The sequence below is a fragment of the Temnothorax longispinosus genome, chromosome 7 (assembly GCF_030848805.1).
Source record: "Temnothorax longispinosus isolate EJ_2023e chromosome 7, Tlon_JGU_v1, whole genome shotgun sequence".
Lineage (NCBI taxonomy): Eukaryota > Metazoa > Arthropoda > Insecta > Hymenoptera > Formicidae > Temnothorax > Temnothorax longispinosus.
Genome location: NC_092364.1, coordinates 11,234,473 through 11,296,246, shown reverse-complemented (window position 1 = coordinate 11,296,246; position 61,774 = coordinate 11,234,473). Strand labels below are relative to the sequence as shown.

The 61,774-nt window shown below is 42.5% G+C and overlaps 5 protein-coding genes and 1 pseudogene across 5 annotated transcripts; 4 read left to right on the top strand and 2 right to left on the bottom strand.

The window, feature by feature from the left end:
* The first annotated feature begins 6,427 nt into the window (after nucleotides 1–6,427).
* On the top strand, nucleotides 6,428–7,234 carry LOC139816944 (uncharacterized). Its single transcript, XM_071784774.1, has one exon. The coding sequence runs from the start codon at nucleotides 6,428–6,430 to the stop codon at nucleotides 7,232–7,234; it is 807 nt and encodes a 268-aa protein (XP_071640875.1).
* Nucleotides 7,235–10,651: 3,417 nt separating this feature from the next.
* LOC139816943 (uncharacterized) lies at nucleotides 10,652–12,122 on the top strand. The gene is made up of 3 exons (XM_071784773.1): nucleotides 10,652–11,024; nucleotides 11,215–11,513; nucleotides 11,724–12,122. Exons 1-3 carry the CDS (start codon nucleotides 10,652–10,654, stop codon nucleotides 12,120–12,122), a joined length of 1,071 nt encoding a protein of 356 aa, XP_071640874.1.
* Nucleotides 12,123–12,985: 863 nt separating this feature from the next.
* Nucleotides 12,986–13,480, top strand: LOC139816942 (uncharacterized). Its single transcript, XM_071784772.1, has one exon. It carries the CDS (start codon nucleotides 12,986–12,988, stop codon nucleotides 13,478–13,480), a length of 495 nt encoding a protein of 164 aa, XP_071640873.1.
* A 23,593-nt stretch (nucleotides 13,481–37,073) lies between these two features.
* On the bottom strand, nucleotides 37,074–38,261 carry LOC139816940 (uncharacterized). Its single transcript, XM_071784771.1, has one exon. The coding sequence runs from the start codon at nucleotides 38,259–38,261 to the stop codon at nucleotides 37,074–37,076; it is 1,188 nt and encodes a 395-aa protein (XP_071640872.1).
* Nucleotides 38,262–42,867: 4,606 nt separating this feature from the next.
* LOC139816939 (uncharacterized) lies at nucleotides 42,868–45,403 on the top strand. The gene is made up of 3 exons (XM_071784770.1): nucleotides 42,868–42,926; nucleotides 44,706–45,334; nucleotides 45,384–45,403. Exons 1-3 carry the CDS (start codon nucleotides 42,868–42,870, stop codon nucleotides 45,401–45,403), a joined length of 708 nt encoding a protein of 235 aa, XP_071640871.1.
* Nucleotides 45,404–60,237: 14,834 nt separating this feature from the next.
* LOC139816938 (putative nuclease HARBI1) lies at nucleotides 60,238–61,102 on the bottom strand (annotated as a pseudogene).
* Nucleotides 61,103–61,774: the final 672 nt, after the last annotated feature.

The following is a 61,774-nucleotide window of genomic DNA, read 5'->3' as shown; positions in this document are numbered from 1 at the left end:
TTTTGGCCACGACCATACATAAAATAACACCTCGTCTTTTTCCTTATTCATGTTTTTTTTCCATTTTTTTTACCTACCTGATCGCAAACGTGCTTCGCGCACCGGCTCACGGTCAATTGCGAACCCACCAATCGCGACAGATTCTTTATCTAGGCGAAATGGCCCCTGTTGACGCCGCGTAGCGTATCGCGCAGATACAGGAGATTTACGTGCCTGTCCCTCTTATCGTCGGTTAACCGCAGAGGCACGATCGCGTTGTCGTCGGCGCCCCGTCCGAACTTAGCTTTCTTTTCAATTCCTTCCCGAGTTGCGAATACGTTGATCGTCGTTCTGACGTTTGAATTTTCCGATCTTTTTTAGATCTATGGGAAAAGCGATCCCGTCGAGATTCAGCACCGTCCCGTAATCGGGATACGAGCCGCATCGTTCCGCGTTCCGCTTGGCGGGATACAGAGCAGCGACCACCACGCGCGCGAAACACGCGTCGTTCTCCGACCGCACGTTGACCACCGCCTTTTTAAGTCTTATACCTAGCGGTAATTTCATCCAACATCCCGCGCGCATGGGATTACACTTGTTCACGTTCACGATTAGGTTCAGTATTTGCGACAACGCCCATCCGCTGTCGCGTTCCTGAAATTCGTCCAACCGCGTTAGAATGGCGTTGCGCACGTGCCTATCGTACCACTCGCCCAGATCGGACCCCGGGAGGAGCTGTTCGTTCCGCGTAGCGATACTCTTCACATCGATCTTAACGTCCGCTACGAATTTCCCATTGAATATGACATTGACTTTCAGACACCCGTGTCCGGTGATATTATCCCGCACTTTTTCAAGCTCGGTGCCCTTCGCATCGTCCTCGAATCGGATCACGCGGGAGTATTAATGGCGATCGGCCGCGAGGCCTCACGCCACTCTGACACGCTTGGCTCTAGAACACCGTGACCGCCGGGGTACGAAGCCCTCGGGGCACGCGCTCCGCCTAACCGAGTAAGTAAGGAAACGATGAAAGTAGTGGTATTTCACCGGCGATGTTGCCATCTCCCACTTATGCTACACCTCTCAGGTCTTCTTACAGTGCCAGACTAGAGTCAAGCTCAAAAGGGTCTTCTTTCCCTGCTAATTTTTTCAAGCCCGTTCCCTTGGCAGTGGTTTCGCTAGATAGTAGATAGGGACAGTGGGAATCTCGTTAATCCATTCATGCGCGTCACTAATTAGATGACGAGGCATTTGGCTACCTTAAGAGAGTCAACATTAACTTATACAATTCCGATGCGCTTAATAACGGCGATTGTTTATTCGCGAGTACGCATCGCTAATACTACACTTCCGCCGCTAAGGGCGTATCTTGTCGAAATCAAATGTTGGTATATTCCCAACTCGTCCCGCCAAATTAATATTTCACCATATAAATAAAGATCGAGAAACTTCCGCTGTGATCGGAAATCGGCGATTCCGATTTCGCGACGGATCAGATATCTCGTTTCGTCGACGCGCCGCGGACCCCCATACCTCGGGGACGGATCCTCGTTCCTTGCGAGCGGTTCGCTGATTTTTTCAAGATTGCATCTTTCCGCCAGACCGTATTTTCTACAAAGTCGCACATACTCGTCGCTCATATTACGTTAAGAGAGAAAAAAACACATTAACTTATAAAAATTCCGATGCGCTTCACGTCGTCGCGCCACTCTCCCTCGATACATTTGCCCGTCCGCGTCACCGTTTGCCGCGCCGTCACGCGCCCGTTTAATTTATACCCGTTCGTTATCTCAGCGGAGGACGTGCCCGCTGGATGCGCTCTTTCCCGGAATGACGACAACCGCTCGCCGCATCCTCCGAAAAAACAAAAGGAGAAAACGACGAGAGCGACCTCGAACGAGTTCGAACACGCGCCGAAAGATAATCGCGAATCGTGCGATTCGAGCGAACGAAGAGACGAGTCGTCCGATACGCCGGGGTGGGCCGGAAAACCGCGTCCGGCCCGTCGAAAGAAAGAAACGCGCGACCGACGACGCGACGCTCCTATTTCTGGAAGACGCGCAATTTTCCGCGCGCGGTCGATAACTTGCGATTTTCAAAACGGTCGGTAACGGCGCGAACGCCGCTCCGAGCGCCCCCTCGGAACGCCCGCGTCCCACCGCGCCGAGCCCCTTTAGCGACCCTGCGGCGCGATATTCCCCATTACCCGCCTAGGGAATTTACTTCCAACAAGGTCCCCACAAATACCAGTAAACGGCCGTCCCCTCGCGTCGCGCTCCCCCCCTCGCCCGGCAAATCGCCTAGGGACTTTCCCCCCGCAGATCCCCCCCTCCGATGACCCTTAACACTGTCCCTCGACCCCCTCGCCTACCGCTTACGGCGTTCCCCTCGCGGCAGCGAAGCCCCCCCCCCAACCCCGCTAACCGCAAGCGACATGCCTGAGGTTTGAAGTGCATATTACTCTCCTACTAATATTCTTGTTGTTGTGAGCGCACAACGAATTAAAAATTAAGTAATGCACTTGGCAACTCCGAGTTGCCTCCTATCGGAAATATGACCCTCGCAACGAAGACCGCTGACGCGAAGACCTGCACAAGTTTCGGGAATGACCAAATATGGTCACCCCGGACATCACCTGCACGTTAGACCTTTGATCGCGGTATCAAAAACGCTGACAACTAAGTCAGCAATACCGAGCGGATAAAGCGCCCGCCTTTCCAACGAGCGGCGGGCAGTCGCTAGTTACCATTTTAGCGGACACGTGCGTCCAATTAACTACTCATAAATCACTTACTAAAACGCGAGTGTCGTAACTAAAATAAAGGGGAACTGTATCAAAGAATAAATGAAAAATATATTTGGCTGTTAATGTTATACATCGTGACGAGTGTTTCTTCTTCGACCCGAGATTCCCAAATCCTGTGCCGACCCTGAGAACAACTTCCGGTACCGGCACAACATTGTATATGTATATTAGTATATGGACATTCTCGCCAAAATTTTCACGTTTTGACCCTGATTTACTCCAATAATTTTAGTAATTTTTTTCCGAAAAATGTTCTGAAAAGGAGAAGACACGTATTTGATTGTTTAGACCTATATATCCGACCAATATATCCGATAATGTAATTTTTGTAAAATTTGCTTTTTTCTGTAACTCTACTTTTTAAAACAATGTTGAAAATATTCAATTCTATCGAAAAATGACTGAGATGAAGTTTGTTCACTAAAATGAATTACATAATGTATATATATTTTTTAATTTCTGGAGTCTAAAGTTGTGTTATACGAGAGGAAAATATCGTTTTTCGTAAAGTTCGTCAATTTTTAAAATAAAAAATAAAATTTGTAAAAATTATATTAAAAATAACGTTTTCGATCTGTTGAAGCATGGCAAGATTTTTTTCAATAAGTTCTACTTAATTGAAGTTTTTGTAATAACCTGAATTCAAGGCTCTACTCGGACTAAAACAGTTAAAATGCATTTATTAGTAGCAGATTAATGTTACATATCTTGATATTATATTGTTACGCATTAGAAAAATATACTTTTCGGTACTATATTTTATTGTCCCTTACGATTTTTCTACACAAAGCCTGTGCTACGTTTTATAATAATTTTATTTAATACAGGTATAGTATCCGATATCTTCCAAAAAAGAATATCTTTTTCTCTATCTCGCAGTGTACACACGAGTTGCAGATGTAAGCGCTAATTAAAATTTTGTGATAATTGTATTTTAAAATTAAATTATTCAGCGCTATGTTTTTTGGCGAGATATATATTTTGTTTATTACTTTACTTGTTTATTTTACATCTGCAACTCATATATATACATTGTAAGATAGACAAAAAGATATTCTATTTCGGAATATATCGAACACTATACCTCCATTAAATATAATTAGTTATAAAATGTAGTACAGACTTTGTATAGAAAAATCGTAATGGACAATAAAATATAATACCGAACAATGTTTTTCTAATGCGTAACAATATAATATAAAAGTAATATTTATACTGTTCGCGATCAAACCTAAAACCGTCGGTCAATAAATACCGCAAATTAAGATAAGCATTGATTTAAATTATCTCGGTCAAATTCTGCTTTCCTGGTTCGCCAGTTGTCCGAATTCAATGTTAAGAATAGATACGCTCGCGGAAATATCGGTATATTTCCTGGTAAGCCAGAAAGGCAGAAAAACAAAACTCCGTATTTACCTATCCCGACTCGCCCCTTTGTCTCGGAGACTCGGTGCGCGAGGCATACGCCTGGGGACAAAGCAAACAAGCGGTGCTTTAAAACAGCTAATCAGCTGCCGACCTCGAGATCAGTGACGTTTCGTCAAATACGAACTTGTCGGAGTGTTGACAGCTGATTGGCTTGTATGAATTTTCGGCTCGTTACCGGGAGTCCGGCGGGTTCGAGAAAATTCGACGGTCATGGGAATAAAACCCCGGACCACCGCACGCGAGGTCGCATTCGACCTGAATAATTCGGCAAACTTATTTCTAGCGAAATTAACGTGGCTTGCATTTCCGTGGCTCGCGGTTTTCGTGTATTCTCTGTAGTCGGTCGCGCGAATATCTGTCCGTGGCTCGCGGTATAGACTATCAAGACTGTAAACATTGTACATAATATCATTTAAATACAGACTTAAGTTATCGACGATAATTCCGTCTAATCACTCTTCTCGCCTTCACAATTCCTGACGCGCTCACGTACATATACAAAAATATTACTTTTATTCTTTCACACGCTACCGCATGCCAGCGATCCTGTATTTACGAACACTGTGGCCGCGGCCAAGGTTAACGTGCCGAGCGAGCGAGAGAGAGAGAGAGAGAGAGAGAGAGAGAGAGAGAGAGAGGGAGAGAGAGAGAGAGAGAGAGAGAGAGAGAGAGAGAGGGAGAGAGAGAGAGAGAGAGAGAGAGAGAGAGAATTATTCTCTCTTTCTTGCTCTGATTTAGCTGATCGACACGGATATATTTATTTTTGATGTAGATTCACGTAAATGCAAGAGAATAAAAATCGGTGATTAGTCCATTACATATCTTCTTCTTGTAACTATAACTTTACTCGTAAAGAACTCAAAGGTGATATGTATATTTTTTCTGAATGTAAAAATTTCTTATGTATTCTTTATTCTCTTATAATGAAACGAAGTAGTATTATATAAGAACTGATATAAATGAATGTTTGAGATCTCGGTAATTGGCATCTCAAACCGCTTTCGGCTGCTAGTCAGCGCATGCACGCTTGCGATAATTAATAGTCGCTTAAAACGTTGCATAGGATTGTCACGGTAATATTCAGCAGTCAGTATAGCATGGACCTTTCGAGATTAGCATTCTGGCAACTTTTCTAACATTGTCATCAACAATAAGGTCAAGCTTGGTGATAAAAAAACCGCCGCTGCGCCGCGGAATCGATTTCGCTCGCAGATCACCCACCTAGTATACCGATACGACCGCTAATACACCGCTTTTCTAAACCGCTTTTCGCATAGATAGTCGCACGCGCTTGCTTTCGCCGTTTTCGCCGCTTTCGCCGTGCTAACTCCTGTGCGCGCTCACGACTTCTGTTCCTTCGCTGGAAAGAAATAAGACTGTACATATTGTAAATACGTTTTCTGAATATACATTTATTTTTCTGTTACTTGCTGTGTCGTTAATCGTGATCGTCTCGTTACCTCGCGCTACACCGCGCTACCGCGTGCTCTAGAACATTTTGGTCCTTCGAACCGGATCATACCGACAACCGCAAACTCGGGAGTGCTTCCTCAACGAAGACGATCATGAGTCTTGACCAGAGCTCCATGCTGAGCGGCCAACACGAGCTCTTCGGACGCATCTCCAGAGCCGTCAAAAACCTGAGGAAGATGGGTCAGGCGAACATCACCCTCTCGACCGTTGAGCACCGCATCCGCATCCTTGATGACCTGTAGGCAAAGTTCGAGAGTCAGCACGACTTGATTCGAGCCTGTTACAAGGACCTCTACGCTGAGAGTGAGTACGCTAAGTCCGATTTGCTCACCAACGCCGAGATTGCGTACGTGCATCAGCGTGGCGTCCTGTCCGATCAGGCGAAACGGCTCCAGCCTGCGCCAGCTTTGACGCCTTCCGCGGCATCAGAGCAGGGGGGCGACCGCGCCTCAAGAACTTCGCTGCCCCGTATCCAATTGCCGCAATTTTCGGGTGCCTACGAGGACTGGCCATCCTTCCGTGATCTTTTTAAGTCAGATCGGTGAGCAGTCGTCCATTTCGAAAGTCGAACGGCTGCACTACCTGCGCTTATGCCTCAAGGGGCCGGCTGAGAACGTAATAAAATCGTTAACAATTACGGGCGAAAATTACGATCGCGCGTGGGCGCTGCTCTGCCAGCACTACGAAAACAAGAGAGAGCTGATACGCTCCAACTTCGCCACGTTTACCGCCGTGGCGAAGATGAAAGCCGCTACCGCCGCTGAACTCAGCCGCGTCCTGAACGCCGTCACGTCCGCCGTCAATGCGCAAGAGAGCATCGGAAGGCCCATCGACTCGCACGGCATGGACCTTTTCAATCACCTCGTAGTCGAACTGTTCGACCCGCGAATGCGCCTGGAATGGGAATCCTCCTCGGGAGACTCCTTCGAACCGCCGACTCACGCTACGCTGATGACCTTTATCAACAAACGGATCCTCACGTTAAACGCCGCGAATCCGAAGACCACTAAACCCGCGAATGAACCATCACGGTCCGCGAAAACTCACGTCGCGAAGCGTTCCGAGCCGTCTCAGTGTCCGCTCTGCAAGGGGAACCACTCGCTCATGGGGTGCCCCGACTTCAAGGCCAAGGCGGCTAGTAAGCGAAAGACAGTGGTCGAGACCAATAAGCTGTGCTTCAATTGTCTCGGCAATCATACGGTGGCGAAGTGTCAGTCAACCCGAAACTGCTTCACGTGCAACTCGCGTCACCACTCAATGCTGCACGACGCGTACGTTTCTGCGCCGAAACCCGCCGCGGAAGTTAGCACGCTTTCCGCTGTCGGAAAGGCCGACGACCGCAAAGCGATCCTCTTCGCGACCGCACGCGTGACTATTGCCGACCGGCACGGAGATCCCCAAGAAGTGCAGGCTCTCATAGACCAGGGCTCCGAAGTGTCGATCGTGTCGGAGTCCCTGGTGCAGCGGCTGCGCCTGCCGCGATCGCGCACACGAGTGTCCATCTTCGGCATTGGTGCCTCACAGTCCGGTCCACACGGGGCAAAGTGACACTGAACGTCACCTAGAAGACCACAGGAGCCACGCTCACTGCCGTCGCGCGTTCGTGCTTCCGCGCCTCTCGCTCTACCAAGGCTCCGCGACCAAGTGTAGCACCACGTGGCCTCACCTTCGGGGGCTGCCGCTGGCCGATCCGCGTTTCGCCGCCAACGACCCCGTCAAGTTACTGCTGGGCGCCGAGGTGTGCTCGACCATCCTGGAGGATGGTCTCCGCCGAGGCGAACCGCAAACGCCAATCGCTCAAAAGACCATACTAGGATGGATCCTGTCAGGGGGCTGTGGGGCGACCTCTCTCCTGGGGCACCGCAGCTCATTTCAATGCACCGCCGACCATGACTTGGCCGAGCTGGTGCACCGCTCCCGCTACCGCCTTGCTCACTCCCGAGGAAAAAGAGTGCGAGCAACACTTTGTGCGCACCCACACGCGCACACTCGCTGGCCGATACGTTGTCCGACTGCCGTTCGTCTCGCCGCCAAAGAATCTCGCCGAGACCCGCAAGCCGGCTGAGCGACTACTCACGGCCATGGAACGCAAGTGCGTCCGAGATCCCCGGTCCGGAGAGCTCTATCACTCGTTCATGCTTGAGTACGAGGACCTCGGGCACTTGGAAGCCGTAGCACCGTCGGACGAGAACACAACTCGCGGCGTGTGCTACCTGCCACACCACGGCGCACAGTGGGGCGAATCTATCAAAAACCGGATATTGGACGAAAAAATGAAAAACGTATAATTCAAATTTGGACGAAATTTTATGTTAATATATATCCTAAACAATAAATAAATGTGCTTATAATTGATTTTATCCTTTGTTATTTCCTCAAAATGATCTGATAAAGTATGACATTTTCGTGAATACTGAAATTATTCGATAGGTTACTTTCTAAAGTCTCCGCCGAAAGTATAACTGCGAATATGAGTTAAATGCTTATCAAAACTTATTTATTAGGGTTCAAAAAACATATTTATTTTAGTTTTATGTCATTTGAGTACTATTATATATTAATAAATATACACGACATATTCGACTATTAAAAATTTCTTACTTCAATATTCAAACAGGAAGAAAGTTTGTGGATTAGAATGGATTAAGGTTTGCTCTGCGCCATTTGATAGGGCAAAGTGTCTAGTTTTTGGCCATATATGATCATTCATCCCCCTTCGTCCCCCTTTTTGAGATAATTGACCTCAAAGTTTACTCGACATAGTCGAACGTCGTCCATGAATAGCTCAATGGACGAAGTTCGATCATGTCGAGTGAATATGGATGTCTATTTTCTCATAAAAGAAAGACGAAGGGGGATATATAATTTGTTTAAATATTGCTATTTTATAACGATTAATTACATCCATATTTTATAACAATTAATTGCATTAATTAATATAATAGCAATATGATAAATATTATTGGATAAATGTATTTGGAGTAATGCGCATTCTGTAAATCCATGGGCCAATAAGATTGCTCTACGTTAAATTATTCGTTCTCCTCGAGGGGGAGGGGAGGGGGAGGGTGGGAAGAGAGGGGAGGTGGAGGAAATAAAAACAGCGGAGATAAGAACTTTTCGTCAGTCTTTCTCGATCAGTAGTCATTAAAGACTTTTTGATTTTGAAAGTTTTGATTTTTGTCGTTGCTTTATACAATTCACTTTGCGTCCTTTTCAGGATACAGTGAAAAATATATAGAATATATAAAGTATATAGAAGATTATACTTTAACACGCTCGCAAAATGGAAAATTTCCGAACGAATCGTCAACTTTTTAATTGTATGCGTGCAAATAATCTTGATTTATCAAATTATGAAGCTTTAATAAGCCACATAATATCATGTATTGATACTGAATTACCCAAAATCGCGTTGGAACCATTGAAACGAAAAATCATAAATTTCACAAAGAATTTGAAGTCAAAATGGATAGCTAGCCGTTACGATTACAATTACATTACAATTACGATTACATTGCTGGATTCGTTGTTTCGAATGCTTATTACATATTTCGTATAAATTTAATATCAAATGTTAGTCAGCGAGGAATGAGAGTCATAAACGAGAAGTCGAGCAAAGAAAAAGAGAGATACAGACTGCCTTCAGAACAAAAGCAGGTCTCTTGATAGACTTCGTGAAACAAGGAAAAGGTACATCCAATGATGGCAACACGGCCAGAAAATTTTTTGCTAATCCAGAATTATCAGCTGCCATTACAGGTTTAGATAAAAACTTAATAAGTCGATTTGGAGTTTTGTTGCAAGTAATCGCTAGCGGTAATAGGATTTAACGTGTTGAAATTCGAATCCTATGCTTTTAGAACTGCCGAATTATTTGTATCATTATACCCATGGTACTACATGCCAATCTCAGTCCACAAATTATTGATTCATGGCAGTGATATTATAAAAAATGCTATCGTACCAATAGGACAATTATCTGAAGATGCTCAGGAAGCAAACCATAAATATTTTAGAAAATATAGAGAAAATCATTCGCGAAAAATGTCGCGAATACAAAATAATGAAGATATTTTTAATAATTTGATACTTGCTTCAGATCCAATAATATCTAATTCGCGAAAAATTATGGGACATAAAAAGAAAGAATTAACTGAAGATGCAAAATGTTTATTATATTTCAGCGATAATGATGTAGATGATGATTAAGTTCAAGAATTAGATGTGAGAAGCAAGAAAAACAGTTCCTTTTCTATTATAAAACTCACAAAAATTAAACATCCCGAGGTTTAAGACTATCATTAAAAATCAAATTAACTTTATTTTTTAACCGACTTTAAAAAATGGAGGTTCTATATTTAGCGTGTATGTATGTATGTATGACTAAGATTTTCTTTAAAACTACTGAACGGATTTAAATGCGGTTTTCACTGTCCTATAGAGCAATTTTACAAAAAGGTTTTAGTACATAAAATATCGCGCTAAAACATCAGGATACGGAGCAGTAAGGAAATATGCGATAATAATTATTTATATTAATTTAATGAAGCACTAAAAAAATATAAAATAAAAAATGTTTTTAAAAATAGAACCGACTTAAAAAAAACTAAAAAGTATTTAAAAAATAAAAAAATTATCTATGCGCTTTATGAAAAATTGTTATTTAAATAATTTTGATTTTATACACTAAATGTATAATAATCGTATATTATTTATGTCAAGTTTTAAGTCATTTCATTAAAAAATGTAGAAGCTATAAGCAAATAACCGAAAAATGAGGCGTTTGCCCCACTGTGCGGCGTGTTGAAAGAGGCTAGCACTACCACCAAATTTCGCGTGGTGTTTAATGGCTCACAACGCACCAGCTCCGGAGACTCGCTCAACGACCACCTCTTCGCAGGCGCTAATCTCCTGCCGGCACTTGCTGACGTGCTCTTGCGTTGGCGTCGGCACCGCTACGTGATGATCACAGACATCGAGAAGATGTATCGCCAGATTATCGTCCACCCTGAAGATCGTGACCACCAGCGGATCTTGTGGCGAAGTGCCGTCGAACAACTCGTGCGCGTTCTCCGCCTGACGACGGTCACCTACGGCCTCAAGTGCTCACCGTGGGTCGCGATTCGCACGCTCTTGCAACTCGCCAAAGACAAGGGGGCTCGGTTTCCGCACGGCGCGATCGCTCTCGAGGACGACAGATACGTGGATGATGTCGTGACCGGAGAGGACACTATCGACGACGCGGTTGAAGTGCAACCCGAACTGCGCGAACTCTGCACGGCGGGCGGGCGGGTTTCCGTTACGCAAGTGGGCCGCGAACTCCGAGGACGTTCTCGTTGGCATCCCGCAGGAGCACCGCCTTAAACGCGCACTCCACGTGTGGGAAACAGACGGTCACTCCACTCTCGGCCTCCGCTGGCACCCGACGGAAGACAAATTTTCCTTCGCGATTCGTCCGCGCGCAATCACCGTGTTCACAAAGAGGCGCGTCCTCTCGGAAACCGCACGCTTATTTGATCCATTAGGGTGGCTCACCCCCGTCGTGATCCGAGCGAAGATCCTCATCCAGTCCACATGGCTGAAGGGGCTGGAATGGGACGCCCCTCTTCCGGCGACCGACGCTCAACAGTGGGAGAGCTTCCTGGGGGAGCTTCCGCGCCTTGAACTCGTTCGCGCGACCCGCTGGCTCGACAGCGGAGCAGATTCCCGAGTCGAGATCCACGGTTTCGCCGACGCGTCCGAGCGAGACTACGCCGCGGCCGTCTACCTCCGCGTCACGAGAAACGGCTCCACCACACTGCACTTGCTCACGGCCAAGAGCAAGGTAGTTTCGATTCAGCAGGTGTCCCTCGCTCGACTCGAACTGTCCGCGGCCGCACTACTCACTAAATTAACGTGACACGCTCGCGACACTTTACGCTTGTCCACAGCACCGATCTTCCTTTGGTCCGACGCCCGAGTGACACTTCACTGGATCAAGGGCCACGCATCCCGATGGAAGACGTTCGTAGCCAACCGGGTATCACTTATCCAGCGAACTCTGCCCGAGGCCCTGTGGCGGCACGTTCCCGGACGAGACAACCCGGCCGATTGCGCTTCCCGGGGGATCGCGCCCAGCGAGCTGATCGGCCATCCGTTATGGTGGGCGGGCCCACCGTGGCTGCGGGAGGACCAAACCCAGTGGCCTGCCGAGGACGACGAGATTCCCGACGCCGAGATTGCCGAGCGGAAAGCCGTCGTGCAATCTGCCGTCGGGAAGATCGACACGGAGCCCGACACGCTCCTTCGATTTTCGGCACTACACCGACTGTTGCGAGTCACGGCGTGGTGCCTACGATGGCGATGCGACACCTCCCGCACCACCGATCACGATCCGGACGACCAGGCACAGGCCCTCACTCCAGGGGAACTTGACGCGGCCCTCTTCCGTTGACTGCGGGTGGTGCAATCACTGCACTATCCAGAGAAGATTAAGGCCGTCACAGCCGGCCGCCCTGTGCCGCACCGCAGTCAGCTGGCGAAGCTGAGTCCCTTCCTGGACGACAACGGCGTGCTCCGAGTCGGAGGGCGACTTAAGCACGCATTTATTACTGACGACGAGCGACATCCAATCATCGCTCCCACAGATTCCTGGCTCACTCGTCTGCTCGTGGAGGCTTGCCACCGACGAACACTCCACGGCGGAGTGCAGCTAACGCTCGGAACACTCCGCCTCCGCCACTGGATTCCGCGAGGCCGAGCCGTCGTAAAACGGCTATTGCATCGGTGCGTCACGTGCACCTGGTGGCGAGCCGCTACTCCGCAACCATTGATGGGCAATCTTTCAAGGGCGCGGGTCACTCCAGCGCGCCCATTCCAACGGACCGGCGTGGATTATGCAGGCCCGATCCACATCCGCACGACCAAGGGGCGAGGACACCGAGCGCACAAGGCCTTTATCGCCGTCTTCGTGTGCCTCGTCACCAAAGCGGTGCACCTCGAGGTGGTCTCCGACTACACGACGGAGGCATTCTTGGCTGCCCTCCGTCGCTTCACGACACGCCGAGAGCTCTGCTCGGACATTTACTCCGACTGCAGCACCAACTTCATCGGGGCGGACCGGGCACTGCAAAATCTTTTCCGCGCGTCGTCATCCAACGGCCGGCGCATCGCTCACGACGTCGCCGTCCACGGAACCCGTGGCATTTCAATCTTCCAGCCGCACCGCATTTCGGCGGACTCTGGGAGGCGGCGGTGAAATCCACCAAGTTTCACCTGCGACGAGTCATCGGCGAGACGACCCTCACCTTCGAGGAAATGGCCACCTTCCTCGCTCAGGTTAAGGCGTGCCTAAATTCTCGGCCACTACACGCTCTCTCTGATGATCCTGACGACGTCTCGGCACTGACGCCGGGGCACTTCATCATAGGTGCTTTTCTGCTGGCGGCCCCCAAGCCCTCGCTGGAAGAGAGACCGGACAACACCCTCTCGCGATGGCAACTGGTTCAAAAAATGCACGATCACTTCTGGCAACGGTGGTTGCGCGAATGCACCCAGCAGCTTGCCTCACGACCGAAGTGGCTCACCGCGAAGGCCACCCCTGATGTCGGCACGCTGTGCCTGATCCGGTCGGAGATCACTCCACCGAATCGATGGCCTCTCGCCCGGATCGTCAAGCTGCACCCTGGCGAAGACGGCGTCGTTCGGGTAGTGACCATACGCACTGCCACCTCCGAGCTCGTCCGGCCACTGGTGAAACTTGTGATGCTTCCTGGGGCCGCTGACACCACCACCACCGTCGAGGATGCGTGAGCCACCGAAAAGCACTCGCTTTCTCGCGTATATTCGCTCGCGTTTATCTCACCGTCCGTTTTGTCGCGTTATTTCTGTCTATCATTTGTCACTTCGCGTAATTGCTTCTGTTGTCCGTCCGCCAAAGTGCTACGTGCACGTCACTAAATCGGTGAGTTCGGCCGTCAGCCGTAACTTCACTCACACTCGCATTACATCACCTCACTTTCACGGTTTCACGGCACCATGTATATACCGACGGAAAATATACATGGAAACATATGTATCGCGCGAAATATGTTTCTCGCTCGAGATCGTCGCGTGTTATGATAATGCGCAGCCGCGCGCCCCGCAACATGGGCGCTCGCACTCGCGCCGGGATCGCGACCGCCGCTAATCGATCGCTAATCAATACTTTGCGTGGCGACTTCGGTCGCCCCATCGAGCGCACAGTCTCGTTTCGTCAACGTATGACGAGGCGGGCGGGAATGTTTGAGATCGCGGTAATTGGCATCTCGAACCGCTTTCGACTGCTAGTCAGCGCATGCACGCTTGCGATAATTAATAGTTGCTTAAAACGTTGCATAGGATTGTCACGGTAATATTCAGCAGTCAGTATAGCATGGACCTTTCGAGATTAGCATTCTGGCAACTTTTCTAACATTGTCATCAACAATAAGGTCAAGCTTTGTTCAACGGTACGAACGACTTATTTGTGCTTACACAACGGAAAGATCCATGCTATAAACAAAGCAGGCGAAAACAGGTAACGATCGCTTCAGGTCGTCACTTGAAAACCGTGACGTAAGCACGGTGACGTAGGCTGCCGGTGGCCAATCACCCTCGCGAAATCATCGGTAATTAGCTTGGAGGGAGGTGCGCCTCGGAGGTGATAAAAGAACCGCCGCTGCGCCGCGGAATCGATTTCGCTCGCAGATCACCCGCCTAGTATACCGGTACGACCGCTAATACACCGCTTTTCTAAACCGCTTTTCGCATAGATAGTCGCACGCGCTTGCTTTCGCCGCTTTCGCCGTGCTAACTCCTGTGCGCGCTCACGGCTTCTGTTCCTTCGCTGGAAAGAAATAAGACTGTACATATTGTAAATACGTTTTCTGAATATACATTTATTTTTCTGTTACTTGCTGTGTCGTTAATCGTGATCGTCTCGTTACCTCGCGCTACACCGCGCTACCGCGTGCTCTCGAACAATAATAAAGAATAAGAAAAAGTGAAAGGATAATCTATTACATAGTTTTATATGATTTTTCTAATAATAAAAGATCGAAAGAGTATATATAATTGATTTGAATAATGCAAAACGAATTTCTAACAATATATTACATAATAAAATCAGTGATAATATAAGGTACAAAAGGTACTTTTTTTTTCTCGCAAACGTGTCTAGTTATTGTCGAATATGTTTCCTTCTAATAATGCAAATTCCATCTGTTTACGAGCGACAAGCTTTCGTTGCGTAAAAAGTATTTTTTGTGTATCTGTGTATGTAAATCACTAATCAAGAAGAAAGTGAAGCATCCATCGTGTTTATAACAATTGTTACGAATTAATTTTCCAGTAAAACATTTCCGTCTATGACCGTATATATTTATTTATGTTTTCAACCGACATGGTAGGCCGGTAGGCCTCGCCGATTTTCGTCGTTTTAGTTTCGAGTTTCGAGACGCTGCCTGTTTTCAGACACGTGGCGAAGATAGCGCACACATGGAAAGAGCCGTGTACGTGAGTGCTTCGAGCGTCCTTGTCTAACGAGGCATCTGTACGATATATCTGTCCTCGTCTAACGAGACATCTGTGCAATATATTTATCCTTGTCTAACGAGATATCTGTACGATATATCTGTCCTTATCAGATTGCAGCGACTGCAGCGCCATCTCTTACAAGATCCGGCAACTACTGTTACCCACAATACTGCTCATTCTGTCAACCTGCATGTGCCTTTGCATTAATAAAGCTGCCTTAGGAACAATCTTTTTTTCTAGGCATTCAATCTTAGTTTTATTTACACGAAATTGTTTGTAAATGTTGTCGCTACTTCCCTTGTGTATCATTTTGTACATATAAACTGCAGTATTTTTGTTTAAGCAAATATTGTCGTCAGGTGACAGCTATATGTGCCCAAATTTTCGTTTCTAATATGAAATCGTGTATCGAAAAATAGATTTTTGTGCGTACTTTAATTCTAGACCAAAAACTTGCAATTCTGTAAAGCCAATTCAAAGAATTCTTCGAATCTGCAAATGTCGGCAACTACTGTCGGTACTATAGGATGCCCTTAACGTTCGGAGAAACAACAGATGTATGTACACTTTTTTACTACACTGATCCGATGCTTTCGAATTAAGTGCTGCTTAAAACCACTAAAATTGTCAAATTTTCTACGACAAAACTTGTCTTGTTGACACTGAATTACGTCCTCTACTGTCAGACAATGAGATACTTTAAAATGTAGTATAATAGTTTATAAAGACCTAAATTCTTTAGAGCATAGAAAACATATGATTAGAGTAGTCATTATTTATACTTAGTTCGTGAATAGAAACAAAAATTATTTATTTTACACTTTTAAAAGCAATATATTTTCTACGCTATGCAGAAGCATATTTTATAATATATAAATAGTTGAAAATGTAGGTACTAGGCATAATCTAAATCTTATACACAATAGTATATGAGATTAATTATGACTTAAGGATGTATTGCACCTATTTTCAAAGCGCTACCAAGTGGATAAAAATTTGTAAGAATGTTCTTTTAGTCTTCCTGATGTGCTACAAAAAAAGTAGAAACGAATCCACTAAACGGTTGCTGAGATATAACGATTTTAATTTTCACTGATTTTACACGTATTTTTATGGGAAGAGACGATTTTGATGGATAAAACAGCTAAAAAAATGTTGAAGGAGCGCTACCAATATTTTGAATTTTTTTGTACATCTAGTATACGAATAAATGAAACTATCTGTCAAGTTTCAATTGTCTTCACTACACCGTTTTAAAGAAATAAATTAATAATTAATGATAATTAATTATTAATTAATAATTAATAACTAATTATTAATTTTATTAATAATTTGACGTTATAAAGTTGAAATCAGGGCATTTTTACTGCCAAAAGTTTAGGCTCATAAATTACAAAAATCGCAAATAATACTGGAAAAAACATTTGTAAAGTAAAAAAATACCTTTGTAGGAGTAAAAATAAGACTCCTACTATATTGAGTATCTTACATCTAGATTTACTATGCGTTAGGCGTAGATATTCAAGTATTTCAAATTTCATGCACTTTTGTCTAAGATTGTACCAGTGATACATCCTTAAGTAATTTTCTTTATTTTTTTAGCATTTTTAATAATTTTTATTTATATATAATAAATTTAAATTTATAATTATATAAACATATATATATAGGGTGTTAGGTAATAAGCGGACCACTTCTCGTGGACAGGAAGAGCGAATTAAACTGAATCAAATTAAACGTCCTTTATCGTACTGTTTCAATAATAATTAATGAGAAATTAATTAATAAAGATAAGAGAATTAATCAGTGTGCATCTACATGATTTGACGAGAAGGAGCAGCCCAACGTTTACGTTACTATGTGCATAGCGAAATATTATGAGAGAGGAGTGCTTTATAAACAATAATGACAATGAGTGTCACTCACGTATAGTTAATAATTTTTGTTATAAACATAGCGTTCCTCCCAATGTCTCGTCGCGGCCTAGCAACGTAAACACAGGGCTGTTTCTTCTCGTCGAATCGCACGAACGCATCTTGATTCGCGTATCTTTATTAATTATTTTCTTATTAATTATTGAAATACTTACAAAACAGTAAGACTTTTCGATTCAGTTTTACCCGCTCTAGCTGCCCATCACGAGCAGTGATCCGCTTATTACTTGACACCCTGTATGTATACACACATATAAGATACCTGTTACCACATGGAATACCATGGAAATATCCATCCTTGGAAATATCCAAGGAAATGATTCAATAAACAAACTTGTATTAGGCAGTGTTTATCACACTATATATTATATTTTTATTTAATTTTGTAAAGATTAAACTTGTATAAACAAACTTAACCTCTAACTACCGGCCAAATATGACATGTGAGCAATAGAGCAGACCAGCGCGCGCGATAACATCGTGCACGACGCGCGATATCCAATGAGCGTGCAGCGATAAATAGAAAAGCTTCTGCCGAAGCCCACAGAGGCAACTAGAATCTCACTAAAATTCCCTTTGTGGATGCATGTCATTGGTTAATCAATTTCCTCTGTAACTCAGTCGATAGCCAATAAGAGAACATATAAATGTACTCTCTAAAGTAGAATCAGTGAAAATATTCATGAGAATCAGTGAGTATTTCACTGAACTTCAGTAGAATGTTTACTTTTTGTTTCTTTATCTTATATTTCACTGATTATGGTCAGTGAAAGTAAGATGTCACTGTAAAATCAGTTATCTGTTGGTAATACTGATTGATGGTGCGAGGAAACGGAACAAGATTGTGATCTCAGTGATGTGTGAAACAGAAGACGAGAACGAAGTATACGTGACGAAGGACGAAGCGGTGCTAAGTGTACATTACAAAGAATAAGAGAAACTGCGGTACTGAGCTAAGCGTGCTTGCAAAAAAAGTGAGGTTAAAAGTAAGTACGAAAGCTTCTTGAGCCGTAGTTCATTTACCGCGGGTACTGACGAGTATGGTGGCCCAACGGGGCGAGGTTATAGTTTGCCAACGGGGCAAAGATGGAGGCCCAACGGGCCCATAGTAAAGCGCGATAAACTAGAGACTGTTTCTCCCTTTTCATTTTCAGCATAAACCACGGCGTATTGAACCAGAGAACTGAACAGCAAACAGAATAAGATTATTAATCTCGGTTATCGTTGGAAACTTATCAAAAGGAGTAAGTCTTTTATTTCTTATTCTTATAATTTCTTAGTATAAATTGATTGTTAAAACACGATTCAAATATTTGGATATTTAATTTCAGAAGAACATTGATAAGGGACAACATGATGATCCTCCTATTTTTCCAAATTCTTCGTTAATACAGATATGGCCTGTAAGTTTGGTTAGTGCATTTAAAAGTTATATATTAATACTTGCTAACACACAGAAAAATCTTTTTTTAGGAAGGAACAAACATAGAGGCACAAGCTCGTAAGCTAAGGAATGTTTAATTTTTAATTGACTTCATTCTGTAAACATTTTGTACGTAACAATTACATTGTTGAATAAAAAATTATAACATGTATTAAGGTTATTACTTTTTGTTACTGTTTGCTGGGACATTTACTGATTTAATCAGCTTGCATTACTGATTTTGCTGTTCAAAGTCACTGTTTCCAGTAGTCCAATATTACTGAGTAAAATAGTCAATATTACTGATTTAATCAGTTCACATTACTGATTTTGCTGCTCAAAGTCACTGTTTTAGTAGTATAATATTACTGATTGAAATAGTCAATATTACTGATTTAATCAGCTCACATTACTGATTTTGCTGTTTTAAGTCACTGTTTCTAGTAGTCCAATATTACTGATTGAAACAGTCAATATTAACTAATTCTTTCAGTAAAATGTCACTGATTCTCAGTGGTATACTTATAACTGCTTCAATCAGTGACTATTTACTGTTTCTCAGTAAAAATACACTGATTCTCTTTTAGAGAGTAATATATCATTTTTTCGCTTTTTTATTAACACAACGATTAATGATAATTATACGCTATAAACCTTGCTTGATCAATAAGAAACGGTAATTGTTTAGATGGGGGGGACCACCTTGGATGACCTTGATATTTTAGTATGTTGTCAAGGTCACCCTCCTGAGTGACCTTCAGAAGGTTTTAGCCCGCGCTCGTTATTCGTTAAAAAGTTATTAACAAAAAATGTTTCGAAAATATAGCAGCTATTTTGAGTATTGGAAAGCATAAATGACTAATATATATGTCGAAATAGTTCACGCGTACACTTTTCACGCAAACCGAGGTTTACGCACACCTCCCCCTGCTTTCGGGGGAGGTGCGGTAGTCCCGAAATAGTTCACGCATACACTTTTCACGCGAACCGAGGTTTACGCACACCCCCCCTGCTTTCGGGGGAGGTGCGGTAGCCCCAAAATAGTTCACGCATACACTTTTCACGCGAACCGAGATTCACGCACACCCCCCCTGCTTTCGGGCCGGCCCGAACCTCGGTTCGCGTGAAAAGTGTATGCGTGAACTATTTCGGGGCTACCGCACCTCCCCCGAAAGCAGGGGGGGGGTGCGTGAACCTCGGTTCGCGTGGAAAGTGTATGCGTGAACTTTTCATGCGTGGAAAGTTAATATGCGAGATGCCACATGGGTTAGATGACGCGCTTTAAAAGTATTCTACTGTTTAAAGCGCGTCATCTAACCCATGTAAGTATTCTTTGCTTTAACAAAAAGACTTCAATTTATCAACAATTTACTACTTTAAATGTTGTGTTTTGATAAAGCAGCGACTTTCTCGCGAAATAAAGTATTCTCTGCTTTAAAGAAAAACGTAATATTAGTCGTTTATGCCTCTCAGTACTTAAAATAACTGCTATATTTTCGAAACATTTTTTGTTAATAACTTTTTAACGAATAACGAGCGCGGGCTAAAACCTTCTGAAGGTCACTCAGGAGGGTGACCTTGACAACATACTAAAATATCAAGGTCATCCAAGGTGGTCCCCCCCATCTAAACAATTACCTAAGAACTTATATACGGAAGCACATATCAAAGTATGTTGTAGTTATCGAGAACTAAGGTAACAAAGATTCGGCCTCGGTGAAACGCATACTCCCTCGTCTTCGCCAACCGAAGGTTGGCAGCAATCGGGAGAATAATATGGTAATTTAGAAGAGAAATAAAAAGAACTTCATAAGTAATCTAAAAGAGTAGGACAACTCTTTAATATTATAATTTTATAATATTGATATTCTCTTTCAACTACTTTCTCTAAAAACAAAAAGAAAAAATTACTGAAGAAGCAGCGATCTATATTGTTAGATCGTAATAAAACGATAAATGCGAAGAACCAGTATGATGATGCCGATCTTTTTTAAAAACGCATATCACAAAATTGCAGTCATAAATTGTTTTATAAATTTTACACGCAAACTTATAATAAAACTAAAAAATATTTTATGAATATGTAACTGAAGGTAACTGTAAGTACCATTGTTTGGCGCTCGCCTGTACATATTAGATGTCCGTGTCATTAGTAATTGTTGTACATATTAGTTGATAAGTTGCGCGTACAAGTAACGTACAAAATCGTGTTTTTCGTGACTCGCGCGAGACGTTGGCGGATCGCGACAGATAGCAACACTCGCGCGACTCACCCGACTCGTGCTGCCCGCTCACGGGTGGCCCGCAATTATTTGGAACCATGAGTACTCGCTCCGGCCGCTATTCGCAGGTGCGCGAGCAGAGGAGTACCGTGGGAGGATTCGCTGTTCAAACGTGGACTCGAGAACACACACTCGCTTTGCGCTCGCACATTTCGGAGTAATCGAGTGAACTCGCAGTTTCGGAGCTCGACAAGTCGTCTCAGTAGTCTCGGGCTTGAGTGCTTGCCTCTTGCACATGTGCCTGCTATATCGCCTGCTTGCCGTATTGCACGTTTTGCCTGCCTGCCTGCCGCGGCACGTGAGTGCCTGCACATCCTACCCTGCTGCACGCCTTCCGCTCTCCATCACCACCGGGAGGACCGGACGCCACGAGGCCACCGCAAGAACATCGGGCAACGATACGGTGAGTCGCTTTTCGCTTGCTTTTCGCTTTATTTGCCTAATTAAACTTGTGAGGGGATTGCCCCTCTGGTCCTTCGACCCGCGAAATCTCATCGACCGATCGCAAATCCGGGGCGATTGACACCCCCCCGAGCTACCATCAACGTATTACGCAAAAAATAAATAAAAATTTTAATCAGGAACAATTTTCATAATATCAACCTTTTTCTATTGAAATGGAATACAAAATAAAGTATTTTATGAAAAATATCAATCAAAAAATTATTTATGTAATAACTTAATCAGAGATTTAAATCTCAATCTTAATTAAGAAAAAAAACATAATGATGTTAGTCTTTGTTGTGTGTATGATGGTCTTTATAGAATTTAAAATAGTCAAAACTGATGGATTTTTAAAATCAAACTCAGTTACAAATCCATATACGGCGCGTTGTAAGAAATACCATATTTTTTCGCATTCTGCTGGATACTTTGCATAAAAACCTGAAAACTCTTTAAGCATATATCCACTGCTTTACGCACGGTTGCAACTTCGTACTTTAAATAATCAATAATAACATATGAAGTAATGTCATTCTCATCAAAAACCAGAAGTACAAATGGCTGAAGTTTAATTCCTTTATTTTGTGTACAAAAATTTCTCCGTTCTTCAATAAGATTCTCAATTTTTCCGGGAATCTACAGAAAAATAAAGAAATACAAAAACACACAAAACAATAACATTAAGTTGTAGTATAAGTATTGTATTTTACATTATATTTATTGCGATAGAATTATGTCCTTATTGTATAGTACAAATCAATTTTATTTAAAAGTCCAAATAAGTAGTACGTAATGTAATTAAGCATGGAAAAAAAATGCTTGAATGAAAGATATACAAAGATAGAATAACGATACATATTTTTCATATCTTTAAGCCTAATCTTAATAGCACAGAATATAATGTAATACTTTTATTTTGAATAGGTAACATAAAGAATTTATGTTTTTTGTCGACTATATATACCATACACTTTAGAAATTTTGTTACTGTTTCCATGAAACAATAAATTTATCTTGAAAATCTTTAAAAGCGAGCAAAACAAATAAACAAACTAAGTAAATATTAGAAGGACTTCCGGTTCCGGCGTGTAGATAGCAACAGGTGTGCGTGTGGCAGAGAGTAATATCGAGGTGGAAAAAGGATTGGAGAAAGTTAGAGAGGTCAAGAGCGACGGAACAGGGAGGCGCGGAGGAGCGAGAAGGCGGAGGCGAAAGGGTTAAGAACGGGAAGAAGCAGTTAAGAGGAAAGGGACGGGCGAGAGGTAACCGGGCGGCATAGAATACAGATAGTATAGAGGGGCGACTGACAGAAAGGCGGGGTCGCGAAAGCGGGCATAGACTAGCGCGGATATAGAGGGGATAAATACTATAAGTGCTTTCAACCATAGGAAAGGTAACCAATAGGAGGGAAAGGCTAAGGGAAAAGCGGCTGATGGAGGCAGAGAAGGAATTAGGAATAGAGATTGACCAGCAAGGAAGGATAGGAAAGAAGAGGGAAGACGAAGGGGAGAGGAAAGCAAGAGGCAGGCCTACAAAGGCGGAGGAGCTTGCTAAACAAAGAGGAAGGGCGGACAGCCTAGGATCGGTCAAAGATCTCATTTTGAAAAGGAAAAGAAAAGAGTTAGAGGAAGAAGCGGCTAGGGCAGCAGAGAAAGAAATTCTCGACAAATTCAACGAAACGAGAAGGACCAACAGATCACCGCCAGCGAAGATAAAAAAAGGAGAAGAGGGTAAAGGAAGGATGGCGACAGAGGATCTATTAAAAGAGATACTGAGGAAAATGGAAGAACAGGAGAAGGAGAGGAAAAAAGACAAAGAAGAAATAAAAAACGAAATAAAGGGAGTAAGGGAAGAATGGAAGAGAAGGGAGGAAATATGGGAAAGGCAGAAAAAGGCGCTAGAAGAAAAAGTAAAGATGATGGAGAAGAAGATAGAAAAATTACAGATGAGGGGCGCAGAGGAGAATGAAGGCAGGGAGTTGATAGGGAAAATGAAGGAAATAGAAAAAAGTGTAGAGATGACGGAAAGAAGAAGAAGAAAAAATAACATAATCGTGAAGAAGGAGAAGGTAAGAAACGTTAAAGAGAGAAAAGAGAATTTTAAAAAGTTGATGGAAGAACTAAATATTACAGAAGGAATCATAGAAGAAATACAAGAAATAGGATACGGGGACTACAAAATGAGACTCTTGAAATGCAAAAACTGGGAAGCTAAAAGAGACATCATGAAGAAAAAGAAGGAACTAGGAAGGAAATATGGAAGCTTTCTGGATGACGATCTCACCAAACAGGAAAGACAAATACAAACAGAGATAAGAAAGATAGCAAGGGAGAAGAGAGAGAAAGAAAAAAGAGTGACAATTGGTTATCAAAAGATGTGGGAGGACAACAAGGAATGGAGATGGAACGAAAGCAAAGGCAGACTGGAGGAGAGGGAAGACTTTCATAGGTCACAACGAAGAGAATGAAAACAAAGAATGCGAGGAGGATGGGAAAGGTAAAAGGGAGGAGGGAGAGAGAGCGGCAGGAAGTGAATCCAGAGTTGAGGAAGACGTAGATATAAAAGAAGGGAAGAGACGAAGGTGGTATTCTGGAATGTAGCGGGAATAATAAATAAAGATAGAGACTTTTGGGATGGGGTAAAGAAGTGGGATGTGATTATTATGATGGAGACATGGATGGATAAGAAAGGATGGGAGAAGATGAAAGAGAAGCTACCAAAGGAATTTGGTTGGAGAGTACAAATAGCGAATAGGAGGAATAAGAAAGGTAGAGCATGCGGAGGAATGCTAGTAGGTATAAGAAAAGGGTTAGAAGAAATAAAGGAGGGTAGAGGGAGGGAAGAGGAGGAAAACAGGGTCGAAGTCAAGCTAAGAATAAGAGAGGAAATATGGAAAATAATAGGAATGTAATCAAAGACATTGATAAGAAGTTAGAAGGTTTGAATTATTGCATAGAGGAGGGAAAAATAGGAGTAAGGACCATAATAAGAGGTGACTTTAATGCAAGAACGGGAGATGAGGGAGGAAGGGATGAGAAAGATGAAGAAAGTGGGAAAGAAAGAGGGAGAAAATCTAAAAATAAGAAGGTGAATAAGGATGGTAGGACGCTACTAGAATTTATAGAAGAAAGAGGATTGATGATTTTAAATGGTGGCACGAAGGGAGACGAAGAAGGAGAATACACACACACGGGAGGAAAAGGTGAAACAGTTATAGACTATATTATAGGTGATGAGGATAGCAGAGAAAAAATAGAAAGACTAGAAATAAGGGATAGAGTAGAATCAGACCATCACCCTCTAATACTGTGGATAAGAGGCGGAGCGAAGAGAACACAGAGAGGGGAAAAGATAGAAAGGACAAGAAGAAGAGGAATATGGAGCGAAGAAGGAAGAAAACACTTCGTTGAGAGGTTAGAAAAGATAGGAGGAAACAGAAAGTTGCAGGAGGAGATAGAGGAAGGGGTGTCGAAGATAAGAGGAATACTAAAAGAGAATGAAAAGGGGGAGGTCAGGGGAGCTAATAAGAACAGAAGAGGATGGTGGGACGAAGAATGCAAGAAGAAAAAGAAAGAAGCGAGGGCAGAACTAAGAAAGTGGAGAAAGGGGAAAGGGGAGGTAGAAAGATATAGAGAAAGGAGGAGGAAATACAGAGAAGTATGCGAAAGAAAGAAAAAGGAAGAGAAGGAAAGGATGATTACAGAGATAGGAGAAGCGAGATCGGAAAGTAAGGTATGGGAACTGATAGGTAGAGTAAAGAAAAGAAGGAAAAGGATAAACGAAGACATAGGGCTGGAAGAGTGGAAAAAATACTTTATGGAGCTAATGGGAGGCGTGGAGAACAGGGTAGTGAAAGGAGAAGGAGGGAGGGACAGACGAGACGAGGGAGAGATAGAGTTAGAGGAGGTGAGAAATGTAATAAAGAAACTAAAAACAGGAAAAGCAATAGGTAAGAACGGAATCCCGAATAAAGTATGGAAATATGGAGGAGAAGAGATGGTGAGGTGGGCCTGGGAAATATGTAAACGGGGATGGAGGGTAGAAGGGGGGTATGGAGGGGAGAAGGTTGGCCGGAACAGTGGAAGGAGGGTGAGATAATACCTTTAGTGAAGAAAGGAGAAGAAAAAGAGGTAAAGGACTACAGAGGGATAACCATCATGCCCTCAATGTATAAGATATACACGGCGGTATTAGCAGAAAGGATAAGGAATGAAGTAGAAATAAAGAACTTGATTCCCGATAACCAAGCAGGATTTAGAAAAGGAATGGGGACGATGGACTAGATATTTACGCTAAACTATTTGATAAACAGACATCTAGGAAAGGAGAAAGGGAAGATGACAGTTCTATTCGTAAATCTCAAGGCGGCGTTTGACTCAGTAGATAAGGAAGTTCTAATTAAAGCAATGAAAGAGAGAGGAGTAAGGCAAGGACTGATAGATAGGGTGAAGGAAGTCTTGAGAGAAACAAAAAGCAATGTAAGAAGGGGAGAAGAAAAAGGGGACTCACTTTGGATGGCGAAGGGATTAAGACAGGGCTGCCCGTTAAGCCCGATACTGTTTAACTTACTAATTGCAGACATAGAGGATCACATGAGGAAGGGCGGATGGGGGGGTGTGAGTGTAAAAGGGGAGAAGATATACACCCTGATGTATGCAGATGACATAGCAGTACTGGCGGAGGAGGAACAGGACATGAGATCCATGATAAGCAGGCTTGAGGGATACCTAGACAGGAAAGGCCTAACGCTGAGTACGGAGAAGACGAAGATAATAAGATTTAGAAAAGGAGGAGGGAGGAAGAAGAAATATGACTGGAGATAGAAGGGAAAGAAATTAGAAGAGGTTAAAGAATTCAAATATTTGGGGTACACGCTGATGGCGAATGGAAGGCAGGAGGCACATATCAGAGAGAGAAGAAGGAAGGCAGCAAGAGTAATGAGGGAAGTGTGGGGAATAGGTAAAAGAATGTGGAAAAAGGACTGTAAAAAAAGGATCCGGCTGTATGATACACTGATATGGACGGTGATGGGATACGGGGCAGAAATATGGGGGTGGAAGGAAAGGAGGGAGGTAGAAGGGATACACGAGAGATACCTCAGATGGACACTCGGTGTAAACTGGAGGACCCCAGGGTACATGGTCAGGGACGAACTAGAAAGGGAAAAAATATGAGCCAGAGCAAGCAAGAGAGCATGGAAATTCGAAAGAAAACTGGAAGAAGGTAAAGGAGGAAAAATAGCAAAGAAATGTTTGGAAGAAATGAAAGAAAGATGGAAGAAGGATAGGATAATAGGAAGATGGGAGCAGGAGAGAAAGGATTACTGGGAAGGTATTGGGGTAGAAATGGGAGGGGAGGAGGGACTGACGGAGGAGGCACTAGAACACAAGGAGAAAGCGAAGCAAAGACAAGAAAGAATGGGAAAGATTATGGAATCGAAATACAACAGGTGGTATAAGCTAATAAGGAAGGATGGGATACCGGATTATCTAAAGAAGGGCTGGGAGGAGGCAAGATGGAACAGAATTGCAAGGTTTAGATTGGGCAACGAGATCAAAGAGGGACTATACTGGAGAAAAGAGGAAGACAAAAAATGCAGGATATGTGAGAGAAAGGAGGAGACGTGGGAACATGTCTGGGAAGAGTGTTTGAGATGGGAAGATTGGGAGGGAGAGAGTTGGCAAGACGTGGTGGGGAGGATAATGAGTGAAAAGGGAGAGGGGGAGGAATGGATGAAAGCGATAGAAGAGATGAGGAGTGGGGGGAAAAGAAGGAAAAAAGGTTGAGAAAAGATGGCTAAGAAAATTTATTTAATTTCAGATAAGGTCAAAGAAAAGGGGAGCACAGGACAAAAGGAAGGAATGGAATTCAGAGCGAAGGTGACAGTAGAAAGAGAGATGCTGGAGAAAATGATAAGGGATCAAGCAAAGGAAACACTGAGAGAACTGAAAGAGGAAATAAAGGACCAGAGAGAGGAGATCAAGAGCCTGAAGAGAAAAATACGCAAGCTAGAAATGGGCGCGGGTAAAAGGAAGAGGGACGAAAGCGCAGAGAACAGGGGCAGGCAAGACGAAATGAAATGGTGGTCCGACGACGATGAGAGGAATGACGAGAGAAGGAGGAAAAACATAATAATAAGGATAGAGAGGAACAGATGGATGGGAAAGGGAACGAATTGGGAGAAGGTGAGGTAACTGCTCTCGTAGGAACTGAAGTTAAAGGCACGGTCTTACATACAGGTCTGGACACTCCTATGGTGGGGGTAGGTCGCAGATAGTCGCCAAAAATTGTTTGTCTCTTGGCCGCGAGAGTCGCTGCGGTAGGGTAGTAAACAGAGATAGAAATATAGTCGCTCTCTGTCTCTCTTACATAATTGTACATAACCACATAACGTAGCGTAGCTTGCTATCGAAGATATAGAAAGAGTTGAAAGAGTGACCGAGTCTCATCGAAACGTGAACGTGTTCGGACGTGTTTCGTCCAGAAACATTTTTGAGAACATATCCTACAGTATATTAAAGTTGTATGTGAAAATGCCTAAGTCGTGCGTCGTGCCGAATTGTAAGTTTGTGTACTGTGAGACTTCAAAACGCTCAGTGTTTCGCGTACCAAAAGACGCCAATCGGTACAAACAATGGGTAACAGCTATTCCGGGCATTGTTACACTAAAGCCGACACACGTAGTTTGCGACAAACATTTTAAAGAGGAAGATATAATCCGTGAATGGATCAAACGAGACTCGAATGGTCGGATTATCGCTCAGGTAAGTTTATATTGAACAAATTGTACATGTGCAAACAGGATGCGATCTCATATTACATGTGTTATATTGAAGGAACCATACAAGTACCCTCAGCTCAGTAAGTTTGCTGTTCCATCAAAGTTTGATGACCTTTCTACAGCAAAGGATTGCGTTGTCCCATCGACTGAATATTTCGGTCATTTAGCTCCAAAAAAAGTTACGATTGATGATGTCGTTAACTCTGTTGGAAAGTCGTCAGTTGAGGAGTCCGTCCAAATCGCACACGATTCGATAGATCCATCAATGGAATCTGCCGCGTCTTCAAGTGCTACAAGGCAATGGAGCATTTCTGGCGAGTCCGCTGGCTTCATGAACGATTCGGTTCAGCTTATTGGCTCTTCGATCAAGGAGTCCTCTGCTGAACCAAGTATTTATTTTACAACTTAAAAAATATAATAGAATGTATAGTAATTACAATATTTAATTCTTTTAATATTACAGCTACCAGCTGCAGTTTTGTGTTGCCAATTGTGGATGGCGCCGAATTGGTTTCACCGATGGAACTTACAGATACTGATCCTCTGGTGACAGGACCGGTAGCACTTGAGGAACCAATCGACATATATACATCCGTTACCACAAGGAAATGTAAGTTACTGAGATGAGTCTTTAATGACTCATAAGTGTGAATCATTTAACACTTATGCTTATAAATCGAGACAAAAACTTCTTGAAAGAAGATAAATTATAAATTAAACCCATGGATAAACTGCAAAATCTGAAAAAAAAAACGATAGATAAATAATTGTAATTAATACTGAGATACTTACCTTCACTAGTAAAATACATTCATTTGATCAGCTAAAAATCTGAAAAAGAAAAATAAATTTATACGGATTTTTTATCAATAGTACTTGCTTCATTGTAGATGTAGAAAACGAAAGTGGTCGTACCTATCAAGAGATTTGTAGCAAATTACCTGAATATTGGAGCGTTAGCAAGGCACCTGCTACAAACGGAAGAATTATTATATTTACCTACATGATAACGCCAGTCAAGAATGAAAAGCGTTTGCCGGTATCACAAAAATGCGTCATTCTCGACTCGGATAGAAAACTTCAATTTTACGTTTACGGACGGGACGTTGACTCACAAAAAGCAAATCTTAACGAAACTTTGGAAGGAATCGAAACGCTTCCAAACGTCTTGAACAAATTTAAGGAGATGAACGTTTGCAGTGGCCTCGGCGAAGTTAATATCGATCTTCTTCGAGCTGATACCGTATTTCAAGACGGCATTCAACAGTGGCGCAGCAAAGACTGCAGTCTTCTCTTCAAAAAACGAAGATGCGATAGCTGTATGAAAATGAGGAAGCGCATACAGGGCTTAATAACACGGAATAAAAATCGTAAGAAAAATGGAATTTTTCTAAGAAACATCGGTGCTTCGAATTCCATAGAGCGTCGTAACCTCGTAGCGCTGCGATTAAAATGCCGACGTCAAAAATGTCAACAAAATTGAGCTAAAGAACGCGAGAAACATCTGATGAGCTGTCTAAAAAAACAAGAAGAACAAATAGCTAATATGCAAGAGGCAACTTTAGATGAGAAATGCTCTGCATTAAACGTTCCAGCTGCTCAACAATTGGCACTGAAAGAAATCGTAGCCGCAGCGAGCAAGAAAGACACCAAGGGTCGACGTTACAGAGAGGACTGGATGATGTTGTGTATGCTGATGAACATCCGATCCCCGGGATACTATCAGTTCCTGCGGAAAAACAATATTCTGCCACTACCATGCTTAAAATCGATACGCAGGTATTTATCATTAATTGATATGAAATGCGGCTTTGACGAACGGTTTGCAGAATTACTTAAAAAACATCTTGCTACAAAAACTCCTCTGCAACGACACGGCGTACTGCTGCTCGATGAAATCAATCTACGGAAATCTGTAGCCGTGTGTTCCAAGAATTTGACTTATGTCGGCTTGACAGATTTGGACGACGACGGGCTGCGATCTTCGGACATAAGCGAACAGGCAACGCATGGTCTCGTTGTAATGTTTCAATCTCTTGCCGATACTTACACGCAGCCAATCGCAGTTTTTGCCTCAAAAAATCCAGTTAAAGGAGAAGAGCTCGCTAAGCTAATTGTAAAAGGAATTATCTATCTGGAGAAGTGCGGAGCGACAATTCACGGTGTTATTGCTGATGGTGCTGCAACAAACCAGAAGATGTGGTCGCTTCTGGATGTTAGGGGTACGATGCAAAACACCAAGACATGGTTCACTCATCCTTCAGACGATGAAAGAAAAGTGTTCGTTTTCTCCGTCACGCCGCATGTGATTAAGAACATACGAAATCGGCTGTTGAACCAAAAGAAACTGCGGGTAATTTTTTATTTATACTTATTATGCTTTAAAAAAAAACATGTAAAAATTGAGGAACTAGTGGATTGACCCTCTAATAACTGATACATACTACTATTGACAACGTCATAATAACTAGTCTATTACATATATTCTTACTCTTTTATAGCTCAATTCCACGGAGAACTACATTTGTTGGCAATATTTCGAGACGTTGTATGAGCTCGATAAAAGCCATCCAGGAAATGCCCGTGCATGTCCAAAAATAACGGAGCGACATGTATGTACACATGGATAACGCATCAAAAATGCGCGTTCGATTAGCGACCCAGGTATATGTACATGTGATTAGTTCGACAAGAAAGAAACATGTTTGTTGTGTTTCTGCTTTATATTCCTAAAAATACTTTGTGTCTTCTAGATCTTTAGCAACTCTGTCGCGCAAGGGTTAGCGTTCTACTTGTCGCATAACTGTAAAGCCCTTGCCGGATGCGAAGCGACGATTGCATTTTGCAAACAAGTAAACGACATGTTCGACGCACTTAATCGCAAATTGCCAAATCAAGGACTTACGCCGGAATGTAATGACTTCAAGGTAAAATAATGACTAAATTATAGTTTATTCGTTTCTATCTTAAGAATATAATGAACTCCATACGCATAGTATATATAGTTATTTATGATATAGGGTCATTTATTATACAAACTGCACATAATAATTATTATACACATTCTTCCAAATATTTTGCATTAGGTGTTGGAGGATTCGTTGCAATGGCTGAACAACTGGGAAACTGCAATGATGAAAAAAGAAATCAAACCCAACGAGTTTCTCACTACTACAACATCGAGAGGGCTTCGGATAACGCTACAATCTACGCTACATATGTGCCGCTATCTTATCGAGAAATTTAACTTCGACTACTTGTTGACTGGAAAAGTTAACCAAGACAATTTAGAGGTACTTTTATATTCGATGAATTATGAGCAAGCTTTCAACATATGTACACAATCTTATAGAATTGGTTCTGCTAGTTGGTATTTTATACATCTTAAACGTACACTACTTATCTGTTTCAGAAATTCTTTGGCACGATATGCCAGTCTGCGGGATGTAACGATCACCCGAACTGCCCGACATTCCTCCAGCTTTACAAGCTTTTGTCCGTATACAGCGTAATCAAACCTCCGAAATTTAGCAATTGCACTGTATTTGAAGATAGATTGCCATCAAATTTGATTAAAATCAGCGATTTAAAAGCCGTGTTCGGTGAAAAAGGTGAGGCCAAAAGTTCTATGTATCTTCGAGAGATTCAGAAAAAACTTGACACAGTCTTGGAGTACGAAGATTGGGAGGCCGACGATCTCATTGAGGACAACGATCCCATTACTGCCCACGATTATGATCTATCCCCTATTCTAGATTGCATAATTTATTATGTTACAGGTTTTTAATTTTAACAAAGTTTTTCCGCTTTACACTAAAACCTTTGGATCCACGCATACTAACAACACTGCTTAATTTTCTATTAATTTTCTGCCATGCTTTGTTTGTTGTGCTTGTTTATAGGTACTTCATATAGAGCTCTGTAGAGCTCTATACGAAGAGCTCGGCCTATTTTTTCAAATCTTTAACTAACACTAACTGCATAACATTACACTTTCAGGTTATTTGTGTAAACAGATACTTAAGCGATATCAATCGTGCGCGACTTGTGTAGGAGCGGTCAGATTGAACTCCAGTTGCACCTCTTCTGTCAGTCAACTAGTTCAACTGAAATCCCGAGGCGGTTTAATTCACGCGAATTTACATTTTTTTCATCTCATCCGCTATGTAGAAGAAATATTTGCAAAATATTCATCTTCGATTGACGTGTTCGATCAAACGCTTTAAGAAGTCCTCGAGACCTACAGCTTTACCTTTTCTTGTAAATATCATGCTTCCGAGGTGCTTTCGTACGCGATAATTTATTATATCCGATTAAGGATGCGACAGAACGCTCACCAAGAGAATTTAAAAATGAGAAAGCAATTCGTCGTACAAAAAAAATTGTCGAAACTGACGAATCAATAAAGTATTTGCAACGAAAATTTTAATAAAATGGACTTATTTTTCTTTCCTGAATATCCTTGCATATCACCCACGGTCTTATATCACCTACAAAAAATACTTTACTAATGAACTGCTAGGCAAGCTACGTTATGTGGTTATGTACAGTTATGTAAGAGAGACAGAGAGCGACTATATTTCTATCTCTGTTTACTACCCTACCGCAGCGACTCTCGCGGCCAAGAGACAAACAATTTTTGGCGACTATCTGCGACCTACCCCCACTACTGAAAATTGAGCGAGTGTCCAGACCTGTATGTAAGACCGTGGTTAAAGGTAGAAAAGAAGGAAGTGAGCGTATTAGGGCTGAGAGGAGAATGGCTCACGATGCTGGTGAGGCTGGGAAGTGAAGAGGAGAAATGGAGAGTATTAGAGGCGAGGAGGAGGGCAGGGAGCAGACTAAAGGTTAAGATGGACGAAGACAAATCCGTAGAAAGAAGAATTAGAGAGGGAGAAGAGAAGAAGAGGAGAAAGGAGAAGAGGGGAGAAGATGATGGAAGAACAAAAGGATCAGAAGAGGATGAGATAGCAAGCGAGCTAGAAAAGAGCCTACTAATGGAGACGGAAGAAGAAAAGGAAAAAACAAAGGCCGAGTAAGAAGGAAGAGGAGACCAGGGGAATACGGCGGGACGCGAGCGGGCAGCGGGGGTCCGAGGAGCGAAGAACCGCCCGGTTGAGGGGGCGCGGTTCACCACTGGCCCGGGCGTAGGCGGATGCGTGCCGTGGCGGCGACGGCGATCCGAATAATGGTTGTATAAGGCTAAAAGGAGCGACCGAAACACACGGGAAAGACCGAAGACGCGAGCGCGAACGGAGATGGGAAAGAGAAGGAGAAAACCAGCGATGAAAAACCAATACACAGCGCACAGCTATTCCCTAAGTGCTCGGTCGCGCGCGTTGTTGAAGAAGGTCTGCGGACGTTACAAATAACATAATATCCGCGGCGGGGCATTGAGTGCGCTGCCGCGGCGGCTGCGCGCCGCTGATAGGCGCACGGAGAACGTGGAGGCGCCGTGGAGCGACACGCAGAACGGGCGGCTCGGACTCGGGTGAATCACGCGCAGAGGGACCAAACTGCGTCACGTGTTGCGGCCCCTGGCTCTCCAAATAGCGATTCGCAGCAAGACTGATGTTGATTTTTGTTTAGCTTTATGAGAGTTTACATACTAAAGTTTTGTAAAGGGTTGGGTACGTCCCGGAAAAACGCCGATAGCGATCGCAGCAAGACTGATGTACTGTTTATTGATTTTTTTTTTAGAGTTTATTTTATTTTGATTTTTGCATTTTGATAAGTTTTGTATTTTGATGGTTGATACTCTAGTTGTAAAGGGTTGGGTACGTCCCTGAAAAACGCCGATGAGCCTATGGCAGGGATATATGTACAGGGTTGGGTACGTCCCTACAAAACGCCCTTTTGGACCCCTTTGGGGTAATAAAGAAGCTCAAACTAACTAACTAAGTAAATATTAGAATTAAACAGGCAATAAGAGCCAAGCGTGGTTACAATCGCTAAAATTTATTACATGTCAATACATTACGATTAAAGTGTAAATCACAAAATTACGTACGTTTTGACCCTTTTTTTGGGTCATCCTCAGCGCGTAGTCTACACAAACCAAGTAAATATTTCTATTTCATAAAACTGAAACTTTCCTTTACAACCGAAATGAATGCTATTTGAGTCTCTACGACAGACGGTTTCCATTTAACTTTACTTTTTATTAATCCCTTTTGTGGTAAAATATAAGGAAGTGTTTGGAACTTTATTAAATCCCTATAATTATTTGAAATTCGAGTGCTATGAGTATGAATCAAATTTGGACATTCGTCACATATGTATCATAGATATGTGAAAATAAAAAAAAACAATTTCAATATTAAGATTATTCATCACACATAGTTTGTTTTGTTTTAGTTTATTTCTAGCGAAACATAAAAATAACTACAAAAACCAATAATAAATAAATCAATAAAGGACTTTATTAATTTACCCTTGTGAAAAACAGTTTGTTTACACAATTCACACACTGTATGCTCGGGGGGTGTTAATCGCCCCGGATTTGCGATGGGTCGATGAGATTTCGCGGTTCGAAGGACCAGAGGGGCAATCCCCTCACAAGTTTAATTAGGCGAATAAAGCGAAAGCAAGCGAAAAGCGACTCACCGTATCGTTGCCCGATGGTCTTGTGGTGGCCTCGTGGCGTCCGGTCCTCCCTGTGGTGATGGAGAGCGGAAGGCGTGCAGCAGGCTAGGATGTGCAGGCACTCACGTGCCGCGGAAGGCAGGCAGGCAAAACGTGCAATACGGCAAGCAGGCGATATAGCAGGCACATGTGCAAGAGGCAAGCACTCAAGCCCGAGATTACTGAGACGACTTGTCGAGCTCCGAAATTGCGAGTTCACTCGGTTACTCCGAACTGTGTGAGCGCAAGGCGAGTGTGTGTTCTCGAGTCCACGTTTGAACAGCGAATCTTCCCACGGTACTCCTTGGCTCGCGCACCTGCGAATAGCGGCCGGAGCGAGTACTCATGGTTCCAAATAATTGCGGGCCACCCGTGGGCGGGCAGCACGAGTCGGGTGAGTCGCGCGAGTGTTGCTATCTGTCGCGATCCGCCAACGTCTCGCGCGAGTCACGAAAAATACGATTTTGTACGTTACTTGTACGCGCAACTTATCAACTAATAAGTACAACAATTACTAATGACACGGACATCTAATATATACAGGCGAGTGCCAACCATACCGCCCACCAAAATACAATGCTTTGTATTTTTTTTTTTTTTTTTACTCGGAGTCCGCGTCTCGTGGTGTGCCCGTCGGCAAGGTGCGCAGCTTAACCGGGGGACGCGAGATCGAGCCGTCCGCCACCCGAACCGTGGCGACACGCGGGACGCTATCGCTACTGAAATGTAGCGTTTCTACACGGCCGCGTTTCCAGCGCAACGGGAACGCGTTGTCGTCTTTAGTGGCTGTGTCTGCCGCCCACCCTGAGAAGTCCCGTTGGGTCCAGGAATGGAGCGATTTAGCTGAGTGACTTGGGTAGTCTCTTCCCGTTCCCCATCGATCAATCCCCCTACCGAAGGACCCCAGCTGAACCAATTTTACCACCGCTAGTAGCGCCGAATGCGCTTCGAGTTGATCCACGGCCAAGGTCGCGGGTACCGGCTTGGCCCCGGATCGAGTCGCAACCTTATGAAATACGCGATTACCCTACGAATTTTATCTAACGACGAATCTGCTTAATTGTAACGAGATTTGAACGAGTAGATTTGTAAAATCCGCGAAAAGCGAAGGGTCGGACACAAATGGATGCGAGACAACGACGCGACCCGAATGATTGCGCTAATGAGTTTGTCAAGCGAATCGAGATAATAGGGCGCGCGTGTGAGCAACATTTGTTGACGACCTCCGGCGGAGGTCTGGCCGTCCGGCGGCACCCGCAGCCCTCCGTGATCGCGGGAGAAGCGCGAGTCCTACGCCAAGACGTCGGCAAATTTTGGCCTCCGAATGAGGTCCGGCCGTTTTGGCGACACCCGTAGCCCTCCGTGATAGCGGGAGGAACCATGGTGATCGCCAAGACGGAGATATCCACGATACCGGGAGTGTGTGGTGACTCGCCGGTTATGACCTCCGAGTGAGGTCCGGCCGTTTGGCGACACCCGAATGGTGACGCGCCAAGATGGCGGTAATGCGGTTCTACCGTTCGGCGTCACCCGAGTGGTGACGCGCCAAGACGGCGGTGTCCTCGGACACCGAGAGTGTACGATGACTCGACGGTGCACGATAACGGGGCGAGGGTGTAGGGCCTCGCCCTCGTTCAACGAGCTACGATTACGCGAATATCTTTGCCGCGACTGTGCTCATGCGACGTGCGGACGAGAGACATCACGCGTGACGATGTGTGACTTCCGAATGAGGTCCAGCCGTTCGGCGACACCCTAAGCCCTCCGTGATAGCGGGAGGAGCAATAGTGAGACGCCAAGACGGCGGGAGTCGAAGACCTCCGAATGAGGTCCGACCGTTTGGCGACACCCGAAGCCCTCCGTGATAGCGGGAGAACGATGGTGCTACGCCAAGACGGCGGTAACGAGGTCCTACCGTTCGGCGACACCCTAAGCCCTCCGTGATGGCGGGAGGAACAATAGTGAGACGCCAAGACGGCGGGAGTCGAAGACCTCCGAGTAAGGTCCGACCGTTTGGCGACACCCGAAGCCCTCCATGATAGCGGGAGAACGATGGTGCTACGCCAAGACGGCGGTAACGAGGTCCTACCGTTCGGCGCCACCCGAGTGGTGATGCGCCAAGACGGCGGTGTCCAAAAGCACCGTGAGTGTATGGTGACTCGACGGTGCACGATGAGTCGTAAGGGACCCGGGGACGGGGTGAGTGTGTAAGACTCGACCTCGTCCAAACGAACTACAATTACACGGATATTGTCACATTCAATTACACATATTGTCGCCGCGAACGTGCCCATGCGACGAACGGGCGAGAGACATCACGCGTGGCGACGGGCGCGCGATTATGTCTCGAGGCAATGCTCGCTTAGTGTCCGCCTGTATTCTCCGGTGCCGCGACGTCGACGACCGGAGTTACCGCCAGAACGGTCGCGAGAGACGGGACGCTAGCCTGCTCGAAGTGCAGGAGAGAGTGGTGCTTCGCCTGACAGGACCGGCAAGTCCAAAGGCTAGGGCAAGTCTTCCAGTTATGGCCCGCGCGGAGGCAATTCAGACAAAGTCCCCGTTCGCGTGCGAAGCTATACCGTTCTTGGGCCGAGAGCTGAAGGAAAACGGGGCACTTAGTCAGCAGATGCTGCTCCGTGCACTTTGGGCACGCGGCGCTTTGAGCGACGAGCGAAGTAGTCGACGCGGTTTTCGTTGACGGCTGAGGTTTTGCTTTACTCGACTGTGCCGAAGGGTTGGATGCCGACGCGAGAACCGTGCAGTATCCCGCTAGAAATCTCGTTAATTGATCATACCGCGGCGATTCCACGGTCATGTGGGCCGCTTCGAACTTCTCCCGGAGCGTGGGAGTGAGCTTTTCGAGTAACTGATTAAGCAGCATAAAGTCCCACGCGTCGACAGGATAATCCAGCATACTCAGGGCGCGCGTGTTCTCGGTGAACACGTCCAGTAACGCGCGGAGGGATTCGGCGGAATCCGCAACCAAAGGTTTGGCGTGTACGAACGAACGCCAGTACTGCGTCGCTAATTTGCGCCTATTCTGGTAGCGCTCTCGAAGCGCATCATACGCGATCTCGTAATTTTCCGCGGTCAATGGCAGGTTTCGCACTACGCCGAGAGCCTCCCCCGATAGCGAGGCCAACAAATATTGATATTTCTCGATCGCGGACAGACTGCGATTTTCGTGGATCGCCTGGTTATACAGCGCGATAAACGACGGCCATTTGTCAAGATCACCGTTGAATTGAGGAAGGGCGATCTTCGGTAATTTAATCGCGGAGTGATGCGCCGGCGGCGCGCCCCGCGCGGATTCGTCGGTCTCCCGCGCGGGAACAAAGCTTTCGTAACGCCCTATTACCGCGAACCGCATTGTGTCAAAGTCATTACGTATCACGTCTTCTTGGGCGAATTCTTCATCCGTAGCGTCTTGGATTATTTGGAGGTGGGCCTCCTCAAAATCCCGAACTAATTGCGCTACCGCCGGATACCGAACAAGGAAGGTTGGCCTCATGGCCACGTTGTCTACCGCGAGCATCGAATATTGATGCATTTCCTGCATGCGCCGAATGCACAGCTTGCGGCGCCGCGCGCTGCTGCCTCGAGTCATCTTGAAAGTGCAAGATGTACTTGTCTCAAATTGAAGGCCGCTTGTGAACGCGCGACGCTATGCTCGTCAGCCGGTAGCGAAAATATATACACAACGATACACAACGCACGAACGAAGCAACGAGTTCGAAAGTCGAGAGAATTCAGGGGGTGGCAGCCAGCACAACAAACGCAAGAAGTATAGTATGTCTCGCTCCGGAATGCGGAGACCAAACAAGCATGAGCGAAAGCCGCGCCGCTCGCCAAGGTCGAGGGGGGGCGGACGACTCGAGCTCGAAAACAAAGATTGATGGCGATGAAAGTTCACAAATAGTCGATCGCCTTTCGCAATTAATTTTTCAAATGCAAAATCCGCAACGATTCTGCTACGATTAGCTCGAGAGATCGGAGTAATGGCGTGCGCGCGAAAACAACGAATACGCGGATATATTCGCCGCGACGTGACGATGCGACGTGCGGACAAGATATATCACGCGAAAGGCACACCCCGATTATCCGATTTCAATGTCCCGATGGACCGCGAGATCAATGTTCGATTAATGAACCAACTAAGTGGTCGAGTGATAGCACGCGCGCAAGCAATTACTCCTACGCGGATATCTTCGTCGCCACGTGCCGAGTGCGACGAAGGACGAGAGATATCACGCAGGGCAAGGGGGCACGCGCCGATCACACGATGCAAGAAAATTCGAATGATGGCCCGCACGCAGGCGAGACCACAATAACGCACGCCGATTAGTCGAATGCTATGACAAACGCTCATGCGGAGTTCCGATGAATCGCGCGAAAGGTCGGCGGAAGCTTCTAGACGCGAGAAGGAAAGATCCGGCTCGAAGGACCAATGCTCGGGGGGGTGTTAATCGCCCCGGATTTGCGATGGGTCGATGAGATTTCGCGGTTCGAAGGACCAGAGGGGCAATCCCCTCACAAGTTTAATTAGGCGAATAAAGCGAAAGCAAGCGAAAAGCGACTCACCGTATCGTTGCCCGATGGTCTTGTGGTGGCCTCGTGGCGTCCGGTCCTCCCTGTGGTGATGGAGAGCGGAAGGCGTGCAGCAGGCTAGGATGTGCAGGCACTCACGTGCCGCGGCAGGCAGGCAGGCAAAACGTGCAATACGGCAAGCAGGCGATATAGCAGGCACATGTGCAAGAGGCAAGCACTCAAGCCCGAGATTACTGAGACGACTTGTCGAGCTCCGAAATTGCGAGTTCACTCGGTTACTCCGAACTGTGTGAGCGCAAGGCGAGTGTGTGTTCTCGAGTCCACGTTTGAACAGCGAATCTTCCCACGGTACTCCTTGGCTCGCGCACCTGCGAATAGCGGCCGGAGCGAGTACTCATGGTTCCAAATAATTGCGGGCCACCCGTGGGCGGGCAGCACGAGTCGGGTGAGTCGCGCGAGTGTTGCTATCTGTCGCGATCCGCCAACGTCTCGCGCGAGTCACGAAAAATACGATTTTGTACGTTACTTGTACGCGCAACTTATCAACTAATAAGTACAACAATTACTAATGACACGGACATCTAATATATACAGGCGAGCGCCAACCACACTGTACGTAAATTTTTAAATTATTATTACAAGTTTACTTTATTTCTCTTATTACTTTTTGGTATTATTGTTTTCTATTATATTTATTAATTAAGGTAGTCCTTTCGCTGACACAGCTAGTCAAGTAACAGTCCTTATGAGGTAATTGAAAACAAACATATTGACAAACATTACACAACATCCCAATAATTATAATAATATAACATGATTTTACACGCACGATTTATAATCGTATTTAATTATTTACTAATTTAAAAAATATCACAATAGTAGTGCGGTTGGACTTGATTTAGGTTAGGTTGTGACCGAACTTGTGGTCTCGAACTGGAATAAACTTACTTGTAATGAAATTATACGGTCGCCACTGTGTTTTGAACGCTGACACAGAACGTTTAGGCCCGTCAAGAATAACGACAATGGGCTATTAGGCTTCCTTCCTTCCAAGATAGCTATCTTCACGTCGATGGCTTGTCCTCTGGATCCGCACTCGCTTTCGCGTCGCGTAAGATGCTTATATATCCGGTTATCAGGAAAGGAATATTTTAATGAATTGATTGTATTAACAATAACAAAATATATTTGATATTCGGTACAAGGTACACTGAAGTGAGGCTGACGGCAATGCCACTGCCGGGTTTATCCCACGATACGAGTCGGAATATCTGACAATAAATTGCCGCGTAACTATCGCTCGCTTTGTACAAAGATATATATAAGTACGCGTTCACGCGAACTAATCTTTCCCAATTACGATTAATCGATCGTTACTGTTATGCTAAAGATAATGCTTCGATTCTCGATTTACACTTGGCATGAAGTACACTCTATGGCATTCTACCAGGGAAAGAACCTTGAGTTGAAAATTCTCTCCCTTTTATACTCTCGCTAGCTGTTCATTCCCACCATCTCCCTCGTGGCCAATGAGCAGCCAGTTCTATTCTCCAGCTATCTCATTCTATCATGTAGTCGACTTGTTCTAACAGGATTCTCGGAATTCTCTCGAGAAGTAAACAACTTTGGTGTCGGATTACGTCAAAGGCAAATGCCGACGTCCGCGTAACGGAAAACTACGACGAAATAATATTTCATGCGACTACATGTTTTCAGATTACCTTTTGGGCTCAATAAATGTTTTAAATAAAATATATGACTATGGAAACGGGATCGTTTCCTTTTACCTTTTAATCACGCAATATCATACATGCATTTTACATCGAAAACGGTTTTTCCCTTCTCATTAACATTTATCGCATCTAATATCGCGTTATCATTCATTAATTCTCTTTTTATTTACAGGTTTCATCCAGGCATTCCAGGATCAACAGGATTCGTCAGGTAAGTATCCCGGTAAGTATAATAAACGTATCAATGACGTTAAAATAATAAAATAATCAGTTTTTTTCCTTTTCAGGAATTTTAGGTAAAATAAACGAAATGTAACGATCTGACGTTACGTGTATCTCTATTCAGTCTTAAAAGATGATATTTTATCGTTAAAAGCATAAAAATGTTGTTAATCATGAAAATGACCTTGACTTTGAAAAAATAAGAAAATTGAGAAAAGCACCTCAGAATAACAGTGTTTGCAATCATTGAGACTCATATCCATGGTCAACTAAGCATCATATAGCTTGCTCTCAATTTTCACCACTAATTTGTAATTTTGAGAAATAATGGAAAAAAGAATATTATTACATGACTGACTTCTAAGAGTCGCTACAATCATTTTTAGACTAATTAAAAGTGATTTTGACTGATAGATAAAAAGTTCATTCGAATCACTGAGTTAAAGTTTCTGGCGGCGTGTTGCCTCAATTGAAATATTGTGAAATTAAACAAATAAACTATGCAAGAAGTCTATTTAGACTCCAACAAACTTACTGAGACTAGTTGCACTCAATTCGCATTGTAAACGGCTAAGTTCATTTGAATCGCTGAATTAAAGTTTCTGGCGGCGTGTTGCCAAAATGGAATTTTTGTAAAATTAAGCAAATAATGTACATGGGTAGTCTATTTAGACCACTAAAAAGCTATTGAAAGTATTCGCACCCTATTCGCACGGTTAACTACAAAGTTGATTCGAACTGACAAATTAAAGTTGCTGGCGGCGTGTTGCCAAAAATGAAATTAGGTGAATTTAATCAAATAAATCATACAGGTGGTCTCTGTGGACTCCAATAAAACTACTGAGAACATTAATAATGAATCCGCATGTTAAACGGTAAAGTTCGTGTAAACCGCTGAGTTAAAGTTTCTAGCGGCGTGTTGCTAGTGCGCTAAAGTTTCTTGCGGCGTGTTGCTAATTCGAAATACAGTGTGTATTTGCAAATAAAGTGTACGGGCGTGTTTTCCAGGTAAATTTAATTACTCTGAGTCATAATTGCATTAATCAACCCGCTAATTAACATTCTCATTAAAAATTATCAAAAATGGAAATCAAAATAAAACAATCGTTTGTACGCGTCTTTCGCAATATTGTGACGTTACTGGTCACTTTTAAAGTGAGTATTAACCCAAATAATAATAATTTTAATAAAATAATTGATAATAATATATCTGTCACTTTTGGACTATTCTATATGTGTCACGCTTAAATATTACTCGTTTGGAAGAGTACTTTTTAAGAATAAGGTATAAAATTTATATAAAATATATATTAACGTCAAACATGACTTTGCATCGCTAATTATCACGTTTTTCAGCTACCGACCTATTCTGTTGCCTTCTGCGAATCGACTGGCTCCGCGTCATCCTCTCGGATCGTCTGGCTCGGCTCGATCAGCTGATCCTCCTGCTCTTCAGACTCGCTGCTGTCAATCGCTATGGTGGTCGTGGATTCGGTACTGATATCTAAATTTTTATCGGTATGATTGGGAATTGGAGTGGATGTATGAATACGGGTTTCAGGTGTCTTCAACCCCGCCTTGGTTTTGACTCCGTCCCCTGTCGGTGTCTTGTCTCTCTTTGACTGCATCTGGGCCGCTGCTTTCGCCTTCAGGATGAGTTCGAGAGGTGTCGATGTGGCCGACAAGCTTTTGGGCGTCGGTTGCAAGGTCAGGCATGACAGTACGGGCTGCGTTCGGAAGCATCACTCGGGTGTGCTCCCTTCTCCTTCTAACTTGCTGAGATAGAAGGAGAGGGGAGTGTGCTCGTGTGCGCTCGGGTGACGTTTCCGAACGCAGCCACGAGTAAAGCAATATGCGATTGGATCCACTACTTAGTTAACCTCATATATCAGAGCAAAACATTCGGCAAGCCCTTATTTTCAAGGTACGTACAAAATCCGGAAACTTCAGGGAATATTTTAAGACATGAATAATGTATTCATCTGATCGCTAAGTACATGTATTATTCGTTAAAAACCTCGGCCGTAGCGATTTGCATCATTCTATCTTTCTCGTTCATTAAATGTAAACAAGGATAGAATGACAATAGCACGCTCCGCGAACGCATATTTAGAATGACTTATTTCTTGTAAAGTGTCGGTAACCTCACCTGATTTTTCGTACACATGCCCTTTATTACTGTATGTATGTTTAACATATATCAAATTTAGGTACCTATATCTAATGCTTGTTCTCACTACCTTAAATATTAATTTTTTAAATTTATTTTTGACACTTTGGTGAAACTGTTTTACCAAAATTACTACGTTTAATAAGCATTTAATAATACTTCCTTGTGTTTTTTACACATAAATTTTACAAAAATTACAAATTATTAGTACCTGAGATGGACTCTTCATTCAATTTGTCTAATAAATATTTAAGACCAGTTCCACCGCTCTTTGGTAAATGATGAGGTAATACGTGTTCCATTACATCATCAAATTTTTGGTAAATACTGTTAACTGAATCAGGATACTTCCGAGCAAAATCAATATCAATCTGAAAACAAAAATTTAAATCAAAATAAGAATATAAGAACATAATATAACATTATACATGCAAGAAAAAATTATGGGAATCAGTTTTCACCAGAATATATGCATTAGGAAGAGACAAAATCGGCCAATCTTTCACAAATTGTGCAACACTTGCAACCGACGATTGTTCTTTTTTTACGTAAGTTTTGTTCCAATCAATAATGTATTGAGACTCGTGAAAATGTCAACATTAAAAACGGCGATGCGAGTCAGCGCAGAACGTGGAGCGCAATAAAGTTTAGGCGTGTATTTACATATGACGAACGTTTCGGCCCCTCATTTGGACCATCATTCCTTTCCTAACTCTACAACACAGTCCTCCCTTAATTCCATAAGAAATAATTGGTTTGTTAATCTTTTTTCTACCTTTTTCCCTCCTGACATTATACATCTCTTACAGTTGGGCGACAATTTTTCACTTCCTTATCATAATAAACAAAAAATTTTATTTGAGTTCATTAAAAGCATAGAAAATAATATAAAATGCCTCAGAAAGAAGACAAAGACAAAGTCATTTGCAATAAACTCTCACTAACCAAAGTCTTTCTCTACAACAATCCTGATATACTTCTTACTAGAGCTGACAAAGGAAACATAACTGTTGCCATGAACTCTTCCGATTACATAAAAAAGATGGAATTATTACTTTCAGACACGGATACTTACACTAGAATCAAAAAAGATCCCATCCTCTCCCTTACGAGAAATACGAGAACATTGCTTACTAGATGGAAAAATTTGAAATACATCACCCCCGCTTATTATAAGTTTCTCTATGTTAGCGATGGAGTACTTCCGAGAGCCTATGGACTTCCTAAGATTCACAAACAAAACCATCCGTTAAGAATAATAGTCAATTGATGGACCTTTACATAACTTAGCCAGATTTTTACACAACATAATTTCTTCCAGTATTCCTAAAGCCAGTAGCCACATTAAAGACAGTTTTCAACTTGTTAATTGTTTGAACGGTTCATTTTTGGATGACAATTATATTCTTGTTTCCCTCGACGTGATTTCACTTTTTACTAACGTCCCTACTGATCTAGCGATAGACAGTATTTGCAACAGATGGGAACATATCTCAAAAAATTGCGACATTCCTAAGGATGAATTTGTTCTCGCGGTACGACTTATTCTGGATTCTACGTTTTTCAGATTTCACAATAATATTTATAAACAGAATTTTGGTTCTCCCATGGGCTTTCCTTTGTCTCCCGATCTTGCCCACTTAGTTTTACAGGATATTGAGACGAGGGCTATTGGAGTTCTTAGCTTCCCCCTACCGTTCTTTTATAGATACGTGGATGACATCGCGATGGCCATTCCTTCCGATATGGCTGATCTTACTTTACAAATTTTCAACTCTTTCCATCCACGTTTGCAGTTTACCATAGAAGTCGGTAACAGCAAACTCAATTTTTTAGATACCACCATTATCAACAACAATGGTCTTATCGAATTTGATTGGTATCATAAGCCCACCTTTTCGGGGCGTTATTTGAACTTTAACTCTTGTCACCCCTCGTCTCAAAAGCGCGGTACCATTATGGGACTTATCGATCGAGCCTTTTTGCTTTCTCATTCAAGGTTTCACGAAAAAAATCTGAGATTTATTGTTGGCATTCTTTTGAACAATGATTACCCTCTTGATTTCATTTTCAACACAATGCATGAACGTCTAAAAAGTCTCTTTTTCAAACAAACAAAAAAACAAATTTTGAATGATACTCTAGACGACGCCGCTTTTAAAAAATAATTTACCGTTCCGTATTTTCCGTCACTTTCTATCAAATAAGGCCGTTTTTTGGACCACGTCAGAATCGCTCCAAACTGTGGTATTTTCTTCCTACCGATGTAGCTCACAACCTCCTAGAACCGTTTGCTGTCCGAGCAATTAGAGCCTGAGAACGGGCAACTTGAAATCTCAAAAATCAATGGAATTTTTCACATGGTGGTCGTGCTGGTCTCATTTCAGCATGTCATTGTTGGTAGGGAAAGAGGAAGGGAGGGTGGGGGAGGGAAAGAGGGAGAGCGGGAAATAAAAGGGGGGAAGAAAGGAGGGAGGGGGAAGGTAGAGGAGAAAAGAGGGAGGCAAAAATCGCTCCAAACTGTGGTATTTTCTTCCTACCGATGTAGCTCACAACCTCCTAGAACCGTTTGCTGTCCGAGCAATTAGAGGCTGAGAACGGGCAACTTGAAAACGCAAAAATCAATGGAGTTTTTCATATGGTGGTAGTGCCGGTCTCATTTCAGCATGTTATTGTTGGGAGGGAGGGAGAAAAGGAGGGTGGGGGAGGGAGGGGGAGAAAAGGAGAGTGGGGGAAGGAGGGGGAGAAAAAGAGGGAGGAAGGGAGGGAGGGAAGGAGGGAGGGAGGGAGGGGAAGAGAGAGAGAGAGAGAGAGAGGAAAAGAGAGATAGAGAAAGGGAGGGAAGAAAGGGAGAGGGAGGCAAAGAGTGGCAGAGGGAAAGAGAGGAAGGCAGACCTGCTCCCTCCCGTCTGGTTCCCGTCATTCTCTCTCTCTCTCTCTCTCTCTCTCTATATTTCTCTCTTTCCCTCTCTTCTTCTCCCTCCCTCCCTTTCCTTTCTTCTGCCCCCTCTGCCTCCCTCTCCCTCCCTCTGCCACCCTCTGCCTCCCTCTTCCTTTTTCTCCCTCCCATCCTTCCTCTGTCTCTCTCCCCCTCTACTTCCCTCCCCCTCTACCTCCCACTTTCCCTCTCATCCCCCTCTACCTCCCACCTTCCCTCCCTCCTTCTCTCCCAACAATTACATGCTGAAATGAGACCGGCACTACCACCATATGAAAAACTCCATTGATTTTTGAGATTTCAAGTTGCCCGTTCTCAACCTCTAATTGCTCGGACAGCAAACGGTTCTAGGAGTTTGTGAGCTACATCGGTAGGAAGAAAATACCACAGTTTGGAGCGATTTTTGCCTCCCTCTCTTCTCCTCTACCTCCCTCCTCCCTCCTTTCCTCCCCCCTCTATCTCCCGCTCTCCCTCTTTCCCTCCCCCACCCTCCCTTCCTCCTTCCCTACCAACAATGACATGCTGAAATGAGACCGGCACTACCACCAGGTGAAAAACTCCATTGATTTTTGAGATTTCAAGTTGCCCGTTCTCAGCCTCTAATTGCTCGGACAGCAAACGGTTCTAGGAGTTTGTGAGCTACATCGGTAGGAAGAAAATGGTCCAAAAAACAGCCTTATTGACACCCCTCCTTTAAAAATATTTTCAGGCAATCAGACACTCATTTATCATACTACAGTATTAATAAACTGAACAAATTTATCAAAGTTCAGAAGGATGCCCTCCCGCGTTTCTCAACGAGTAATGTGGTCTACAGGATTTGTTGCCGGGATTGTGACGCATCATACGTGGGACAAACCGGTAGACAATTAAAAACCAGAATATCCGAACATCGTCTCCACATCAATAGAAATAGTTCCTCCCACTCTGTGATTACCGACCATAGAACTCAAAATAATCACGACTTTAATTGGGATAACGTTGAGATCTTGGATCACGAAAGATTTTATCATAAACGACTCGTTTTGGAGGTTCTATACATTAGCCAACAACGCCTCGGCTTAAATCTCCAATCAGATACCGATTTTCTGCACCACGCTTACTTGCCTATCGTAAGCAATGTTTAGCCTTCGGTTTCCTTCCTTGGCTGGTTACATTGTTTACGATAACGGCTCCGATCTACATACGTTGCGACCTTCTTTTCATTTCGTTTCTACCTTTACGTTGACTGCAATGTTCTTACTTTAATTCCGAGATGTGCTACTCTCCGGTTTTATATTGTATTGCTGCGACTTTTTTATTCTGTACTTGTCTCGACTACTGCGGAGCTTAAGGTGAGCTTTCTCCTTTTTCCTTTCTGTAACGATAAACTTATAGCTTTTTCGATTTTAGTGGAATGTCCACCGCAACCGGGTTTATTTGCTCGCTTGCCATGACATCTCTCCAGGAAGGGAGTTTGCTGCTTCGATCTCCGCAGGAATAGTTTCATTTTATTAATAAACGCTGAAGATGGTCCAAATGAGGGGCCGAAACGTTCGTCATATGTAAATACACGCCTAAACTTTATTGCGCTCCACGTTCTGCGCTGACTCGCATCGCCGTTTTTAATTTTGTTCCAATGTTCGATGTTCGATCACATCAGTGAACGGTTCTCGATTGTTTTTTAACCAAATGTAACTCATTACAGTTAACATTACAGACTGAAACTTTACTTTGTAATTGATTTGTTCTTTTTGTAAAAAGTCCACAATTCCTCAAATCCCTTAATTGATTTCTATATTTATCTACAAGCTTGCCTCTTGCTATGGACACTTTTGGACTAAACCTTCGCCATATGGGAGTTCCGTCGGAGGAACATAATACGTTTTTGATATTTCATTAGGAAACATGTCCGAAATTTTTATTGCAAGTATCTCAATATCATTATTAGACAAAATTCTATAAACCAAAAGAGAAACATGTACTGCACAAAACATATTATCTAAAGAATAAGTTTATAACAATCAGTTTTTTAGTAATTAGATCATCCCTTAAAAGCAAAGCAAAATCAAGGTTTAATTTCAAAATAAATATTAAAAACTAACATTTTTACAAAATTTCTAAAATCAGTATTCTTCATCAAATTGAAAATAATTGAAAAATTATTACATGCAAAATTAAAAAAATGATGAGGTTAAGTTATTTCTGCTTTTTTTAGAGAGAATATTGTTTATTTCATAATCTTTGATTATTCCCTGACCAAATTGACAGACCAATACAGCTTTTCTGCAGAAGATCATGCAAATTGAATAAATCTGCGTTACGACACTTTCTTTTATACACAGATGCTTTACAACCAGCATCTTGTTTTTCAATATCTTTTGTTTTTTCTGTCTCAACATCTTGATCCAAGATATTTTCTTTTTTATTTTCTGATGTAATGTGTGATTCACTGCTAGGCTCATTTTGGCTCACGATGTTTGTTTGAATTTTATTTATATCGAAATGTTCGATGAGCTCTATTTCATTATGACTACTTCCAGATGCTTCATTGATTGAGAATGTGTTAGTGTCATTTGCTTGAAGTATTTCAAAGGTAAGGTTTGTATTATCTATAATGTTACTTTTAAATTCTAAATTGTTAATAAAATATAAAAGTGCTAATATCTTATCTTAATCTGTTTATATATATCTCCCAAGACAACAAAAACTACTAAAAAATGTCTTAAAGATAAGACCTGCAATAGACATTTAAAGCAATAAGATATCTCTGACATCTTTTACAAGTTTATGCTGTCTAAGTTATATGTGTGTGTGTGTATAATTATTTTACTTCCAATTTAATTCCAATTGTTTAAAAAAAATTGTTTATTATTCGTATATAATTTGATATTTTGACGCTTTTGTCTATAGAGGCCACAAGCTGCTGGAAGTCAGTCTCTGTTAGAAGTTTGAATGCGTCACTATCGTTATTATTTTCTCGAGGAAATAAAAGTTGTGAGGCACGTATTACACATTACATTGATCTATCTTCAAAGAAACAGCCACAATGTACTATTTGTTATATATATATATATTATTGGCATCTATTTCACACAAATTGCCGTCAGAAGTGAGAAAACGCATGCCAAGAATTCTTTTGTTATACGTTCAAATAAAAAGACATACCCACAAAATGTCATTTTGTATCTTTTATTTAAACGAATAAAACACAAGAATTTTTGGCACGCGTTTTCTCGATTTTGACGTTGTCAAACAAAGATAATTATAACGAAGGACCAGGAGTCTTAAGCTGTTATACGACAGCACAATTATGACGCATGATTTTATACGTTTATACATGCACGCTGCCAGGCACATTGTAAGCCCACTAAATTCATTACAGTAATCTTCTAATACGCGGTATAGTGATCTATACAATAAGTTGAGTTTCTTACAGCGTAGCGATCAACATGCATATCAAAATGCATGAATCGTGCATTCGTATAACGCTGTAAGTTGTAGAAATATCTCTCTAGTAAGATACATTAGAAAAGCTTTTACAATAACCGTGAGAGTATAATGCAGTAAGACGGTGAGTAGTAAAAATTAACCAACTACAATTATTATTATTCCTGAACTGTAAAAATTTCATTAATCGATAGCTTACTACTTACGTCTTACATCGAGTGTTACTGCTATTGTAGAATACGCCTTATTTGCCACGTTTTCTCACAATCCGTTACATACCACACTTCGATGCGCAGCTGCGGCAGCACGATAGACTTCAACCTATGATTTTCAAGTGAACGATTTTGTTTAGGCAACAAACATAATTATTTAAGATACGATGAGATGGGCAAGTTTGTTACTGTAACAATCCAATTTTATTGTAAGAAATAAATCGATTCAAACATAAAATTTGGTTCGTGTAATATTTCACTTGCTTTCCGTAATATGGTTTTTTAAGTGAATATACAAAAATTACATATTCAGTCAACAAAATGGTTTAACCAAAGAATTTTAGTAGGTAAGGTATGGTCGTTCTAAATCAAAGCGTGGGAGCTGAGGGGGGTAAGGGGGCGGGGGGTATACTGCGGGCGGGGGGGGGTACCGCGGGGGAGGGGGAGGGGGACCGCATTTTCGGACGCCGCCGTGGAGGGGAAGGGGAGGACCGTTTTTTTCGGGCGTCGCGGGGGAAGGGAAGGGAAGGTCCGCTTTTTCGGGCGTCGTGGGGAGAGGGGGAGGAGGACGGACCGCGTTTTCCGGCGTCGCGGGGGAGAAGGAGGGGGGCACCGCATTTTCCGGCGTCGCGGGGGAGGGGGGAACCGCGTTTTTTGGGCGTCGCGGGGGAGGCGCGTTTTTCCGGCGCCGCGGGGGAGGGGTCTGCGGGGTGAGAAGATCCGCGTTCGCGTTTTCCGGCGCCGCGGGGCGAGGGGACCCGCGTTTTCGCCGCGCCGCGGAGTCCGCGTGCAACAACCGCGTTGGTCCGCGTGACGTCACACGGCACGCTCGCGTTATCTCCCCCTCGTAGATATTTCCCCCGTCCCCCGGTCGCGCGCGTTTTCTCGTTCGCGCGCGGTCCCTCTCGCTCCCATTCGCGTTCTCGCTCGTGGCCCCGCTCGCGGTCTTTTTTTTTCGCGCGTTCTCGCTCGCGATCGCGTATCTTTTCTTCGCCAACGATATTTAATCGTTTAGATCTTCGCGATATTTAATTTTTAATATTACATTTAAGTAAACGATAAACGAAGACAGCTTAATGACAGGGAATGGGATAAACGGTAAATGACGAGGAAAAATAATTAAAACCTTTTTAATCATATTATATGCATTTATTTATCATGTAGCGCATTATACACAATAGTATCTAAAGCGTAGGCTAATAATTCGCAATCAATAATTGAATTTTCATGATAAACTTCACACAAGATTTTAACTGCATTACATTTATCGGTGATACAATTTTGGCGTAAAATTGTTACAAATTAATAATAATAAGAGAAATAGGATCGTAACGATATACGAACAATTAGAATCAAAAGCCATGCGATCCGAGCTTAGGTCTTTGACAGCCTTATATTAGTTACTGTATACATATATGTCTATATATATACATATAATTTTTCCAACATACTGCTCGCCGATTACTTTCGGACTTAAAACACAGTAATTGTTAGAATTAAAAACCCTTCCCTCCCCGGAATTAAATCGACTCGATTTAATTATCTAATAACTGTAAAGAAAATTTATTGCGAAAAATATTACCTCAGCCAGGGTTTGAACCTGGAATCTCCCTTATTCCGTGTAGGGCGTCGTACCAATTCGACCACCGAGGCATGTGGTAATATTTATCGCAATAGCCGGTTAATAATAGTTTGAAACGTCTTTCTCAGGCGACGTGTTTGAATAATCGGCGCGCAGTAAAAAATTATATGTATATATATAGACATATATGTATACAGTAACTAATATAAGGCTGTCAAAGACCTAAGCTCGGATCGCATGGCTTTTGATTCTAATTGTTCGTATATTGTTACAAATTGTTTAAATTTTTCACTTACGCCATGAACATTTTGACATAGTTGAAAACACACATTTTCGACGCAATGTTTTAGTTCGAACAGGAAGAGTACGGTTGACGGTTTTATGTACAGGCTGGTGTTGCACGATGTCAATTTTACAATATCTGCATCACTTATTTTAACGAGTTCCAGATCTCGAAACGCTAGCGATGATGGCTTTGATGACTGCATGAATCGCTGAATATCTGCACGTATTTTGACAAATGTCACCCACGTTGCATGAGGCAGAATTATCCGATTGCCTCGGTTATCGCCAATAAGTATATCCACAGAGGACATAGGTCCAGCGTTGATTCCAACATCCAAAAATTTACATGCTGTCGATGTCATGGCAAATCTCCTTCCCAAAATACGTGGCGTGTAGCGGGGTTTATCAAAACTGAAAAAATACAATTATGTTTATAAAAGTTTTTTTGCACAAGTATATACGAAAATTAGCGGTACTTACTCATTGTGCTGTTTCTCGTACGTTTCATCCTGAATCGGAACGTAGTAGTTCGCACCGTGAATGTACATCGTATCTGGGGGCTGTTTGCGACGGTGACCACCACCACTACAATCCACATATATGTTAAATGTGATATATTTGTCAAGAATATACGTGTCTCGAGATGATTTCATCGAACACGTGCAAAACTGCAAATTTTGCAATTTCGCATAAGTCAATGGAGCGTTATTGTTTACAAGAACATGTCGCGACGTGTCTTGCGATGATTTTATCGAACACGTGCAAAACTGCAAATTTTGCAATTTTGCATAAGTCAATGGAGCGTTATTGTTTTCAAGAACATGTCGCGACGTGTCACGCGATGATTTTATCAAACACGTGCAAAACTGCAAATTTTGCAATTTCGCATAAGTCAATGGAGCGTTATTGTTTTCAAGAACATGTCGCGACGTGTCACGCGATGATTTTATCAAACACGTGCAAAACTGCAAATTTTGCAATTTCGCATAAATCAATGGCGCGATATCGTTTTCAAGAACATACGTGTCTCGCGATGATTTCATCGAACACGTGCAAAACTGCAAATAGCGCCGATGTACGGCTGCTGCATTGATACAGATCAAATCACCAAAAGTCAATGGCGCGATATCGTTTTCAAGAACATGTCTCGCAATGATTTCATCGCACACGTGCAAAACTGCAAATTTTGCAAATAGCGCCGATGTACGGCTGCTGAGGTGAAATTAGATATGATAAGCAAACGATGCATCGTTAGTAGAATATAAAATGAATAATCTGGGTGATACGCTCAATAGTCGAGAATTGGAAGTCGTGAGTGCAACAAATGGCGTTAGCAAGAGGATTGTGCAATAACATGGAGCAAGAGTTGTTGGAGCAATCAACCCTTTTAAATTCGAGGGAAGACTTTGCCACGTGGGAGCAACGATGTGACGAATTTATCGAATCGTTGGAAGAACAAAGCCGAATTAAACGGCCACGATTATCGATTGGTCTTAAACAGTCGTTGGTCGCTTGTATTGCAAAACTCAAAAATTTGAAAGATTTGGTACGTCAACGTTTCGTGCATGTGGGTGCAGGATACAATGCAAGTGAGACAGGACTCAGATGGCGCGAGATAGATCCGGCTTTTAAAAGCCGTATACTGACCGGTGTGGTAATAAATTCTAAACAAATCGACTGTTTAAAATGTAAATAGAAATGGAGGAGAGATCATATAGAGATATTGTGTTCGTAATAAATTAGTCAGATCGAGACATGTTAGATGGCGATACGAGCGTCGTCTTGTGTGTTCCCGCGCGATCTGCGCTGGACGCATCGTAATTTGAATAAAGTATTGTATTGCGCGTGCGCTAGAAGGAAGCGTGCGATCCTACGACGAACGGTCGAGCATTCGTTTCCGGGCGTTGGTCGATGTAACAACGTGCTCGTGCTTGAGACGTACCGGTGTTAGAATATTCGAGAAGCGAGAATCGTTGCATTGACAAATACCGATTATCGTATAAACGACGTGATTTCTGATATCTGCTACCTGTATAGCAGTTCTGTTCAACGATAAACAGACCTTACGAAGCATACGCAACTAGATTATACCGGCTCAGAGACAGACCACGCCTTTATAACTGCGTGCAAAGAAGGAAGGACGATCCGCCATTACCGTATCGTCGTATCTCACAAAGGAACAACCGCTGTTAAACGACTTGAGATAATGATGGTCTATCAGAAAGAGGACAATAGATTCTTTGTTTAAGAATCTATCAAACAAACAGAGATTTCTTCAATCTAAAGGTAACGATTAGAATTCTGAAAACCATAGATCCTTATCGGTTATCGAGAGTCACTCGTATTCTCGAGTGTTACGACGGATTAATATTCCCGTCTCTTCATAGTGATCTTGGTTACAGATTTCGTGTCGATGCCTATTGTCTGCCGACAAACATGACTTAACATGTAAAGATAAAATCTATTCGAATCTGAGCTCAGTAAATTCTTAGAGTGATTAGTTTAAGGTTGCAACCGATACATATATGATAATCTTCTTACTTTAACATGTAATGAATTAAAAGCCACGAGAAATTGTAGTCATTTTGACTGGACATACTTTAACTTTGTATAAATTTACTCGCTTTATTATATTCATTATTTTCGTCATAATTATTTAGCTTTATATGTATATTATTACATTCATGCGCATGTTCGCGTATATTATATTATCTTCGTGGAGAAAGATGCAAGGTTGAAACGGTTATTGGTAAATTAACTATAGATTGATACGTCTTTCATTACAAAAAAAACAAAAGAAAGATATATAGAGATATATATATATATATATAAAAGTTGATGTATAATATTATGGATAATATTTTGCATATTATCGACTATATTCAGATTTAGTTGAATACTTCCGAAGATATTAGCATTATAAGTAGACTGAAATTACATCACATAGTTTAACACGACGTATCAATCTATCCATTCCATATTCTTTATTACTATGTATTTATGCTTCTTTATTTTGAGTGATTATTTACTTTATTTTGTGTATTATCTGTTTCATACGAACGGTCTAATTACAGGAACATAATACGAACATAATACGTATATTATAGTCTTACTATACTAATATTATAGCTATATTATAGTCTTACAAATACTAATTGAAGTTACATCCAGTTCGGAGAAAGATGAAAAGAATATTACTTGTAAAGAGAAATCAACCTTTGAAAGTTATTATATGATCTGACTATTGTGAAGCGTATTTGATTGAGCAAACTAACACAAGACCATTCGTTTGAGACGTATTATATCTTTTATGACTTGCTATTGGTGTTATATGTATAAATTCAAACCACTTAAATAAAATTCACTTTAGAAGACTTAATTGTATGTTACAATATATGATCTCTCCCTCGAAGAATGAATTGTATGTGTCGTTTCATCTATTCCTAAAATCTCAAGCCTAGGCTCCTGCGCGAGCTTGTACGAAACATCGACCCTCGTCAATTTCTCAAAGATGCGAGAGAAATTGTACTCGATCGTGTGTGGAACGTCATGCAACGGCACGACAATGTAAAAATAAACACAATGTTTAATGGTGAATTTGTTGCGGGTGACAAACGCGCGAATAAAAGTATCGCAACGAGAAACAGTGAACTCTTTTGTGAGTCCGATCTGTGTGAGTGGTACAAGCGACACGTCATCGAGCCTACCTTAGCAAAGCTGGAGGAATTCCAGGAACGTGATAGCGGATGGGCGTTGTCGCGTATACTCAATTTAATGGTAAATGTGAACAAATATAATCCATTGCATGCGGGGTGTTTTGTGGAAATACCGCAAAAAATTAAAAAGAAGAAGGCGGTGATAAACGTGCGATCATTGAGCAATGCATGTTTCGCATAGTCGCATGTTTCGCAGAGCAGTGGTGGCTGCTCTGTATCCAGTCGAGAGACATGCAAAACGGAAATCATCGTATACTCATTACACGTCGGTGCTAAATCTTACGGACATTGTGTTTTCAATGACGTTGAATTAAATTAAAAATTGTGAAAATCACAACATCTCCATCAACGTGTACAGCATCGAGAAAAGAAACAAGGAACTTGCTATCCTGCCAATACGTGTTACTGATCGAAAGATGGGCAGACATGTAAATCTGCTGTACATGCATGACGACAACGTGGGACATTTTGCATGGATTAAGAACCTATCCCGCCTCGTGAGCTCGCAAGTGAGCACTCACCATGGTCGGAAATACTTTTGCGATCGGTGAGTATACATCCTAATAAATAATAAAAATAATTTTACGTAAAAGATACATAAAAAATTTTATTATTTACAGATGTTTGCACTATTTCTACACGAGCGAGAAATTAGAAGCCCACACCGTCGACTGTCGGGAGATGAACGACTGCGCGATCAAATTACCGAGCGATAACGACAAGTGGTTGGCCTTTAAAAATCACAACAGGAAGGAACGAGTTCCGTTTATTGTATACGCCGACTTGGAATGTATCCTGGAGAAGATGGAAGCGGATCCGGAAACGTCCAGGTACACATATCAACATCATTGCGTGTTTAGCATAGGGTACTACGTGCATTGCTCGTATGACGAGTCGTTATCCGCGTATCGGTTTCGTCGCGATAAGGATTGCGTCGCGTGGTTCGCCGAGGAGCTAAGACGTTTAGCTCACGATGTAAAGACCATCTTGTCTACTAATATACCCATGGCAGATTTCACGCGAGACGAGTGGGAAAATTTTAACAGCGCAACGCACTGTCACGTGTGCGAAGAACCGTTCGAGCCAGACGACGTGCGAGTACGCGACCATTGTCACCTGACCGGCCGATACAGAGGTCCCGCGCATTCTAATTGTAATGTGAACTACAAAGATTCGCATTGCATTCCCATAGTTTTTCATAATTTATCGGACTACGACGCGCATTTTATTATAACAGAAATAGCAACAGCGTACGAAGGACATGTAGACTTACTCCCAATCATAAAAGAAAAATATATTTCGTTTATAAAAAACGTTAAAATCACCGAAGAGATAAAGATAAGAAAACTCAAATTGCGTCAAATTGCGATTTATCGATTCGTACAAGTTTCTCACCGCTAGTCTCGACAAATTGGCATCTTATCTCAGCAAGGATAAACTGCGAATATTGCAACGCGAATTTTGTAAATTATCTGCAGAAAATTTTGATTTACTGACACGAAAAGGCATATTTCCATATGAGTACATTGACTGCGTCGAAAAGTTGGAGAACTTGTGTTTACCACCGCGCGACTCGTTTTACAGTCCATTGACAGGTGACACCGTATCCGAGAGCGATTACGCGCACGCCGTCAACGTCTAGCAGCGGTTCTCCATTCGAACGCTCGGTGATAACAGCGATTTATATCTCAAAACCGATGTCTTGCTGTTGGCCGATATCTTTGAAAATTTTCGCGATAGTTGCGTCGCGAGTTATGGACTCGATCCGGCGTATTATTATACTCTACTGGGTTTTACGTGGGATGCTATGTTGAAGCATACGCGTATCAATTTCGAATTGCTGACCGACATTGACATGGTCATGTCAATGTCATGATAAACATATCGAACGCGGTATACGCGGCGGTTTGAGTCAATGGGTGCATCCAGAAGCACGATCGCTCACTGAGCGCTCATTGAGCGCTCAGTAAATACCCTAGATCCATCTACTGGATACAAACGCTTCCTGAGCTGCTCACGGTGAGCGCTCGCCACTTTCGTGAGCGTGGTTTTCTGTCGCTACTCCGCTCACTTTACACGCTCTCTCCAATCTTCGCGCCCAATTTAATATCCCTAAAGGTTAGTAACTAATATAATTCTTGTGCTATTGTTAATTTTATCTTTTAGTTGGAAAGTTAAGTTATTCTTTTTTGAAAATAATCAAAAAATTAATATATTAAGTAGTTAAACATTTTATTTACATGTACACATTTTTTTAATATAGTCTAACCTACAAAGTGTGTGCGTGGTGCATGCTTGTGTGCGTGGTGCATGCTTGCGTGTGTGTGCGTGTGCGTGCGACGTGTGTATGTGTACGTGTTCGTGCGTGCGTGCGTGCGTGCGTACGTGCGTCGTGTGTGTGCGCGCGCGCAAGCGTGTGCGTGAGTGTGTGTGTGTGTGTGTGTGTGTGTGTGTGTGTGAGATCTGTTCTCTCTCTTTTTATCATTATATTTTTAATTTTTATATCGCACTTTTTTCTGGTAATTATATTTTTTTAACAATTTTACAGGTGGCAGGTAGTAAAGATTGAAATTGCGCAGATCTTTAAAGACGTAGATGTCTATAGAGTTTAAAAACAGGTAGATAGAGCTTATTTTATTTATATAATACATAGAGCCAAAACAAATTTATAGAAATAATATTATTTTTAATATTTAATGGATTTATATTCGCACACGCATGTTCATATGTAACACAGGAAATATATATAAATTATATTATTTATATATTTAAATATATATATATATATATATATATATATATTATATTATATATATATATTATATTATATATATTTAATAAGAAATATATAAATAATTATTTCGTTTATTGATTAAGTGTATAGTAGATATCTTTAATAGTTGATCTACTGAGGAGATGTAATATATGTGATATTAAAGGGTAATATTAAAGAGTTATATATATTTTAGACTTTACAGCTATATTTAAAAACAATATTACAGATTAAAAATAGTGTTAATATAATATAACCATAGAATTTTCTTATTTTTAGGAAAAAAACCATGTCATTCATAGAAAAGCAGTATATAATTGATGGTGTTATATACAACATCATGGAATCAAATGATGTCCACAGAAGAATAACAAATAGTAAGTTTAAGAATTAATGTTCGATATCGTGGGGTCGCAATAGGGATCAGGACGGTGGCGGTGAGTCAGCGAGACAAGAGTTGGTAACAAATAACAATATATTCTGTCTAAATTATGTACATTGTGTTTGCGTTGTCTTAGGCGGCGCCTTGTAGGCGCCTAATCAAAAGATGCAAGTGCTAATGCACGGTTAAAAGTTCATATGGCGGATGGCCTTCTTTGCAAGGGGCTCAGAGGGGACCGAGTTATTATTCAGGTCGATTTTAGAGCCCGGGGTGCGCGGTGGCTTGTCCGTCGGTTGATCCGGTGGGTCCACAGGCGATGAAGGAGCCCGAAATGCTCGGCTGAGCACCGTTTGACACGCAGTGGTTCGCGTCTCCTTGACGCGAATCAGGTGGAGAGCCGGTGGCCGAGAAATACGGCAATCCCGTTTCGGGAGCGTCAGTCCGGCTGGCCTGGTGCGGCGCACCTCTGGGAGCTCCAGTGGAATGAGCTTCCACGGACGTATCGCCTGTCCCTTGTCCAATGCCCGTCTCGTTGGCTGCCGCTCCTGCGGCTCTGGCTGGTTGGCCAGACGAGATTGCACACGGGCCGGTGGCTCTTGGGGCCGCTCCTGCGGCTCCGGTTCAGCGGGCTCCGCCTCCTTCGTGTGCCGCTCCTGCGGTGCCGGCTGGTGGGAGAGGCGCTTCTTCCGTCTCTGGCTCCGCGTCCTGGTTCGGCACCTCTTCCTTCGGGTCGCTGTTGGAGTGGGGCCACTCCGTGCCTCCACTTCTACTGTGCCGGGCCCGGAGGGGGCGTCCGACTTGGAGGGGGCCACGGTCTCCACGGTGGCTCCCTGAGAGTGCAATGAGCGGAGGAGAAGTCTCTCGACGCTCGATAATTTCTGCGCGGAGGAGATGAAGTCTCACTCGACGCGACAAAAGAATTATAATTTCGAGTCTCTCAACGCTTCCTCAAGGCTAGATCGCCGAGTATAGCGGTAGGATTCGATGCTGGTCTTTGCGCGGCTTCGCCTTAAATTGCTACTTGAACGTACTTTAAACGCGAGTAATTGTACGTGAGCCGGCGACGCGCCGCGGCGAGCCGCGCAATCTGATAAGCGCGTGTTGGCCGGGCGCGCATTCGTCAGGCGCGCGCGGCCCATGTTCGACTTCTCGAACAATTAATATTATTTTAATGTTAATATTTTTTAATATTAATTATTAATTAAACATTTACGTATTTAATACATTATAAGTATTTAAAATTACTTAATAAAAATATTTAATTATCTATTAATTATTTAATTAAATCGATTAATTTCGCTACATACAAAAATTAAAATTATAATTAATTAATTTATATCCGAAAAAGTAAAAATATATACATAATTATTGATTAAGGTAAATAAAAAGGTAAATCTTATTATACAGATGCTGCTTTTGCATCAGCGTATGTACGTGATAACTCATCGCAGCTAGAATTCCAGGTAATACAAGCTGCAGAAAACTCATCGCAGCTAGAATTCCAGGTAATACAGGCTGCAGAAAATGCAACAGAAAATGCAACAGAAAATGCAACAGAAAATGCAACAGAAAATACAAGTGGTAAAACAGGTATATACTACAATAATAAATTATTATAATGAATTAAATAGAAATTGTTTACACGTTTGTTTTATCTACTATAACGCTTGTACAATAGCATTTCTTTTATCATGACCGCTGTTGCTATCTCTATTATCTATTTCAGCGTTCTCGTCGTTTTCTTCTTCTTGTATTTCATCATCATCGAAAACGTAATCATCATCATAATCATCTTCTTTCATTATAATAAAATTATGCAAGATACATGCAGATGCAATTGCATAATTAATCAAGGACAAATTATACATTTCTAAATACTTTAGTTTTCTGAATTTTCCTTTTAATAAACCGAATGCTCTTTCGATATAGATCGAATGGAATTAAGCTTTTGATTATATCGCATTTGTTCTACTGTTAAATGACCATTATCTTTATATGGCACTAATAAAAATCTACTTAACGGGTAAGCACTGTCTCCAATTAAGTGAGTATTAGGTGAAATCAAATTGTGGTGCATAATATTTTGGAAAAGAGAACTGTTTCTAAAAACGCGTGCATGGACTCGCCCTGGCACGCCTATGTATACGTCTATAAATCTTTTTTTATTATCACACACGCCTTGTAAGATAACACTATGGAATCCTTTTCTATTATAATAATCTACTGCATTATTATGTGGCTGCATTATAGGAATGTGGCAACCATCAATGGCACCAATCACTCCCGATATTCCACGAGAACGAGTTTCAAAATCCTGTAAAGATAAAAACTTATTAATTAATCTAACATTCAATATATTTTCTGTTTTAGATGATACATTTGTATGGACGCAGAAAACCATTCGACTGCTCTTACACGAGTATGAAGAAAGAAAAGATAAATTTAGAACTCCGACTGTCAAAAAGAAATTACTATGGGCCGAAATAAAAACTGAATTTATGAAACATAATTATACAATAACTGCTGAGGCATTGGATAGAAAATTCAGAAATTTGAAAAAAACTTATCTAAAAATACACGATAATAATAAAAAGACAAGCACTGGAAGAGGTACTGTCACATGGGAGTATTATGACGCGTTTTGTAAAATATTTGGTAGTGACAGAGCTGTCTGTATGGATAATACATTAAGTAGTATGATAGTAATGACGGAAAATGATAAAACTATAAATCCAGAAGTATTAGATTTACCATCTCTTGATTTAACCACTGAACTTGATAGCTATCCGGAAACTTCTGACACATCAAGAGATATAGATGATCAAATTACATCAAATAATGAAACTGAGAATAGTACAGCTAGTGGAACTACAAAAAAAATTATAAAACGAAATTATGTATATCGAAAAAATGTATTAGAAATTGAAAAAGAAAGACTGCAAGAATAAAAAAATTTACACAAATCATTAGACAATTTGGTGCAAGTACATAAAGAACGCAATAAGATATTAGCAGAAATAGCACAATGTTTAAAGAAAGAGTCGCAATAAAACTTGTGAATTACATTTTTTTG

Excerpts from the sequence above, each read along its gene's own strand:
- LOC139816942 (XM_071784772.1), top strand. The coding sequence starts at position 12,986 with ATGGCCACCTTCCTCGCTCAGGTTAAGGCGTGCCTAAATTCTCGGCCA.
- LOC139816944 (XM_071784774.1), top strand. The coding sequence starts at position 6,428 with ATGAAAGCCGCTACCGCCGCTGAACTCAGCCGCGTCCTGAACGCCGTC.
- LOC139816940 (XM_071784771.1), bottom strand. The coding sequence starts at position 38,261 with ATGCATCAATATTCGATGCTCGCGGTAGACAACGTGGCCATGAGGCCA.
- LOC139816939 (XM_071784770.1), top strand. The coding sequence starts at position 42,868 with ATGAGTTCGAGAGGTGTCGATGTGGCCGACAAGCTTTTGGGCGTCGGT. Across the intron at positions 42,927-44,705 it reads GGCGTCGGTTGCAAGGTCAG|TATTCCTAAAGCCAGTAGCC; the intron begins GCATGACAGTAC and ends AATTTCTTCCAG. Across the intron at positions 45,335-45,383 it reads CCCCTCGTCTCAAAAGCGCG|GTTTCACGAAAAAAATCTGA; the intron begins GTACCATTATGG and ends TTCTCATTCAAG.
- LOC139816943 (XM_071784773.1), top strand. The coding sequence starts at position 10,652 with ATGATCACAGACATCGAGAAGATGTATCGCCAGATTATCGTCCACCCT. Across the intron at positions 11,025-11,214 it reads CGAACTCCGAGGACGTTCTC|GGTGGCTCACCCCCGTCGTG; the intron begins GTTGGCATCCCG and ends TTGATCCATTAG. Across the intron at positions 11,514-11,723 it reads TGCTCACGGCCAAGAGCAAG|CGAACTCTGCCCGAGGCCCT; the intron begins GTAGTTTCGATT and ends TCACTTATCCAG.